Source organism: Aegilops tauschii, chromosome 3 (assembly GCF_002575655.3).
Source record: "Aegilops tauschii subsp. strangulata cultivar AL8/78 chromosome 3, Aet v6.0, whole genome shotgun sequence".
NCBI classification, from domain to species: Eukaryota; Viridiplantae; Streptophyta; class Magnoliopsida; order Poales; family Poaceae; genus Aegilops; species Aegilops tauschii.
In genome coordinates, this window is record NC_053037.3 from 319,046,553 (window position 1) to 319,118,641 (window position 72,089).

At 42.7% G+C, this 72,089-nt stretch overlaps 1 protein-coding gene across 1 annotated transcript; it reads right to left on the reverse strand.

Moving 5' to 3' along the window:
• Window positions 1-25,091: 25,091 nt before the first annotated feature.
• On the reverse strand, window positions 25,092-36,738 carry LOC109739075 (N-terminal acetyltransferase A complex auxiliary subunit NAA15). The gene is made up of 26 exons (XM_020298157.4): window positions 36,509-36,738; window positions 35,535-35,613; window positions 35,352-35,434; window positions 35,101-35,250; window positions 34,611-34,726; window positions 34,034-34,139; window positions 33,139-33,210; window positions 32,942-33,057; window positions 32,084-32,216; window positions 31,752-31,829; window positions 31,551-31,604; window positions 31,385-31,455; window positions 30,650-30,704; window positions 30,446-30,541; window positions 29,500-29,628; window positions 29,290-29,372; window positions 28,983-29,213; window positions 28,767-28,899; window positions 28,582-28,695; window positions 28,332-28,463; window positions 27,564-27,620; window positions 26,681-26,778; window positions 26,552-26,610; window positions 26,364-26,475; window positions 26,180-26,280; window positions 25,092-25,921 (listed from the first exon to the last, which is right to left on the reverse strand). Exons 1-26 carry the CDS (start codon window positions 36,557-36,559, stop codon window positions 25,707-25,709), a joined length of 2,724 nt encoding a protein of 907 aa, XP_020153746.1. The 5' UTR covers window positions 36,560-36,738; the 3' UTR covers window positions 25,092-25,706.
• Window positions 36,739-72,089: the final 35,351 nt, after the last annotated feature.

The following is a 72,089-nucleotide window of genomic DNA, read 5'->3' on the forward strand; positions in this document are numbered from 1 at the left end:
CTATGTCATCTTGTGGATGCTACCACGCGCTATTTGGATCCATTTCAAATAATTGCTCTACTATACGAATCCGGTTTTCTACTCAGAGTCATCCGGATTAGTGTCAAAGTTCGCATCGACGTAACCCTTTACGACGAACTCCTTTTCACCTCCATAATCGAGAAAATTCCTTAGTCCACTAGATACTAAGGATAAGTTCGACCGCTGTCATGTGATCCATTCCCGGATCACTATTGTACCCCTTGACCAACTCATGGCAAGGCACACTTCATGTGCGGTACACAGCATAGCATACTGTAGAGCCTATGTCTAAAGCATAGGGGACGACCTTCGTCCTTTCTCTCTCTTCTGCTGTGGTCAGGTCTTGAATCTTACTCAATACTCACACCTTGTAACACAGCCAAGAACTCCTTCTTTGCTGATCTATTTTGAACTCTTTCAAAAACATGTCAAGGTGTGCGTTCTTTGAAAGTATCATCAGGCGTCTTGATCTATCTCTATAGATCTTAATGCCCAATATGTAAGCAGCTTTATCCAGGTCTTCCTTTGAAAAACTCCTTTCAAACAACCCTTTATGCTTTCCAGAAATTTTACATCATTTCGGATCAACAATATGTCATTCACATATACTTATCAGAAATGTTGTAGCGTTCCCACTCACTTTATTGTAAATACAAGTTTCTAACAAACTTTGTATAAACCCAAAATCTTTGATCACTCCATCAAAGCGTATATTCTGACTCCGAGATTCTTGCTCTAGTCCATGGAAGGATCGCTGGAGCTAGCATACCTATTAGCATCCTTAGGATCGACAAAACCTTTCTGATTGTATCACATACAACCTTTCCTTACGAAAACTGGTAAGGAAACTTGTTTTGACATCCATCTGCCAGATTTCATAAATGCAGCTAATGCTAACATGATTCCGACGGACTTAAGCATCGCTACGGATGAGAAAATCTCATCGTAGTCAACTCCTTGAACTTGTGGAAATACTCTTTGCCACAAGTCGAGCTTCATGGACGGTAACATTACCGTACACGTCCGTCTTCTTCTCAAAGATCCATTTATCTCGGATTTCATGGCTTCTAACCATTTGTCAGAATATGGGCCCACCATCGCTTCTCCATAGCTCGTAGGTTCAGTATTGTCCAACAACATGATATCCCAAACAGGATCACGTACCACTCTGAAGTAGCACGCATCCTCGTCGTCCTACGAGGTTTGGTAGTGACTTGATCCGAAGTCTCATGATCACTATCATAAGCTTCCACTTCAATTGGTGTAGGTGCCACAGGAACAACTTCCTGTGCCCTGCTATACACTAGTCGAAGTGACGGTTCAATAACCTTATCAAGTCTCCACCATCCTCCCACTCAATTCTTTCGAGAGAAACTTTTCCTCAAGAAAGGACCTGTTTCTAGAAGCAATTACTTTTGCTTCCAGATCTGAAATAGGAGGTATACCCAACTGTTTTGGGTATTCTATGAAGACGCATTTATCCGCTTTGGGTTCGAGCTTATCAGCCTGAAACTTTTTCACATCAGCGTCGCAGCCCCAAATTTTTAAGAAACGACAACTTAGGTTTCTCTAAACGGTGTCGTCTCAACGGAATTGCGTGGTGCCCCTTTTAAAGTGAATGCGGTTGTCTCTAATGCCTAACCCATAAACGATAGTGGTAATTCGATAAGAGACATCATGGTATGCACCATATCCAATAGGGTGTAGTTATGATGTTCGGACACACCATCACACTATGGTGTTCCAGGCGGTATTAATTGTGAAACACTTTCCACAATGTCTTAACTGTGTGCCAAACTCGTAACTCAGATACTCATCTCTATGATCATATCACAGACATTTTATCCTCTTGTCACGACGATCTTCAACTTCACTCTGAAATTACTTGAACCTTTCAATAATTCAGACTTGTGTTTCATCAAGCAAATACACTCAGCATCTACTCAAACCATCTGTGAAGTAAGAACATAACGATATCCATTGCATGCCTCAGCACTCATTGGACTGCATACATCAAAATGTATTACTTCCAATAAGTTGCTCTCTTGTTCCATCTTACTGAAAACGTGGCCTTTCAGTCATCTTGTCCATGTGGTATGATTTGCATGTCTCAAGTGATTCAAAATCAAGTGAGTCCAAACGATCCATCTGCATGGAGTTTCTTCATGCATATATACCAATTGACATGGTTCGCATGTCTCAATCTTTTCAAAAACGAGTGAGTCCAAAGATCCATCTACATGGAGCTTCTTCATGCGTTTTATCCCAATATGACTCAAATAGCAGTGCCACAAGTATGTGGTACTATCATTACTTTTGGCATGAACATGTGTATCACTACGATCGAGATTCATTTTAGGTGCAAGACCATTGAAGGTATCAAATAAACAGAGTAACCATTATTCTCCTTAAATGAATAACCGTATTGCGATAAACATAATCCAATCATGTTTATGCTCAACGCAAACACCAATCTCGATGGTAGAGGGAGCATGCGATGCTTGATCACATCAACCTTGGAAACACTTCCAACACACATCGTCATCTCACTTTTAGCTAGTCTCCATTTATTCCGCAGCTTTTATTTCGAGTTACTAACACTTAGCAACCGAACTGGTATCCAATACCCTGGTGCTGCTAGGAGTACTAGTAAAGTACACATTCATATAACGTATATCCAATATACTTCTGTCGACCTTGCCTGCCTTCTCATCTACCAAATATCTAGGGCAGTACTGCTTCAGTGACCGTTCCCCTCATTACAGAAGCACTTAGTCTCGGGTTTGGGTTCAAACTTGGGATTCTTTACTAGAGCAGCAAATGATTTGTTGTTTCATGAAGTATCCCTTTTGCCCTTGCCCTTCTAGAAACTAGTGGTTTTACTAACCATCAACAATTGATGCTCCTTCTTGATTTCTACTTTCGCGGTGTCAAACATCGCGAGTTGCTCAAGGATCATCATGTCCATCCTTGATATGTTATAGTTCATCACGAAGCTCTAATAGCTTGGTGGCAGCGACTATGGAGAACCATCACTATCTCATCTGGAAGATTAACTCCCACTCGATTCAAGTGATTGTAGTACTTAGACCATCTGAGCACATGCTCAACGATTGAGCTTTTCTCCCTTAGTTTGCAGGCTTAAGAAACTTGTCAGAGGTCTCATACCTCTTGACGTGGGCACTAGTCTGAAATCCCAATTTCAGTCTTCGGAACATCTCATATGTTCTGCGACGTTTCAAAAACGTCTCTTGTGCCACAATTCTAAACCGTTAGCATTACGCACTGAACTATCACGTAGTCATCAAAACGTGTATGTCAGATGTTTCGTAACATCTACAGACGACGCTGAGGTTCAGCACACCGAGTGGTGCATTAAGGACATAAGCCTTCTGTGCAGCAATGAGGACAATCCTCAGTTTACGGACCCAGTCCGCATAATTGCTACTACCAACTTTCAACTAAATTTTCTCTAGGAACATATCTTAAACAGTAGAACTAAAGCGTATGACATAATTTGCAAAGACCTTTTGACTATGTTCATGATACTTGAGTTCATCTGATTAATGAACTCCCACTCAGATAGACATCCCTCTAGTCATCTAAGTGATACATGATCCGAGTCAAACTAGGCCGTGTCCGATCATCACGTGAGACGGACTAGTCATCATCGGTGAACATCTCCATGTTGATCGTATCTACTATACGACTCATGTTCGACCTTTCGATCTCTTGTGTTCTGAGGCCATGTCTGTACATGCTAGGCTCGTCAAGTCAACCTAAGTGTTTCGCATGTGTTCCGAGGCCATGTCTGTACATGCTAGGCTCGTCAACACCCGTTGTATTCGAACGTTAGAATCTATCACACCCGATCATCACGTGGTGCTTCGAAACAACGAACCTTCGCAACGGTGCACAGTTAGGGGGAACACGTCTCTTGAAATTTTAGTGAGGGATCATCTTATTTATGCTACCGTCGTTCTAAGCAAATAAGATGTAAACATGACAAACATCACATGCAAATCATAAAGTGACGTGATATGGCCAATATCATCTTGCGCCTTTTGATCTCCATCTTCGAGGCGCGGCATGATCACCTTCGTCACCGGCATGACACCATGATCTCCATCATCGTGTCTTCATGAAGTTGTCTCGCCAACTATTACTTCTACTACTATGGCTAACGGTTAGCAATAAAGTAAAGTAATTACATGGCGTTTTCATTGACACGCAGGTCATACAATAAATTAAGACAACTCCTATGGCTCCTGCCGGTTGTCATACTCATCGACATGCAAGTCATGATTCCTATTACAAGAACATGATCAATCTCATACATCACATATATCATTCATCACATCCTTTTGACCATATCACATCACATAGCATACCCTGCAAAAACAAGTTAGACGTCCTCTAATTGTTGTTGCATGTTTTACGTGGCTGCTATGGGATTCTAGCAAGAACGTTTCTTACCTACGCAAAAGCCACAACGTGATATGCCAATTTCTATTTACCCTTCATAAGGACCCTTTTCATCGAATCCGATCCGGCTAAAGTGGGAGAGACAGACACCCGCTAGCCACCTTATGCAACTAGTGCATGTCAGTCGGTGGAACCTGTCTCACGTAAGCGTACGTGTAAGGTCGGTCCGGGCCGCTTCATCCCACAATGCCGCCGAAACAAGATAAGACTAGTAGCGGCAAGAAGAATTGACAAAATCGATGCCCACAACTACTTTGTGTTCTACTCGTGCATAGAAACTACGCATAGACCTAGCTCATGATGCCACTGTTGGGGAACGTAGCAAAAATTCAAAATTTTCTACGCATCACCAAGATCAATCTATGGAGTAATCTAGCAACGAGGGGAAGGGGAGTGCATCTACATACCATTGTAGATCGCGATGCGGAAGCGTTGCAAGAACGCGGATGAAGGAGTCGTACTCGTAGCGATTCAGATCGCGGTTGATTCCGATCTAAGCACCGAAGAACGGTGCCTCCGCGTTCAACACACCTGCAGCCCGGTGACGTCTCCCACGCCTTGATCCAGCAAGGAGAGAGGGAGAGGTTGGGGAAGACTCCGTCCAGCAGCAGCACGACGGCGTGGTGGTGGTGGACGAGCGTGGCAATCCTGCAGGGCTTCGCCAAGCACTGCGGGAGAGGAGGAGGACTTGGGAGAGGGGAAGGGCTGCGCCAGAACTTGGGGTGGTGGCTGCCCTCCTACCCCTCCACTATTTATAGGTGGGGAGAGAGGGGGCCGGCCCCCTTAGATCTCATCTAGGGTTGGGGCGGCGGCCAAAGGGGGGAGGAGTGCCTCCCAAGTCAAGTGGAGGCCCTCCCCCTTAGGGTTTCCCCTCTCCCATGCGCATGGGCCTTGGGGGGGCTGGTGCCCCTGGCCCATTAAGGCTAGGGCGCCCCTTACAGCCCATGCTGCTGTATTGGACATGGTGGAACATTTTCCGGACCTCCGGATCCCTCCGGAATCCTCCGGAACCTTCTGGAAGCTTCCCGGTACAATACCGAAAAACCCGAACTTTTCCCGGAACCCGAACAACAACTTTCCATATATAAATCTTTACCTCCGGACCATTCCGGAACTCCTCGTGACGTCCGGGATCTCATCCGGGACTCCGAACAACATTCGGTAACCACGTACATACTTTCCCTATAACCCTAGCGTCATCGAACCTTAAGTGTGTAGACCCTACGGGTTCGGGAACCATGCAGACATGAACGAGACGTTCTCCGGCCAATAACCAACAGCGGGATCTGGATACCCATGTTGGCTCCCACATGTTCCACGATGATCTCATCGGATGAACCACGATGTCGGGGATTCAATCAATCCCGTATGCAATTCCCTTTGTCTATCGGTATGTTACTTGCCCGAGATTCGATCGTCGGTATCCCAATACCTTGTTCAATCTCGTTACCGGCAAGTCTCTTTACTCGTTCCGTAACTCACATCATCCCGTGATCAACTCCTTGGTCACATTGTGCACATTACGATGATGTCCTACCGAGTGGGCCCAGAGATACCTCTCCGTTTACACGGAGTGACAAATCCCAGTCTCGATTCGTGCCAACCCAACAGACACTTTCGGAGATACCTGTAGTGCACCTTTATAGTCACCCAGTTACGTTGTGACGTTTGGTACACCCAAAGCATTCCTACGGTATCCGGGAGTTGCACAATCTCATGGTCTAAGGAAATGATACTTGACATTAGAAAAGCTCTGAGCAAACGAACTACACGATCTTGTGCTAGGCTTAGGATTGGGTCTTGTCCATCACATCATGCTCCTAATGATGTGATCCCGTTATCAACGGCATCCAATGTCCATGGTCAGGAAACCGTAACCATCTATTGATCAACGAGCTAGTCAACTAGAGGCTTACTAGGGACATGGTGTTGTCTATGTATCCACACATGCATCTGAGTTTCCTATCAATACAATTCTAGCATGGATAATAAACGATTATCATGAACAAGGAAATATAATAATAACCTATTTGTTATTGCCTCTAGGGCATATTTCCAACAGTTCTTCGCTTGAGGCTCCAGTTGCTTGAATCTCTTCACATCGGCAGCATTGATGCTAGTAGTGACAGAGGGAACACAGTTCTCAACAATGAACCAGAGATCGTTGTTAATTGCCTCAAGATGCATGTGCCTCTTGTTCTTCCAGTAAGGATAGTCTGTGCCATCGAAGACGGGGCACGTAGCAGAAACCTTGATCATACCTGCGGTCGACATAACTAAAACTCCAGGTGGTTAAACCAAAATCACACAGAACAAGGGAGTACCTTGCTCTGATACCAATTGAAAGCGCAGGTTACTCCGAGAGGGGGTGAATGGGAGATTTTTATAAATTCATCAAACTATGAAGAATTTGACGAAGATCAAAGTGAAGAAATAGAAACACAGAGGAAACTAAGTCATCACAGAACCAGAGTACATGCAATCAAGATACATAAGAGTGAAGAACATGCAATCATACATCCATACACGCATGAAGAAAATGAACTGAGGAAATGAATGATAGTGAGATGAAATTCTTCATTTCAAATTCGTCAGAGCACAGATCACAAATTCTTAAGCACCGGAATAAAGTAAGAGAGGGTTGAGGAATTTGAAACCAGGTTGGCTCGGTGAAGACAATGGAATTTGGTAGACCAGTTCCAGTTGCTGCATCAACTGGACGTCTGGTTGAGGTGGCTGAGTCGCAACTCAGAGGACACACAGTCCACACTGAATTCCTCTTGAGCTAAGGTCACTTAGCCCTCTCCCAATCACTCGTGGTAAGTCTTCAAGGTAGACTTTCAAAACCTTCACAAACTTGTTCACTGGCACACCACAATGACTCTTGGTGTACTCAGAACTTGACACCTAACTGTTTGGAAGAATGACATACTTCAAAGGTAACAGGCGTCAGATCACACAGGTCAATCTCTTCAGTGATGCTCAATCACTTTGGCTCTGGGTTTTGACACCTAACTGTCTGGAAGAATGACAATCTTCAAAGGTAACAGGCGTCGGATCACACAGATCAATCTCTTCAGTGATGCTCACTCACTTTGGCTCTGGGTTTTTCCTCACTTAGGATTCTCTCAAAGTCATCGGAGGATGGGTTGCTCTCTTATGAAAAGTGTCAAGTTCTCTTGGAGCAGCAAACCAACAAGTGGTTGTGGGGGCGGCTATTTATAGCCAGGGGCAACCCGACATATATTGTCATAAATTCCCTTCTCTGATTCGACCGTTGTCAGGATAAGGATCCACTCGACACCTGGCACGCGGTGCAGCAACAGTTGGAATTTGAACTCTCAAATTCGTCGGGGCACTCAATTTCCTCACTTTTAGGTAGAAAGCACTCGCGAACTCCTAACTCCTCAGCATGACCAAATTCGTTAGCGACCAGATGAACTTCGTCACTGTCGCTAGCAATTGCGTCAGCTGCACTGGAGTTTTCCAAAGGCTTCACTCGAAGCGGCTTTTGTGTATAGGTTTGAATAGGTTTGAGCATCACTTTGGAAATGTGAAGTATGATTCACCTAGACCCCCTTTAGCAGTACGGTTTTTCCTATGACTCAAATAAGAAGAAAAGAAACTATGAAAACAAAGTCTTCACTTCAATTTCTTCTAAGGTCGTACCAATTTCATCACCAATTTCTTCACTTAAAGAAATACATTTTTAGGGGTCGTCTTCCATGTGTTAAACCAAATCTTTTGGGTCTCTGTCTCCTGTGTATACTCACAAACACATTAGTTCCTCAACCTATTTGTCATCAATTCTACAAAACCACTAAGGGGGCACTTGATGCACTTACAGCAAGACATTAATAGATAGAGTAGGATACGGGTTAAGAGTACGACCCGGAATCTCCTGTAAACCTAAGGACTCAACCTATTAAATAAAGGGGAGTTCCTAGGACTCAAAGACTAAGTTGAAATCTCTCGAAAGCTAGGTTAGTGAACCTGCATCCTTGTAATCAAGATGATCATCAATATCAATTAAGTAGGAGTAGGCTTTTACCTCCACCATGAGGGGGAAAACCTGGGTAAACTCGCGTCCTTCGTTTCCGATTAAACCCGTTCAAGCAACCACCTAGTTGTGATGGCCTCGAGACTCAGTCCTTTCATGAGGACATTTGCCGTGATAAAACCATGACAGAGCCTCTATGCAGACTAAGGGTATAGCCATTCAGTGTGTTGCCTATGAGGCCCTTCTATGGCTACGCGACATCATTCCAGAAATGAATGAAGTACAAGCCACCCGGTATCTGCCGAGTAGGAGCATGATGAATGCCATGCAGCAAGGGGAGACTTTCTCGGATACTGACTACCCGTTCCTTTGGAATCAACTTCACTTCACCACCGCCGAGGACACTCTGCTTCACCTCGTCATTGCGGAGCTCGTAAGCACCCGTCGGGAGGTCGCTCTACATCAACAACTTTCCCACCTCATGGAGAGACGGGTGGTCGAGCAGGGGCAATATATTGTTGCCCTTGGAGGTTCAGCAACATCGTGGCCACCATAAGCTCCAACTATTGAAGGAATTTCCCTTGGTACCACCTGCGAAGGACACAGTGAAGGGAACCCGCTCCACGCCCAGGCAGGAAAATCGCCACAACTACCCTACAACACCGACGCAAGGTCCCTCAATAACTTTCTCGACTTGGATGCTTGCACTGGATGCGGCAAGGTCGACCAGTTCGATTGGAGATGCTCCGACCGGGATTAGAGAACTCGGTACGCCCTTACCTTCATAAGGGGGGCAAATTAGGAGGATCTTTCTAAACAACAAGTCCGCACAAGAGCAGTCCGACCACGAAGGTCCTCTTGAGCAGGCAGTAGTAGTCGTGTACCCTTAGGACTTGGTATGAGTCGTGTACCCTTAGGACTTGTCCTGATGGACGTACGCACACTTGCTACTCTGGTTCTTTTGCTCGCTGCTTAAATTTGATATTATGCCCATGAAATCATTCTGCAGACATCAATTTATCATTGTGCATTCCATTATCTTCAAATTATCTGCTATGCAGTGTGATTGGATTCCAAGATATAGGGGAAGTTCTCCACAATCAAAACATGTCATGTGCATTTGCATTCAAAGCGAAGTCTTCATATGCACATCTTTAGGGGGAGTCATCTCTATATCATGGAATCATAATCTCCAAGTTCTTACTTTCATATATTTTTATCCCTGTTAAAAACTTCAACTAGATTGTCATCAATCACCAAAAAGAGGGAGGTTGTAAGTGCATCTAGTGCCACTCCTTTGTTGGTTTTGGAGTATTGATGATAAACCTGATTGGGGGACTAATATGTTTGTGAGATTCATAGGATAACACAAATAAAAGTCCCTAGAGATTCTGTTTAACTGTCGAAACCAATGGTTGCATTTGAAGATAATGAATGAAGACAATGGAACACGAACACTTAGCTTCTTTGTTAGTTTCATTTTCTTTTTATTGAGTCAAAGGAACCACAACACTGTTAAGTGTGGTCGAGGTGAAACGAAGACAGTTGTTGAAGTGATTGCTCAACCAAAAGCCTATATCTTCCTTGTAGAGATAACGAGAGAAAATATCTTCCAGAGTTTGATGAGTTAGCTTTGCTTGGAGCCCAAATAAAGTTACAACGTTTGTTTGAAATCCGACCAATGAACACGTGTCGGTTGGCCACTAACCCAGGGTTAGTCTGGTTATATCAATGTCGGGTTAGGGGCTACCGTCGTAGACTACGGCAGTAGCCCAGGTACCCTAGCGTTGTTGTGTATAGCAGTAGATCAAAGGATCAAATCATGCTAAATTTTTGGATAAGAATCATTTTGTGCTTAACTTTGCTCGTAGTCAAAATGGTGTGGGTGGAGTGCTCATCCCTCGGAACCTGGTCTGTAATATAGCTAGTTGTTTGCTATAACATGTTGCCATGTCATTTATAGCCTTAAAATAAGAGCATCTCCAACCGTTGGCCCCCAGGGGCGCCTAAAATCGCCGCCTGGGGGCGAGCCGGCGCAAAAAAAGGGCCTGGGGGCGAGTTGGTCCCCAGTCGCCGGCCCCAGGGCCGCCCCCAGATGCGTATAATTTTGTCACAAAAAAACGTTCGGCGAAGTTCGGTTAAACATGGCTAAATTTCGGCAAACACGGCTAAATTTCGGCGAAGATTGGCATATATTGACATGTTCGGCGGTACATAGCAAATGTAACTAAAAAAAGAAATCGCTGAACGCCGAGTAGTCGTCGTCAGCCTTCTCCTCCTTGACGCGGCCGTCCCTGGTGGACCCCTGACCGGCGTCGCCAACGCGGACTGGTGGCGGCGGCGCGTCGTCGTCGTTGTCGTTGTCCTCGATGACGACGACTCCTCCTTCGTCGCGGCCCCGGCGGCGCTGCTCGAACCGCCGCAGGGCGGCGCACTGGCGCTCCCTCGCCATCTTCAGGGAGTCCTTGCACGCCCATTCCAGGGCCGCGTCGTCGTCGTGCTCCGTCTTCACGGCGGGGAGACCCGGCTCCGTCTTCACCGGCGCGAGCCCCGGCTCCGTCTTTGGCTTGACGAAGCGCGGAGGAGCCGACGAGGAGGCGCGCCGGCCGCCCTCGTTGATGACGATGTCGGCGCTGCGAGTGCGCCGGCCAAGCGGCGTCTCCGTCGCGGGCTCGGCCTTGACGCCGAGCAGAGCCGGAGAGCCGGAGAAGTGGGAAGAAGAGTGCGAGGAGGAAGAAGAGGAGGCGCCGAACCTCCTGGGAATCCATTGCCCGTCGCGTCGGCGGTGGGCTGGGGCGGCCGCCCTCGCCGGGGGTATGCCAACAGCGGGTTGTTGCCGCCCTCAAGGTGCGTCAGCACACCCTCGAGTGTGCGGCCGGGGACGCCCCACCACAGGTGGCGCCCCTCGCTGTTCTTCAGGCCACCCACCACTGGCGCGCCGTTGGTGGACGTCAGCCTCTGCTGCTGACGGCTGAAAGTGCAAGTATCACTTAGATTATATTTTGGTGTGATGACAATGTGGTTAGTGGAACTAATGTTGGTTGCTAAAGTTTATCTCAGGATGTTGGTTCCAAGGTGTCCATTGATGGAGGTGTGCGACCCCCCCAGTCCAAAAAGATCAAAGGCGTGGTTACCGGCGACTCGAAGGTTTTTCGTTTTGGTTCGATTTGAGTCGTAGGTAAAACTGCACTATCAAGAGGGGTCTTCGTGGAATTAGTGTCGTGTGGGAATGCCTCCAAGACAGATACACCAGCCCTCCTACACCTCCTCAGATATTCCACTTGTTGTGTGCTTTGCCGTGGTGTCCTGTGATGTTTTCATCAGAAATCTTCTGGACACCCCGTGTGCACGGGGTCTCTGACCCCCGTGCGCACGGGGTAGTCAGAATATTTCTGGACACCCCGTGCGCACGGGGCTGACTTGGCCCGTGCGCACGGGGTACCTCGAAACTCACTGGACACCCCGTGCGCATGGGGCTGACTTGGCCCGTGCGCACGGGGTACCTCGCATCTCACTGGACACCCCGTGCGCACGGGGCTGACTTGGCCCGTGCGCTCGGGGTCCAACGGGCAGAAATCCCCTCCCGGCCAAGAACACTATAAAAGCCCCCTTCTTCCTCCTCCATCCCCTAACCCTAATGTCTTGTTGAGCTCCTCCATTGCTACACCCCATTTTGCTCACTACTCTCAATCCCTCCACCCAATCTTTTTGAAACTTTGGGGATTGGGAGAGCAAGACCCGATCTACACTTTGACCAAACCAAATCGCATTCCCCGCAACATTCATCCACCATTTCTTGTTACTCTTGGAGCTTGGGCTCCTAGGCGGTTAGAGGTTCCTCCGGAAGCTTCCTTGCTTGTGGTGTGCTCCGGAGAAGTTTGTAAAGGTGTGGTGGTCGCCTTCAAGACCAACCCCGAGTGATTCGAGGCTCATCCGTTGGGGGTGACTCGAAGGAGATTACGGTGAGCCTTCGGTGGCGTTCCGCAAGCTTTGGCTCCGGCACCGCTCCAAACGGAGAGTAGCTCTTCCCCAAGGAAGAGTGAACTTCGGGATAAAATCCGCGTCCTCGTCTCACTTGTGGTTAATCCTTTCCCGCACTTTACTTAGCCTTGTATGCTTGTTGGCTTGCTAATTAGTTTGTTGCCTAGCATACTTAGCTTATAGCTTGCTTGTCATATAGGTTGTGTTCACCTAGTTGCATATCTAGTGAACCCTTTTTATCCGCTAAGCCTTAAAATTGACAAGAAAGAGTAAAATTTGTAGTCTCCTATTCACCCCCCCACCTAGTCGACCGTATCGATCCTTTCAATTGGTATCAGAGCCTCGTGCTCTAATATAAGGTTTTACAACCTTAGAGGATATGGCCGATCTAGGGAATGAGGGAGGTGTCGCACCACTTGCGGAGGATGGTCAAAACCTACCCCCCGCCGCGGCCGACGCACTTGTTGCTCCGGCCGTTGCTCCCGTCGCCCCCATTAACCCGGGTGCCCCGTTGACCGCGGCCGATATTCTTTCAATGTTTGCGGACCTCAAAACTTCTATGTTGAAAGAAGTTCGCTCCTCGGTCAAGGAGGAAATTGATGCTCGCTTAAATCCCTCGACATCCGCCTCAAACTCATTTGATCCAAATGCGGTTCATGATGCGGATGATTCGAGAGAACCTCTTGCATCCCCGGCTCGCACTCAAGTTCCCAAGTACAATGTCGTGGAACCATTTTACTCACCACAACCCTTGCAGCACCCTCGCATTAATCCTGTGGGGCCTCCGCCCCCTTTGAAAGCTAACGCGTTTGCTAAGTGGAAGCTAGATATGGAGTCTCATATTCGTAGTGCATCTACACAACTATGGTGGATTGTGGTCAATGGTTTCAACCCCAAGGATCCCATGAATCTCACTCCAAGAGAAGCAGTTGATGATCAACTCAATGCTACTGCCCACCACATGTTGCGCACCGCGGTGACCGATGACTATAGTGACTCCATTGCTCTCCTCAAGACCGCCAAGGAAATTTGGGATTGCCTTGAGGAGGCCCTCGAAGGTGATGAAACAATTCGAAGATCTCGGTTGGCTTTGCTCAAGCAAGAAGTCAACCTATTTGTGAGAAATGAGGGTGAGTCCGCGGAAGAGGTATATCGAAGGTTGAAGTCTCTTGTGCTCAATTTGAGAACCTTTGGGTGCACTTGGGCGAATGATGATTTCATTAAGGACAAGTTCATTGATGCTATGGTTCTCACGGAACATACCATGGTGATGATGATACATCAACGCCCGGACTATCAAAAGTTGACCACGGCACAAGTTGTATCCACCTTCTCAACTCATGTTCTTTTGGAGACCAAGTCCAAGAAGACCTTTGCCATAGCTCAAGCCACCAAGAACTCAAATCTTGCATTGAAGGCCAAGAAAGTAGTTGCCCAACCCTCAAGGGATGAAGAAGTTGTTGAAGAGACTTGTGAGGAAGATATTGACACCTCATGCCCGGCAAATGACTTTGCGGAAGACTTGGCTCTCTTGGTCAAGAAATATTCCGGGACCATGGCAAACAAAGGGAAGAATCTGCAAGGAATATCGTTTGGACGAAGAAAATGCTACAATTGTGATAGCCCAAGACATTTTCTGCACGATTGTCCTTATGAGAGACGTGAAGACAAGTCCGAGAAGCTTGTGCTCAAGAAGAAGAAGTTCACCAAGTTTTCCAAGAGGAAAGATGACAAGGCTCTTGTTCATGAGGAGTACATGTCCGGAGATGAAGATGACGGTGATGATGATTATGTGGGCACGGCCGCCATTGCCATGCATGCCACTACCTCCTCCTCCACCACCGGCCTCTTCGACTCTCCCAACGAGGACAAGCCGTTCACTCATCATTGCCTCATGGCCAAAGAGGTAAAAACAAAGTCCAACTCTCAAAAACCCTTCATCCACACTCCCAATGTTTCATGTGAGATAGTGGAGGATGAGTGTGATGATGGTGTGGATAATGATGAGGAATCCTTGATGGCTTTCATGAACACTCTTCATGGTGAAGCCCGTGCTCGTTTTAGTGATCTCCTTAAATCACTCGCCGAACGCGATGATTTTATTGAGAACGTTGAAAACCTCCTCATAGAGGAAAAAGAGAGAGTCGAACTCCTCGAGCACGAGCTATATGAAGAGAGTATCATGAGAGCATCACTTGAGGAAGCCTTGTCTTCTCATAAAATTGACTTCGTTAAAACCGATGATGCATTGCAACTTGCTCTTGAGAACAACGATGCCCTTAAAGTAAGGGTTGAAAAGCTTCTAGTTGATCACACGAGACTTGTTGAGGAACATGAGCTCCTTGTGACTAGTTCCAAGGTTGTCAAAGGTGACCTCATTGCCCTCACCGAGTCGTATGCTCAACTTAAAGCTACAACCATTAAGGCTCTTACTTCCATCCCTCATATTGATTTAAATGATGAATCTTGTACGGCTAACTTTGCTCATGATTGCACCTCTCTCCAAGAGGAGAATAAGAAGTTAAAAACCCAAATTGAGAAAGGGCTTGTGTCGTGCATTCAAGGGGAGAAAAACCTCAATGACCTCTTGAGCAACCAAAAGGAGTGTGTTGCCAAGGAGGGAATTGGGTTTGACCCCTCTTCTAAGAAGAAGAAGACCAAGAAGAAGAGCAACAAGAAGAAGATCGATCCTACTTCTCCTCCCCAACAAAAGATAGCATTTGTTCATGAAGGACACAAGGAGAAGGAGAAGGAAAAAGGGAATGTCGGGGATGGCAAGGTCACTAGGGACAAGGCCATTCCCAAAGAGTTTGCCGGCAAGAACAACCCATCTTATGTCCTCATGAGAGGAAATGATGGTCATACCTTTGCTAAATTTGTTGGCACTAACTATGATGATTATGCTTGGACTATTTGGGTTCCTAAGACCCTTATTGCTAAATCTCTAGGACCCATTGCAAAATGGGGACCTAAAATCAAAGCTTGATTCTTGTAGGACTATACCTCCGGTGGAACACAATGGGTGATCGATAGTGGTTGCGCCAATCATATGACCGGAGAGAGGGAGATGCTTGTGGAGTTCATTGATTCGGTCAAGGCCACTTCAAACATCTCTTTTGGTGACAATAGCAAGGGCAAGGTATTGGGTTTGGGCAAGGTGGTAATCTCTAGTGATGCATCACTTAAGAATGTCATGCTTGTTCAATCTCTTCACTACAATTTACTTTCTACAATTCAATTGGCTCGTGCCGGTTATGATTCTCATTTAGGTGAATTTCATGTGACCGTCTTTAAGAGAAGCAATCTCAAAGTGGTCTTTGTTGGGCATGTTGAAGACAACCTTTACGTGGTTGATTTCTCAAATGAGAAAACTTATCTTGTAACATGTCTAATGGCCAAGGCCGACGTGGGGTGGCTTTGGCATCGCCGGCTAGCGCACGTTGGCATGAGAAATTTACAAGCTCTCTTAAAGGGGGAGCACATCCTTGGACTAACCAATGTGTCTTTTGCCAAAGATCGTCCTTGTAGTGCGTGCATTGCCGGAAAACTTCATGAAAAAGCTCATAAGGTGTCAACTATCATTACCACTTTGAGGCCTCTCGAGCTCATTCACTTGGATCTCTTTGGGCCTCCATCTTATGATAGTTTGGGAGGGAGGAGGTAATGCCTTGTCATTGTCGATGACTATACAAGATATACATGGGTGTTCTTCCTCAAGACTAAAGATGAAACTCAAGACACCTTCATCAACTTTGCCAAAGAATCTCAACGTCAACATAATTGTGAGATCAAGGCAATTCGAAGTGACAACGGCACCGAGTTCAAAAATTACACTATGAACGAGTTCTTGAGCGATGAGGGGATCAAGCATCAATATGCCGCGCCATACACTCCCGAACAAAATTGTGTTGCGGAAAGGAAGAACCGGACTCTCATTGAGATGGCAAGGACCATGCTTGACGAGTACAAGTCTCCATACAAGCTTTGGGCCGAAGCCATCAACCCCGCGTGCCATGCTACAAACCGGCTTTATCTTCGGAAGCTCAAGAACAAGACTCCCTACGAACTCCTAATCGGGAGAAAGCCTAACGTCAAATACTTTCGAGTATTCGGTTGTAAGTGTTTCATTCTAAATAAGAAATCCCGTTTAGCTAAGTTTGCGCCTAAAACTTATGAGGGCATATTTGTTGGATATGCATCAAACTCGCATGCTTACCGTGTTCTCAACAAATCCACCGGATGTATTGAGGAAATGGTAAATGTGGAGTTTGATGAAGATAATGGTTCCCGTGCGGAGCAAATTGTTCCTAGTGTTGTAGGTGATGAGGCTCCTTCACAAGCTATAAGGACTACGGGGATAGGCCACATTCGTCCACAAGAAACACCCCAAGTCCAAGTAGAAGAAGAAGGAGTAAGAGCCCCTCTTGTGGATTCTACACAAGGGAAGTCATCACCGCCACCACAAGGTCAAGATGCTATGGAAAATCATGAACCTATCCAAGAACAAGATCAAGTCCCTCATGTTCCCGAGCAAGATCAAGGGCAAGCCCAACCAAATGGCGAAGAACCAATCCGTGAGGCCCAAGGTCAAGCTCTTGATCAAGATCAAGATCAAGATCAAGATCAATCCCAACCTCAAGTGTCTTCCACATCATCACATCCAAGTGATCAAGAACTAGAGGTTGTGAAGAGAAGGGTGTCTCCAAGGCTAAAGCATTCTCAAGGCCAAGCTTCTTCCACAAGTTCAAAACCAAGTGAAGAAGAGCTTACCCTCAAAGTGCAAAAAGCGGCCGCCAAGTTAAAGCATCTTCAACATCTCATCGACAACATTTATGGAAGCATCAACAAAGGGGTAACTACTCGTAGACGTTTGGCAAAATTTTGTGAACATCACTCGTTTGTCTCTTGTGTTGAGCCCCTTAAGGTTGAAGATGCACTTGACGACCCGGATTGGGTAAATGCCATGCATGAAGAACTCAACAACTTCACCCGCAACAAAGTATGGACTCTCGTGAAGAGACCCAAAGAACATCATAATGTCATTGGAACAAAGTGGATCTTTAAGAACAAACAAGATGAGCATGGACAAGTCACTAGAAACAAGGCAAGGTTAGTGGCACAAGGGTTCACCCAAGTTGAAGGTTTGGTCTTCGGTGAAACCTTTGCCCCCGTTGCCCGTCTTGAGTCCATTCGTATCTTGCTTGCATATGCTTCACATCATGATTTCAAATTGTATCAAATGGATGTGAAGAGTGCATTTCTTAATGGTCCTCTTAAGGAGTTGGTGTATGTCAAACAACCTCCAGGTTTCGAAGACCCCGATCACCCATCTCACGTTTATGAACTCCATAAGGCGCTCTATGGACTTAAACAAGCACCTCGTGCTTGGTATGATCACCTTACGGCGTTCTTAAGCGAGAAGGGGTTCCAGATCGGGTTAATAGATTCCACTCTCTTCACGAAGAGGGTAAAAGGAGAATTGTTTGTGTGCCAAATATATGTTGATGATATTATTTTTGGTTCCACTAACCATGCTATTAACGTTGAGTTTGAGAATCTTATGACCAAGTAATTTGCTATGAGCATGATGGGAGAGTTGAAGTTTTTCCTCGGATTTCAAGTGAAGCAATTGAGAGGAGGAACCTTCATCAACCAAGCACTTTATATTCAAGACATGCTCAAGAGGTTCAAAATGCAAGATGTCAAGCCCATGAAGACGCCCATGCCCACAAATGGCCAACTTAATCTTGATCCCAATGGTAAAGATGTGGATCAAAAGGTATATCGCTCTATGATCGGTTCTTTGCTTTACCTTTGTGCATCTAGGCCGGATATTATGTTGAGTGTGTGTATGTGTGCAAGATTTCAATCCGCTCCCAAGGAGAGCCATTTTTCGGCAGTGAAAAGAATCCTTCGATATTTGGTTCATACCCCAAACTTGGGCCTTTGGTACCCCAAAGGAGCAACTTTCAAGCTATTAGGATATTCGGATTCGGATTGGGCCGGAGACAAGGTAGACCGCAAGTCCACTTCCGGGTCTTGTCAATTCCTAGGGAGGTCATTGGTAAGTTGGTCTTCAAAGAAGCAGAATTGTGTGTCCCTTTCAACCGCCGAGGCCGAGTACATTGCTGCAGGAAGTTGTTGTGCACAATTATTATGGATGAGGCAAACTTTGATGGATTATGGTGTCAAATGTGACAAAGTGCCTCTATTTTGTGACAATGAAAGTGCAATCAAGATCGCCGACAATCCAGTGCAACATAGCCGAACCAAACATATCGAGATTCGTCATCACTTCATTCGAGATCATGTGGCCAAGGGAGACATTGATTTATTCCATGTCAACACCGAGAAGCAACTTGCCGACATTTTTACCAAGCCACTTGATGAAGCAAGATTCCGCGAGTTAAGGCATGAGCTGAATATCGTGGATATAAGTAACTTGGATTGAGGTTCTTGCATACACACACATACTCTACTAGTATCTTGTTTTAGATGTAGGCACCTAAGTAGGGGGAGCTAGCTCAACTAATGAGCTATCTTATCCTACTAGTGCATAAATTGATCAAAATCTTTCACATTAGCCATTTGAAGATGGCATTTGTGCTTCAAAGATGAGTATTGGTCTTGGACCCAAGGTTCATATCTTCGCGGTGCCATACCAAACAAACTCAAACATGGTGGCTTCGGCCACCGCCCTCCGTTGGAGGTTGGATCGTTTTTATCTTTTGTTTGTGTGGTTCTTCTTGTCCTTGTGTTCGTGTTTCCGTGAGTGTGTGTTTTCTCGAGTCTCTTCCAGTGCAAGTGCTACACATACTCCTTTCTAGTAGTGTTGGATTTCTTCTGCGACGTGTTCAGAAGTGAGGCGGGAATGCTCTTTGGGATCTTGGTAAGAATTTGCATTCAGCCATAACCCAACAAGCTTCTTCCTGTCAAAATCCTCTGGATACCCCGTGCCCACGGCCCTTGTACCGTGCGCACGGGGCCTTTAGCCCGTGCACACGGGGTCTGCGGTTTCTGGCCCTGAAGAGGTGGGACGTGGGGGGTTTGGGTTCTTTCCCACCCAGTCGCCCCCTCCACGCCCCAGATCGCCTCCAGGCCGCCGCCGTCGCCTCCTTGTCGCCGGTGCTCCTCCGTGCACCGTGGGACTTCGCTGCTCCGTGGAGATCTTCCGGGATGGGGTCCTCCTCTGGTATCTCCCTCCCCTTGTTCTTCTTTTTCCTCCTTTGGATCCGTTTTAGTCTAGGGTTTCCTCCTCTACTAGTCTAGGCCAGTCTTTCCCTTGTGGTAGACTAGGGGCGGATGGGCATTACTGTGGCAGTTCTCCCTGCCGCACTCACTCCCGGATCTCGATCTGGAAGTGGTTGCCGCTGGGCGAACCCCGTGTCCACGGGCCTTGTACCGTGCGCACGGGACCCCGTGTCCACGGTGGTCAGACCCCCGTGTGCACGGGGTACACAGTGGTGCCAGTCCTCCTTCTTCTCTGTCTTCCATTCCTCGCCAGCTTCTCGAGCACTTGTACTTATTTGTGTCTCTCGTGTTTGTTGTGTTTTGTTGCTGTTGTGTTTCAGACTCTGCTGACAAGAGGTCCGAGCTTCGTCGCAAGCGCACCAAGGCAGGTTCCAGGGAATTCTCTTTGGCTCCTCGTCAGCCGTCCGAAGGAAGTGGTCAGGGCTCTGAGATGGGCCGTGTTCGCCGTACCGCCTCCAAGCAGCCAGTGATTGAAGCCTCCGAGGATTCAGAAGAGGAGTATGATTCGCAGGAAGATGCTCACTATGAGAACCCCGCAGATGCAGAAATAGAAGATGAGGATGATTCTGCTGATGATGTTGATGAGGAGGAAGGAGAGGAACATGTGCTCCCAGGAGGTCGGCATGTCAAGAATCTACCTCTCTCTAAGTGGACCAAGCCAGAGCTTTGGGCTTGCAGGCAGGATTTCCCCTATGTGCCAAACACTGATGCAGGGGTTGACCCAAGATTCAAGAATGATTTTCAACACCGGGTGTTCTCTGAGCTGATCATGACCAAGAAAAACAAGTTTGCCCCCCACAAGCAAATCAATGTGGAGGCTCTTCGGGACAATGATCATACCTATCCCGGTGTGTATAGTGCTCTTGGGAGGCTTGGCTTGATCCCGTTCGTCGCCTTCCACCATCCGTTCAGTGAAGATCTTGTGATGCAGTTCTTTGCCACCATATACTTCCACAGTGATGAGGCTTGCACTATGACTTGGATGTCTGGCACATATGAGTGTGAGGCCTCCATGGCCAAGTTCTCTGACATCATTCTGTATCGGTTCTTTGCTGAGGAGCATCCTGAGTATGGCCGTGTTCGTGAGACAGGTAGAGACAAGGATGAGATTGCTTTTGCTTACAAGCCAGACAAGGCCTTCACCACCGGTTCTATCAAACATTTGAAGCCAACCTATGATACTATGCGTCACATTCTTAGGTACACGCTTAATCCTAAGACCGGGGACTCTCACAATCTGAGGAGCTCCATGTTGGATATCTTTGTCTACCTTCATAACAAGAAGAAAGTGGATGTTCTGGACTTCATGTTCTTTGAGATCAGGCAGTGTGTTCAGGAGAACAAGTCATGCATCTATGCTCCGTTCATCCAAGCTTTGATTGAGTCCGTCTGTCCCGCCAGGTACATTGCCAAGTACCGCACCTCCTTTCCGAAGCGTGATTCCAACTGGCTTCCAGCTGCTCCTCCACCATATGTGCCTCCCAAGAAGGGGCGCAACCCCAGGCCTGAGGATCGTGCTACCTACACTGAGGGATGTTCATCCTATGTGCGGATTCCGTGTAGCAAAGGGAAGCAGGTTGCTACTGATGCCAGTTTCACCAGAGAGGAGAAGAAGTCTCTTCTGAAGACCGTGAGCAACATGTTCAAAATGTGTCAGTCCATTCAGCGCCGTCAGGTCAAGGAGATCAACAAGGGAAAGCTGGTGAGGCGTCAGGAGAAGGCTGAGCGTGCTGCAGCTGGTGAGGAGGTTGGTCCAGGGTCCGAGGACATCGACAGTGTGGCCACAGCTCGTTCTTTTCCCTTGGGGGAATGGCACTTTGATGATGATGATGATGATGCTTCGAGCGCACCTCCTCTTGTCTAGAGTCTCGTTAGCATCGCCTTTTCCCTTTTTGTTGTCTTGATGACAAAGGGGGAGAAGTGTTCTATTAGGGGCGTTTGCAGTTGGTTTCAGTTGGGTGAGATCTCAAGGCCTCGTTTCTCGTTTGTTTTGGTTGTGTTTATTTGGCTTGAGATACTCTTATTTACTTGCTTTCGCGGTGTGGTTGTGAGCTACCTAGTCTATGTGAGAGACTATCTACTTTATGGAATTTATCTATGCTTATGTTAATGTATCTTGTGGAGTATGATCTAGTTTCTATATGTTAGTCTCACGTTTTCTGCTCACCACACTTGCATGTGATCTAGGCACCGTGTTGGGTTTTATTATGTTGATCACATGCCTTGACAATGGGGATCTAGGGGGAGCCTCATATGTGTGTGCTTGATGCATAATCAAGCATTTTTTTCTTGCACATATATAGGGGGAGCTCCTTTGATCAACTATTGTCGCATGGCTGCTCACTTAAGTTGTATCCTATATGCCATGTCCTAACCATGTTGTCATCAATGCACCAAAAAGGGGGAGATTGAAAGTGCAAGTATCACTTAGATTATATTTTGGTGTGATGACAATGTGGTTAGTGGAACTAATGTTGGTTGCTAAAGTTTATCTCAGGACGTTGGTTCCAAGGTGTCCATTGATGGACGTGTGCGACCCCCCCAGTCCAAAAAGATCAAAGGCGTGGTTACCGGCGACTCGAAGGTTTTTCGTTTTGGTTCGATTTGAGTCGTAGGTAAAACCGCACTATCAAGAGGGGTCTTCGTGGAATTAGTGTCGTGTGGGAATGCCTCCAAGACAGATACACCAGCCCTCCTACACCTCCTCAGATATTCCACTTGTTGTGTGCTTTGCCGTGGTGTCCTGTGATGTTTTCATCAGAAATCTTCTGGACACCCCGTGGGCACGGGGTCTCTGACACCCCGTGCGCACGGGGTACCTCGCATCTCACTGGACACCCCGTGCGCACGGGGTCCAACGGGCAGAAATCCCCTCCCGGCCAAGAACACTATAAAAGCCCCCTTCTTCCTCCTCCATCCCCTAACCCTAATGTCTTGTTGAGCTCCTCCATTGCTACACCCCATTTTGCTCACTACTCTCAATCCCTCCACCCAATCTTGTTGAAACTTTGGGGATTGGGAGAGCAAGACCCGATCTACACTTTGACCAAACCAAATCGCATTCCCCGCAACATTCATCCACCATGACTTGTTACTCTTGGAGCTTGGGCTCCTAGGCGGTTAGAGGTTCCTCCGGAAGCTTCCTTGCTTGTGGTGTGCTCCGGAGAAGTTTGTAAAGGTGTGGTGGTCGCCTTCAAGACCAACCCCGAGTGATTCGAGGCTCATCCGTTGGGGGTGACTCGAAGGAGATTACGGTGAGCCTTCGGTGGCGTTCCGCAAGCTTTGGCTCCGGCACCGCTCCAAACGGAGAGTAGCTCTTCCCCAAGGAAGAGTGAACTTCGGGATAAAATCCGCGTCCTCGTCTCACTTGTGGTTAATCCTTTCCCGCACTTTACTTAGCCTTGTATGCTTGTTGGCTTACTAATTAGTTTGTTGCCTAGCATACTTAGCTTAGAGCTTGCTTGTCATATAGGTTGTGTTCACCTAGTTGCATATCTAGTGAACCCTTTTTATCCGCTAAGCCTTAAAATTGACAAGAAAGAGTAAAATTTGTAGTCTCCTATTCACCCCCCCCCCTCCTAGTCGACCGTATCGATCCTTTCAACGGCGCTCAAAGTACGCCGCCCAAGCCGCGTGGTTGTCGGCGGCGTACCGGGGGAGGGCGAGCTGCTCGTCGGTGAGGGAGGCGCGCACGATCTCGACCTCGGCGGCGAAGTAGGAGGGGCGCGCCATGGCGTCGGGCAACGGGGGAATGGGCACTCCCCCGTTGCTGAGCCTCCACCCCGTCGGCCCGGCGCACATGTCCCGCGGCGCCAGGATGTTCGCCTCGAATAGGAGCCACGACTCCTGTTCGCGGAGCGAGCCGCGGCCGAAGCCGTTGGCCGCCGCCTCGTCTCCGGGGAAACGTTCGGCCATCGGGAGAGGGAGAGGGAGGGCTCGGCGGCGGCGCACGGAAGAGGGAGAGGGAGGGCTCGGCGGCGGTGCACGGGAAGGGAGAGCTCGACGGCTAGGGCTGGTGTGGCCAGAGGCGAGGGAGGCCACCGGCTTATATAGCCGTGCCACGCCCGTGTGTACGCGTGCGCGTGAGGGGAGGCGTCGGCGCGCTGCCCCGTGACGCGCCGCCCGTGAGGAATCAATGGCAAGGCTGACCGGGGGCAACCTTGCCATTGATTCCCCGCGGGAAACCGAGGCGTTGGGGGAAGACGAGGCGCGGTGTCGCTGACGCGGCTGGCCCGCGGCTCTTTCGCGCCAAAACCGCTCGCCCGGGCGCCCCCCCAGCGCGCCGGGTTCGGCCTGGGTCCGCGGCGCTGATTTCGGCCCAGGTCGACGAAAATCGGGCTCCTGAAGGCGCGACTGGGCTGTTTTTTCGGCGCCGGCGCGAAAAAATCGCCTGAGGGGGCCTTTCTGGGGCGCAGCTGGAGATGCTCTAAGTGTCATTGATTTAGTACAAAGCTTAGTATAGGAGTAGTTGGCTACAAGGAAATAGTATTTCATTAACATATGGTCCATCTTTCACTATCAGAAAACCTCTTGATGCCCGCTACAACCAGCTTCTCTTCTCTCCCGTCTAACGCAGAAAAACACAATATTTAAGTTCTTATAGCCCACTTACATCCGAAAAGTGTCTGCAGAGCCAAGCTCCATTGATCTTCATGTTATTTTTTCAGCAAAAATACTTTTTCCACACCTACAGAAAGTCTAAGAAAAGTATACATGTAGACATATATTTGTGGTATGCATGTACAAAATTTCATGAACATATATATTCATATGTGATGTACAATAAAAAGACAAATACACAAATTAAAATGGACTCCTTTTTTTGTATTTGGGCAAGATATTTGTCTTTTTATGTAATTTTATACATAATTGAAGAATACGATATTTATTTGGATGTCTTTTTTGGCATATTTTGAAACCTCTAAATATAACCTGATTTTTATATATTTTGAAAAACAAGCTCGATGGAGCTTGGTCTTTTGCAACGCCAGTTTACATCACCTTATTATACCTCCTCTCACGACTCTTCCATCTATGTCAACCGCAGCCATCTCCCGGATAGCACTCCGTCGCATTTTCCAAGCAACCTTATGACGAGAAAAGGTGGCCTGGCCCAGATCACCTGGACGTCCATGTATGCCTCTCTTGAAAAGAGATGCACTTGAGCCCCAGAGCCAAAACGCTCAGTACTTTTTTGAGAGACCAAGCGAGTAAACTATTGCAAGTAAAACTTTCACACGATTAATGTTCCAGAAGGACAACGACACAGCATCAACCTAGCAAAGACAACATGAAATAATAAACTACAGATCGATTAAAATTTCACCAAATGTGTGAAAGCATATTACGCATGTGGAAGAAAAAAACTCAGTTAACATTGACGATTATTTGTCTGGACAGACCGAAATACAATATCAATGTCCAGGATTAACTTGGCTAATTTACAACCATGGGGACCAAATGTTGCAAAAGTAGGGCAACCCCCAGTACATCCAACTACTGCAAACAACACATCATGGTTCACAAAAGTTTGAGATTAACAACTGTTTTATGCCAAAAATTGTTGTAGTCCAACAAGCGTGCAGGTAGCTATCTTCGACAAAAAGAACCACCAGGCAACAAATTCAAGATCGGCTTCGACAAAAGAATCGTAACATCCTGTTGCTGCCAAGCAACAAACCCTGGCGAAGCCTCATTGTAACTGGGATGAAAGGTTTTGGCCTTCCACCATATGCAAGATGACAACGAAAAGGTACAAGCTGGAACAGAGATAATCACCGGAGATTGAAGAGATCTCAGCTCCCAATCAATAATATACTCTTCAAATGAATGCATCAAGTTAATCACTGCGCACAAAACACCTTCCCACTTGGATATCTTGCCGTGCACTTTGGTTAGTTGGGCACTGGCTCCAGTTCCAAATATATTTCTGTTCCAGCTGTAACCAGGCAGCAACTAGTTGGCGCATTTACCTCATGCTAAGGTTGCTCAGATCATCCACAACATGCACGGTCCCATTCAAACTGTGTGCGTCTCCCTCAAGTTTTGCTTGTGGGCTTGGTACATCTCCATTTTCTGGTGAACTCTCGGAAGTACTGCCGGGAATATGTGCAGTAATAGCACTTTTCACACCTTCGAAGTAGGTTGAGCATGGAAAATATTCAGCACAGCGTACCTTCCACCCTGCAGAGATACTGAGGTTAATCCTGACAATATACAACTAAAAATAAGAATCTATTGGCCCGGTATACAGGCAAACCATACCAGGCCAGCATCCAGCGCAGTTCAGTATTGTAAGTAATCGGTTTTTCTCAAATATATGTATTCATTTTAGCAACCAACATATTATAGCAGCAGAAAGAGAAGACTTGTCCATTGCCCTCAAAAACATAAATGTAAGGTGAAAATAAACAATTTGGGCATTGCCATATTGAAACTTACTGTTTGCAACATCCTGATCAGCAAAAACAGTATCCAGCAATTTATGAACATCAATACAATCTTGAATGCCCCATTCCTTAATGGGACCAAGCACACCATTTCTGCAGAAAGTTCAGATGATATAAATACTATGTACACAGCAAGTGAATAAAATCAGAGGCATATTCTTCTTCCATGTCTTTACCCTGACGCTGTGTTATTTGTTGAGTCTTCAATTAATTTAATCGCCTGCAGCTTCTTATCCGGCTCCAAGAGGTACATCATTTCAGCTGCAGCTGCTCTGTGTGTCAAAGAAGCTAGCAAAGAACGATTTGAGTTAGTAAAATTCGTGGTCAAGAAAAGGTCCATAAACCGAAAAATGAAGATAATTACCGTTGTGCTTTTCAAGGAAGTTTATATTTACTTCAACAAGAGATTTCCCGTGTAATTGCCTGCAAGAACTCGCTGGTCAGATAAACTGGAGTAAATGCATACTGATAAAATTAATCGCCATTTCAGAACCTTAGATCTGGTCGTTCAGCTTCCAGAACATTCCATATTAATTTCTCAGAATCAGTTGCTGGGGCCGGAAGATTGTTTATCCTATGGAAGAATCTTATCTGCAAATAAAATAAAGAACCAAGTTGAATATCTTTATAGCTAACAGTCAGCTCATGATAAAAAAATAAATGAAATATGAACAATATGTACACATTCCATATTAACACATGCTAAATACACTCCAAGCATAGTAATAGTAATGCTAACAAAGCAATACTAAATTCTCGACAACAAACAATAACCTAAACAGATTAGAAGCTAAAAGGTAAGCACTAGGTCATATATAGTGGCAATAAACTCCTAGTCATCCAGTTCCTAAAAGAGGATTCCATTTGTGGTTTATGCAATTGGTCAACAAACATACTTGGTAGATTTCATTGAATTGAACAAGTTATATCCTCCAGAAGAATTTAAGTAATTATTCCTGTAATATAATGGTCATTCCTTACAGGGCAATTACTCAGCACATCATCTGCAGAGTATACACCGGTAAAACGTTGTACAGGGTTCGGCTCACCAACTTCTTCCATCCAAACCAAGAGAAAAACTCAGTTCAAAAGGCACTGCTAAATACAAAGTGCACCCAGCGTTTATGGTCTGACTCCTTATAGCAACACAAATAAAAGAATAAACCCAACAAAGGTAAACAAACTGTGTTGCTTCCAAACAAATATGCAGATTTATAGTGCCAATCTCAGGCTAACGGAATATAGATAAATATGCACAGCCAAACCAGACCTCTAGAGAAAATGATCTTGACGCACTCATAAATAAAAATGAAAAATAATTTTATGGCATTCCGAATTTTGATAGAAAAATCAAAGGTGCAATTTTGGATGCTTACCAAACTTCGGTGACTGTCTGGATTATTTTCGTCCAATTTAATGAGCTGCTTGACCGCCTGTGACAAGAGATAGATAAAGAAAACTAAGAAGCCTATATAACAGATTAAGATAGTGTATCTAGTTCAACTTTTAAACACTACTGCATCTGTTCCTAAGTACTCCCTCCGTAACTTGATATAAGACCTTTTTTGACACTATCAATAGTGCCAATAGTGTCAAAAAACATCTTATATTAAGTTACGGAGGGAGTAGATAATTATGTTTGCAGGTAAACTTTCCCGTAAAAAAAATGTTTGCAGGTAAGCTTTGTATACCACAATTGCTCTGATAGAAGTAATATTAGTACATCTGTCATAAAAGTTCTGAAATATTAAGAAACAAACTAATATATTGCTGTAAAACCTAATGCTTAAAGGCGGTATATTTAGGAACATCTTCAACGAACGAAACAATTTCCACTTCAAACAAAGCACTACGCAGTACTATTTTTAATGTGCAGATCACTCGGTTTTCATCTTCCACAACCCCACATACACCAACTAAGCAATAACGGCAGGTAATTCAATGGCATCATAAAGAAACATGATGTAGGAAAGATGAGCATCAGTCTATCAACAATGTAAGGAAAGCAACAGATGTTCTCTCAATTATAATCAAGCGATACCATATCTTAAATTCTTAATGGGGTAAAATTTATTTCCAGCAAAAGAAAAGGAAAAAAACAGAAGACTGGGATATCCCCAAAAATGAGGTGCATAATACCATACCTGAAAAGCGAGTAAAACCTTTTGCTTTCGCATGTTCAGTTCAAATGAAAGTATATGAGTTTCTAATGAATCTGACGAGTTATTCTGCAGAAGCTTCAAATATTTTGTGGCTTCTGCAAGTGGATCTTCAACCTGGAAACAGAAATGCATAAAATAAAGACGAAATCATTCAATGACCTAAAAAGATAAAAACTAATGTTTCTAAAAGTACAATACTACGAGTACAACTGATCACATAGAAAAAGAATACCTGGACCAATTTTTCACCGTGTGGGTCCAAATCAACTGGCCTTGCTTGTTGTTTCTTCCCAGATTTCGAACTGTTGGTTGAAGTTGTTTCATCCTCTTGTTTCTCTTCAGCCTCCTGGGGAGATTTAAGGGAAAATTAAGACAGACTTAGCAGTGATACATCTAAAACAAAGTTCTGTAGGTTACCCTTTTAGCTCGAGCTTCTGCCTTCTTCTGTTTTTGCCTCAACTTCTTCCTCTGGGCAGCTGGCAGTTTTGACAACTCATCATTCTCCTCAGCAGATGATTTTAATGGAGAATCATGTAATTTCATGTAACACCTACAATTTTTAACAATAGCTTTAGAAAAATCTCGGACGGGAAGTACAAAATAATTGATAGACAGACCAATAGGAACCATTACCTGATAGCCCCTGCAGCAGCCTTGTGGAAGTATTCATGAGCATGCAAACGGTCTTGAAACTTCAGCATAGAAACGTACGCCCGAAGTGTCATCTTCCGTAAGCAATATGAATGGAAGTCAAACTGATCTTCAGTCATATCAGTGTAATGCTTTTCAACAGCCAAGAAATTTTTCAGAGCCCGGCCAAGATCACCTTGACGAAAATAACTCTCGCCAGAAGCAAGTTCGTACCTTAAAGAGATCATCGACTTAGAGAGTGAAGAAAAAAATAGACACTTAATGGTGGAGGAGGGAGGGAAGCATGTACCACATGCACTGCATGTCATGGAGATTATTGTGCTGGTCTCCATCTTTTGTAAACAAGACAGCAGTCTTCTCAGCTAGCCCGACCTTCACAAGTCACAAAATAAGCAGTTAAATGTGTAGTGTTTGCTGACAAAAGGTTCGCTGGTGTCTGTTTTACTATTACATCAGCGGAACCGTGCAAAAATGTAGTTGTGTTTCTAACTGAATATACCTGATCGGCTTGAAGCATCTGCATTACACACTCGCTGTTTAAATAACGATCAGCAAGGTCCATGGACCTAGCTTCATCCGCTAATGCTGCTGCTGCAGAAAAATTGCCAGCATGTTGCAAAATATTCCCCTGAAATAAAGCATGTGCACTAGCAGAGTTATTTACAGAGAATTATGCCATCTAAACACAATGTACGGTGAAACAAAGTAAGAGTAGTTACTACTCCCTCCGTTCCATAATATAGAAGGTGCACATGCTTTTCAAGATATAAGTTTGACCATAGATTTAACCAATGAAATGTGGGTTTTATGTCATAGAAAATATACCATTGAATTTGTATCCGAAAGAAGTTTTCAATGGAATAATTCTTCAGTAACATGATTTACGTATTATTGGTCTAATTGATGGTCAAAGTTTTATCTCGAAAAGCATGTGCACCTTATATTCTGGAATGGAGGGAATATTATTTAGAGGGGGCGAGAAGAGCAAAAAAGTACGAGTGTAAGACCAGTAGATTGGAGAAAGAAATTTTGCAGATTGGAAAGGTAAGACAAGAAATGGTTAGCAAGGGTAAACAACTCCTTTTTTAGGAGAATGCAGCAGAAATATGTTGGGTATTTCATTATTAAAGAGGAGGAGGGGGGTCCAAAGAAAGACCAAACCAGCAGTGCAAGATTACAGAAATGTCAAAAATTAGGATAAGACGTTTTTGCAGTTTAATTTAAACTACGTTTTTGCAGTTTAACTTAAACTGCAAAAATGTCTTACATTAAGTTACAGAGGTTGTATTAAACTAGCAATTGGCACCAAACGAAACCATTTAAGTAAGAATGAAATTTCAGTTCAAAAGAACTGAAATTTACAGGAAATCCTATATTGGAGAAATGGTGATGCTGCTTAATTGCATACCAAGGAAAACACAATTGCGCATGGGGAGAGAATTTACCTTTATGGAGTACAAATCAATGACAGTTGGCGTGTGTAAAATGGCCTCGTCAATTTTATCCAGAGCAATATCATACTGGCTCCTTCTGTCATAGTGCTGCATCATGACATGTGACAAACATAATGATGCAACTTCAAAAGATATATTTGAAAATAACTCGGTGGTTTATCAGGTAATATGCAGGTGTTCACACCAAATGCTAACCTGAGAAACCAACAGCAGAGTCCACATGAGTGTGGATGGAGGTTCTATCTGCGAACTGCAGGGAGAAACCGTTAAAGAAATACGTGACAATTTACAGATTAAGTCAAAACTACAGGTTCAGGGACAGCTCAAACTAGCAATGGCTAGTGCTAACACATGACTACTTCCAAGGAGTATGATAGGTAGCGGGTTTTTTAAGAAGCCACATGCTTGAAAAGAATGATAGAACACTTTCAAGTTACAATTTGCTGCATTACAGCCGAGAACGGTATAGGAGTTCTGGCAGCATCAAAATTCTGCACAATTTGGCATACATCAACCATACCAAGTTTCACGTGCATCATTGTTCCTTGTGTAAGAATGGTTGATAAGATGCCTTGCAGAGAAATTCCTCTAGATACCCCTTCCAGGCGGATTCTAGCACATTATTTTTTGGCTTTTTGCATCTTTAAAGACGCCAACTAAGTGATGAGCAGCTAAGTTAATTAACCTAATATTGCAGTAGAAGCATATAACCATATTGTTGTGCTACTACATACATGTTCGCTAAGTTGACTAAAAATCGAAAACGGTCTCAGTTTGGTAACAAAAAATTCAAAACCTGATATCAAGTTTTGCCCGATAAAGGTGCCAAGCAATAATTTTACAGTTTAAGATGAGCTGTGATCAATAACACTAATGAGGATATGGGAAGAATGATAAAACTGAGAATAATGACCAGGCAAAAAAGATTACCTTCCAGGAAAGCATCCAGAAGTCCTAATTGAATCTTCTAGCTTAAGAAATAATTGCTCCAATATGTTTGCCTGTTAATGAGATTAACAATTTCCCGTAAATGGTTTGTAGCACAAACAAGAAATAAGAAAAAGAAAATGCTGTTGACTAGTATAGCTTGTGTTACCTTGCCAGGATGCTCATAAAGCGGGCTTAAATCAGAGAAAAGTGACGGCACTCCCTAAAAGATATGGGACACATTACAATCAGCAATAACAATGAGTAACAGCATGCTCCCAGTAAACCCAATAAAAATCATCACACAGCCAGAGACCACGAGACACCTTCGAGGTACTAACAAACCATCACTTTAAAATTATGTGATTACCTTGGTTAATAGTGGTCTGACATAATTATCTGCTGCCTCCAGGAATTTCTCACCTTCTAGGAAATCAAGAGGTATGCGCTGTTGCACAGAGGGTATGAGAAAAACTTGGATTAATAAGTTGGTGGTTATATGGCCTACTTACAGTCAATACGGATGAGAAAATAACATTTAACTTCGCATGTAAAACAAAATATTATCATGGAAATGCAAAACAAATGATGTATGCCTGCATCAAGGGTAATTTTGCAGTGTCCACAAAGGTCTCAACCATGGATATAAGGAAGAACCAACAAAACTGGTATCAATGCAAATGAGATTAGTAGATGGTTTACCTTAACAGCCGATGACCAACTATATTCTTTCTTGAGTGAATTGTATAATGCACTTAATCGTTCAACATCATCAGCGGAATATTGACCATTTTCAGAGTATAGGCCAAGGCACTTCTGCACAGCTATGAGGTACCTGAATAGAACAGGGCAACAACCAATTCTAGAGTATCAGAAGTAGGTTACCATACCAGCCAGGACTGTATACACAATGCAGTGAGGTATAGTATTTTATTCTAAGTTGCTAACATAGAAAATAGTTACAGAACCCAGCTGGCATTAGACTTATAGGTCAAATTTTGTGATAGTTTCCCTTTTATCACGAACGTGTGGCTCTTATTGCATTATGTTACGAGGGAGATTAATATCACCTGCCGAATCAAAAATACCAACATTTAAGCCTAGAAGGGTTAGGGTTTAGGTGTGAGCCAATTGCTGAAGAGAGGTTAATCAACTGTATGCAAAGTTTTGCAACACAGACATTGTGTATGTGGAGGAAGACGATCAATTGTAACCAACATCAGAATACAAGTACTGTAGTTGGTCGAATTGCTCAATCGGCTAAGATTAAATTTGCATCTGGTTACAATAAAATGCTATCTAGGTCACATACATGAAAATGATATGGTAAGATGGCAATTCACCAAAGCTTCTAAACGCATGTCTAGTGATAAAATTTAAGCTGGTTAAAAAAAATAGCTCCTAAATAAAGGTATCCTATGAATGACAACAGCACCTAAAATACAGGTACCTATGTAAGTTGACGAAAATAAACATAACATGTAAACAAAATGGCAGCATAAGTACATAGACATAAACTACCAACAAAGACACGTGAGAGAATGAGTACAAGCAACTTACTTGTAGTTATCAGGATTCATAAAAAGGAGGGACCTATATATTTTCTCTGCCTCCTCAAAACGGCCAAGTTTCAACAAAATGCAGGCCATTTGTTCTCTGAATGAGAGCTTATCAACCTAGCAGACAAAATTCAAGAAGCGAACATGTTACAGACAGTTCTACTTTTTTCCCTTCAAACATAGAAAGATACAACTTACAATTTTACTCTCCATCTTGTGCATCTCCTGAAGGGCTCTGTCCAGCATCCCACATTCCTCAAGCAACGATATCTGTGCAACAATAATAGCAATGAATAGTGAAATAATGTAAGCTATTTCTCGAGTTAGAGCATGAAGAAAGCTTTGAAATTAAGGGTGGAGCAGGGAAAGGTTGAAGACAGATAATTGTATAGCACACTGAAACCATGTCCTTCCTCCAGTCACAAGTGACATTTGAGAAATTGGCATGGAGCCCACAGCACAACTTTGACCAGTTATTCTATTTTCACTATTTCTGTAAAGGTTACTGATGTTATAGTCATGAAGGATTGTTTTTAGACTATACATATCACCTCCATATGTTCAACTTTAATGTTCATAAAGATATTGATGACTGAAGTTAGCATTGTATATTCTTTGTTTGATGAAGTAAGAAAAGGTACTAGATATGAATTGACTGATTTAGACAACAAACTTTATCTAGCACGAGGAAGTGGGGGTAAAGTAATAGAACTAATATAATGCACGCAGAAAGAACGTTACACCAAAAATACTAATAAGTATGGTAACTCGACATGTAAAGAAAATCCAGATGGGACAAAATTAACAAAGCAAAAAAAAACAGCCGGGTTCAAAGAGATGGGCAGCAAGTAGTACTGTAGCATCAGTATTACAGAATGCTTATAAACCATTCCCAAAGATTTCTTTTGAGAGCATATGTCAGCAATTACATGCAGGTTTAACAATAACCAAACCATGATATGACAAACACATAGGATGCTATTGATAACTGATCTGTCGGGAATTATGATAAGAGTTCACTGTACGCTTAAAGTAAACCAATACATTATTACTGGTACTGCAATGCCGGCTCAGGAAAGGGAGAGACGTGTACCTTATACAAAAGCATTTCACCATGTTCATACCGCTCGTTTTCTGGGGGATAATCATCTTCCAGTGTCCCCTCATATGCCTCCAGTACTTCTATTGCCTTTGAAGAGCTGCAGGTGGGTACCGAAACAACGATATTAGTGGTGAATTTTCGTATCACAGAGGTTACAGCCTGCCATACATGCAATAGTACGCAGCTTGTGAATAATGATGCGAGAAAATCCTCACAACTGATATAGCAAGAAGGTAAGACAAAAATATACTACTATTGATCTGCCAAAAAAGTACACATGTGGCATTATGTGCATTCATTATGCTATGCTGTTTTGGCAGCAATTCAATAGACGATGCATTATAGGCATCCAAAGTTGGTCCATACTTAATGCTGACATGTGGCAGATCACACAAGATCTTACTTGAATTCAAAAGAGGTTCAAATAGTAACGTCTGGTACTGGAATTTTATCATTCTATGTTTAACATATGAATTGAGCTGGAGTCCCAGGCCCTATTTGCTCAATTGGTCATATGGTTTAATTGATTGATCTAGATCAACTCAACATAACCAAGAAAGTGGCATACTTGGAACTCAAATGATGAGATACGGCAAAGCCAATCCAGTTCATGCGGTGGTTCGGCTTTAATGTCAGAAGCTGTTGTCTAGTCTCAACAAAGCCAGACAAGTCCCTCATTTGCGCCTGTGAAAAAGAAAAAATAACATTCATTCACTGGAAGGCAGAAAACCTTTATTTCTAACACGTCATATCACTGAAAAAACAAGTTTCATGTAATGCTAGGAGTGCCATGTAATGTTACCAATACTGGTAACAAAAAAAAAATGTCCAACACAAAAGTTGGTTTCACTTATCCAGTACTAAGAGTTCAACAAAATCAAATGTTTGGAATCCAAATATGTGCACATGCTTATTGGCCAATTCATCAATGATGAACAATAGATGAAGCATTACATGACCGCGGGGGCGGGGGGAGTTAAGTTGAATGCAGCTATATGTTAGGTGTGAATTGGTTTACCCAGAAAATAGGGGGGAAAGCAATGGATTGTTGTACCAACCTGGAGAAGTGACAAATCACGCAAAATTTCAATATTGTCTGGATCGATCCTCAAAGCATTTCTGTAACATTTTATAGCTTCTCTGTATTCTCTATCTGATCTGTAAAGTAAACCATACACATGCCAGCACACATGACTCTTCAGATCATTCTGCAAATGTTTAATTCGATCGATACATATCAGTTACATTTTTATAATCAACTTAATCGTCACAAAACAAAATTTGGACTAAATCTGCTGTGATTAAGAACCTTCAAGCCACGGCGAACAAGCTCGTATGCTTCAGATTTCCGATCCATACAATTTAGTGTCAAACCTTTCATCGATAAAGTTTCTACAAGAAACGAGACAAAGTAGTATGCGATCAGAGGAGGCTGCATGGAGCAAGAGAGTAACACAGAAGGTTGAACAAAATCAAATGCTATCTTTCTGACCTCCATGTTCGGGAAACTTCTTTAATATGGAATCTGCGGCCTTCAGCCCTTTCTTATACTGCTTAGTTTCATATGATTTCTGTGCATGCAAACATAAAACATCAGAAACTTGGGAGTACGGAATGTTAAGAGGGGAACATGCCATTATGCCATAGTAGATATACATGCAATCCCGGTATGAAGCAGAATCATGCAAGACTCAAAAGTTGCACTGTCTGCGTGTCTACAGTGCAAATTATTGTAACTTTTAACTGTTCTATAAAAGTGTTATCAGAAATACACTCAAATGATCAAAACACTAAACAAGAAACCCCAGGTACTATAAAATGTTCAATGTTGTATCCCTCCTGCATAGCTAGTACAGTTACCATAAAAGGTTCAACAGGCCAATATAGTAACACTCCAACCGGCGACCAGTATTGGCCTTTCAGCTATCACCGAATGCTACTGGACAATGTTAAGATGAAGTTCACATGACAAGATAAAATTTATTAACATGAAACTACGAGAAGGAGTTGATGTCAGATTAGATATAACATGACACTGAATTCATTGCTGTGATTGAACTACAGATACCAATAAGGTCCAGAATACATGATATATTTGGCTTTTAGCACCAGCAACTTCACAAAGTCAGCCTTGCGGGATAAAGTACATGTCGACCCCAACTGCGAAGCAAACTAGCCACTCTACTGGCGAAACGACCGTCTCCCAAGCAAAAGCTTCTCTGAGACACCTACTGATCTAACCCTCGCAAATCAAAGCTTCACCTCGGCCAGACACCAACCCAACGACCCGAGCAATCACCTAGGCAAAGAAACCCCTGCGCACGGCCACTCCCCTAGAGCATCTCCAATCGTTTGGCTGCATCCAGACTGTCGAATCGAGCGGAGCGCGGCTACGGAGCAGCGGATTCAGAGGCCGAACAGATCGATTCGAGTAGCGAGGGGAGAAGCGAGGGGCGGGGTGCTTACGACGATGACTTTGAAGAGGTTGGCCTCCTTGGCCGGGAGCGAGGAGCCCATGGCTGCGGCGGCGCGGCGCGGCGCGGCGAGGCGAACCCTAGGGGGGCGGGGGTGAGGCGAGGGTTTTGGAGCCGCGAGGCGGCGGGTGGACTGTCTAAGTTGTGGTGTGGTGCGTGCGTGGCCGCTTCGGCCGCAAGGAACCCTACCCGTCTCTTGTGTCGCTGGAAGCAACGATGACCCGACGCGAGACTTGTACAGGGAGCTAACTCTTGTTTTTGTTTTGTTTTATTTACTTTTCTTTCGATTCAAATCAACGAGCTTTATTGATGCTTAGCCAGGATTACAATCACATGCTGCAGAACATCAGCGAGAAAAAGATGGAATGCAGTTCGTCCAAAAAAAAAACCTTTTTCCCATATCAAGGGTTTGTTCGGCCCTCCTCCCCTCCACACTCTCGCTCCGGGAGCTAGCGGAGCGCAAGTTAAAAATTCCGAAGAGAAGGAATAGGTGCGCTGCAGATCCTCAAATTTGCCGAAGCTAGTGGATCACCGAACAGCTCCTAACTTCCCTATTTAGCATATATGTAAGGCACTTCAGTCGCATCCCGACTAATATATCTCATTTAGAAGGTCCGGAAATTTGAACTAAACTCTACCGTTTTATTAAAATTTGTCGATTCCCAAAACTTAATAACTTGTTGAGCTTCATTTTTAATGTGCACCTTGCGGATCCGTTGATCGATCATGTGCTCGTCTTCATCTCGTAAGGTAAGGGCTTTCATTTCCATCTCTCTCGTTGCAAATTCATACTATTGGGTTTGAGCACAGAGTAATGAGTCTAATATGTCACGCTGATCAGGCCAATGAAACCCAACTGAGTAGCTTTAACGTAGGAGGCATCAACATTAATCTTAGTGACACCCTTATTTTATGGCTTCCATCTGGTTTTTTACTTTTACCTGAGTTGGCTTCTTGTCTTTGCACGCATGGCTAGCTCCATAACCGCACCATGATGTTTATTTCTGTCCAAAGCACCCAGGCTCCACATAGACTAATACATGTGTCATTGTTGTTGTTTTTTTTTACAATTTCGTCATCCACTAGGTCCAGCGCCCAAATCTCTATGTGTAGATCAGGAACCTTGATGCCTGCAATTCTCCTACATTCCTTAAAAAAATCTCCTACATTCCTCCCGAAATATGCGTCTCCATAAACACCTGAAAATTGTATGCTCATGTTGGGAACACAGTAGAAAATAAAACAAAACGTCCTACGATCAAACCAGAAACATTATAAAATGCATTAACGGGTTAGATGATCGTTGCCGGCTTCGAGTTGCAATGGAAGAAGAGTCGGTGTATATTGTACTTGAAATTCCTTGCTACTTGTGTTAGGCGTTGGGATTTTCCCGAAGAGGAAGGCTGATGCAGTATAGTAGCAGAAAGTATTTCCCCCAATTGAGAACCAAGGTTTATCAAACTACTAGGAGATTCACGCAAATAAAGGTATACGCTACCTGCACATACACGAAACAAATACTTGCACCTAATACAGGCAAGAGAGTTGACAATCCCCTTGTACTCGTTAATTGCAAGGATTAATTATGGTAATGGTAGATAGATCAATTGCACAATAAAATAAAAGATAATAAATTGCAACAAGGGATTTAGGATTTTAGTAATATGATGTGAATGGACCCGGGGGCCATAGCTTTCACTAGAGGCATCTCTCTCATGAACATAGCAATGGTGGATACACGAATTACTGTTGGGTAATTGATAGAAAAGCACACAGTTATGATGTTATTCATGGCATGATCAGTACATAGGCATTAGGTCTGTGACAAGTAGACCGAAACGATTCTGCATCTACTACTATTACTTCACCCCTCGACCGCTATCCAGTATGCATCTTAAGGTATTAGGTTCGCAACAAGCAGAGTAATGCCTGGAGCATGATGATATAATATAGACAAAGTAAGACCAATCAATATGATCGAACCTCGTTGTTTTACCCTTAGTAGCAACAATAAAAATATGTGCCTCGCTACTTCTTCTGCCACGTGGTGAGAACACCGCAAGATTGAACCTACAACTATGCACCACTTTCATTGAAGATCTATTCTTCAACTTGGACAAAGAAAACCCATAGATCAGAAAGCATTACATAGCTATAACAATCATATATAATAAAGTTCAGAAGAGACTCAATTACTTTCAATGAGTAATATAATCATAAACCGACAATTCATCGGATCCCAATAAACGCACTACAAAGGGATTACATCGAATCGATCTCCGAAGAGAACACTGTATTGAAAATCAGAAAGAGAGAGAGAGAGAGAGAGAGAGAGAGAAAGAGAGATCTAGCTACTATTATGGACCCCGTAGGTCCTATGGGAACTACTCACGCTATCATGCATCATCGGAGAGGCGACAAGGTTGATGTAGAAGCCCTCCGTGATTGATTCCCCCTCCGACAGAGTACCGACGGAGGCCTTCAGATGAGATCGTGGAAGAACAGAGACTTGCGGCGGCGGAATAATTTTTTCGGGTCCCGCTCTGGTGATTTTTGGATTTTAGGGAATTTACAGGCTTGGAATTAGGTCGAACGGACCTACGAGGGGGGCACGAGCTCAGGTGGTGCGCCCCATGGGGCGCGTCGTGTGAGCTTGTGGCCTCTCCATGAAGCTTCTAGGGTATCTCCTGGTCCAGAAAAAATCACCGTGAAGTTTCATCGTGTTTGGACTTTGTTTGGTATAGTTTTCCTGTGAAACAATAAAATAGGCAAAAACAGGAACTTGCACTGGGTACTGAGTTAAATGGTTAGTTCCCAAAAATGATACTCCCTCCCTTCCACGATGTAGTGCGTATAGATTTTTTGAGAAATCGGAGACTTTGACCAAGTTTTTAAAGAAAAACATATAAATCTAGACTACCAAATGCATATCCTTAAATACATCAAAAGACATATTTTCATATTGTATATGTTTTTGTATTGTAGATATAATATAAAGAGTTCTCTCCATAAACTTGGTCAAAGTTCGTAAAGTTTGACTTTGCTAAAAATCATATGCACTATATTATGGAACGGATAGAGTGTAAAATTGCATATAAAACATACAAGATTGATAATATAATAGCATGAAACAATAAAAAATTATAGATACGTTGGAGACGTATCAGCATCCTCAAGCTTAATTCATACTCGTCCTCGAGTAGATAAATGATAAAAACGGAATTTTAGATGTTGAATACGATGTCTTAGTCATGTAATCTCTTTAGGTATGATTGTTGAGAAACGATGATGTAATAGATCAACATAATAATATCCATGAATACTAAAAAAGATATTACTCTTTGAAAGTGCTAGTTATCGACTAGAGGGAGTGAATAGGTGGTTTTTATGAAGTCTTCCAGACAGGCAATGTCTTCGAAGACAGACAAACAAATAACACCTACATGGTATGCAGCGGAAGATAAAGTACACTAGCCATGCCATAGTCAAAGAGACAGAGCAGAGTAAGCACGAAGACAAATAGTAGCTAGACAGAACAGATTGAAATAGGAAGACAATGTGAAGCCAAATATGCAATCAGAGTGAATATCTTCACACAAGAAGTCAAACAGAGCAGGCAAGCGATGACTTCATGAAGCTAAACTGTAAGTAAAGGGATGAAGTGATAGAACCAGTTGCTTGATAAAGATAAGGATTTGGTAGACCAGTTCCAGTTGTTGTGACAACTGTACGTCTGGTTAGGGAGGCTGGGATTGAACTCAAAAGATAACGTCTTCACCTTATTCCCCTTAAGCTAAGGTCACTTAGTCCTCACCCAATCACTCGGGTAAGTCTTCAAGGTAGACTTCCAAACCTTCACAGACTTTGTTCACCAGCGATCCGCAATTACTCTTGGATCCTCAGAACGCGATGCCTAACCGACTGGAAGATCACAATCGTCAAGTGTAATAAGTCTTCAGATCACGCGGACAGAAAGACTTCAGTGATGCCAACCACTCTTTGAGCTCTGGGTGTTTTGGGTTTTGTCCTCGCAAGAATTTTCTCTCAAAGGCTTCGGAGGTGGGTTGCTCACAAATGACAAAAGGCGTGCACTAACTCTGAGCAGCCATCCAATTTATGGTGGAGGGGTGGCTATTTATAGCCAGGGGCAACCCGACATGATTTGTCCGAAATGACCCTGGGTCATTGGGGAACCGACACGTGTCCAATGGTCGGATTCCAAACACACGCGACAGCTTGACTCGGGCTACAAGTAAAGCTGACTTATCCAACACAGGATAAGATTTTCTCTTATTGTCTTCACTCAAAGACATAGGATTTGGGTTGAGCATCACGTCAGTTTTCTAACTTTGTTCACTTGGACCCCACTTGACAGTTCGGTGGTTCCTATGACTCAAAAAAGAAGTAAATGAAACTACGAAAGAAACTATGTCTTCGTGTCTTCAAGCGAATGTCTTCACACGTCAATATCTTCGACGCAAATGTCTTCACGAACCACCAATGTCTTCATACATTTTTAGGGGTCATCTTTGATGGGTAAACCGAATCAATAGGGACTTCTACCTGTGTTCTCCTGTGAATCTCATAAACACATTAGTCCCTCAACCACATTTGTCGTCAATACTCCAAAACCAACTAGGAGTGGCACTAGATGCACTTACAATCTCCCCCTTTTTGGTGATTGATGACAAACTGGTTGAAGTTTTCAACTGGGATAAAAGTATGTGAAAGTTTAAGAACGTGGTCATTGGCTTCATGAAGTTGAAGGGCTCCCCCTGAAGATGTGCATATAAGTAATTTGCTTTTGAATGCAAATGCACATTGCAGGTTTTGCTTTGTGAAGATCTCCCTCTGTTCATGAAGTCAAATCATAGTGCATACAGAAATGTATTGAAGATAATCATGCACAATGATAAATAGGCGTCTGCAGAATGATTTCATGCGCATAAGATAGGAACACAACCACGCATAGCAAAACAATAGAAAATGTAGCAGATGTCCCATCTAGACTTAAGTGTTACAACTCAAAAACCAAATGTTCACAAACGAGAGTTGCAGACTTAACAAAAAATGTAGCACCTGACCCAATAAACCCACTCAAAGACTAGGGCACGATGCAGCATCTTGTGCAGTGAAGCCATTGCTGGTGAAGTGGCGTCATCCTCCTCATCAATCACACGCGCAACAACAGTTGGGGCGGATGATGAGTAGTCGGAGTCTTCAATGGATGGTGTGGGACGCCACTTAGCCGATTTCGAAGGCTTGGAGTCAAACTTGAATCGTTCTGTGAAGCCATCTGCAATGAGATCATCTTCAAAACAAAGCATTGCGAGGCTCTTCCAGGCACGCTGGCAGGCTTCATGAGCAACAAAGGAGTTCTTGGTGGAGAGGTTGCGAATCCGATTGACGTCCACGAGAAGACTTTGCATCTGGCGTTTCATCCAATCATGATGCCTATCATGCTTCTGATGAAGAGAAACAAGAAGTTCTCTATCATTGAGTACTCGAGCATGCTTTGACGCCCTCTAGAGCACTGTGTTGGTGGTTGCATCAGTGTTGGCACGATGCGACAGACGAAACTGGCCGACAAGGGGACCAGCAACAATAGTATTCGGAACATGAGTGGCTTCAAGAGGAGTAGAGAAGCTTTGAAAGGCATCATTATGTTCATGTAGTGGTTCTTTGGCAGCCTGAGGATAGATGGCTTCATGAGACGTGTCAACTTCTGGCGAGAAGACAACATGATTGCGAGCTAAAGCTTGATAATTGATGGTGGAGCGGAGCTTAATCAGACGCATTATCCATGGAGCATAAAATTTCTGGCCAAAGAGATCAATGCCTGAAGCTGCCAGCTGCCTGATGAAGAAATCATGCATGTTGAAGCGGATGCCATTGAGGATGTAGAAGACCAATGTCTTCATGGTGCCTTCAAGCTTCGCAGAAGATGAGTGCCCTTTGATTCGCCGCAGAGTATGCCTCACAATATGGTAGATAGTGCGGGGCAAGTACTCGAGGTCATTGACAAAGAAGTGAGTGTGGTACTCCGCCTCTGCAGGCAATGGCTTCATCATTGACAGCATCTGGCTCATATTGGGTTCTGGCTTCTGGAAGATGCTTTCTAACTCTTTCTGATAGGCTTCACAACCTGGCTCGTACAAATTACCAGGAGTGGGCAAGGACGTGAGCTCAAGGATATCCTGAGCTTTAGCTTCATGATGAATGTCATCTGTCATCCACTCAAGGACCCATTGAAGGAAATATGCCCTAGAAGCAATAATAAAGTTGTTATTTTATATTTCCTTATATCATGATAAATGTTTATTATTCATGCTAGAATTGTATTAACCGGAAACTTGATACATGTGTGGATACATAGACAAAACACCGTGTCCCTAGTAAGCCTCTACTAGACTAGCTCGTTAATCAAAGATGGTTAAGTTTCCTAACCATATACTTGTGTTGTTATTTGATGAACGGGATCACACCATTAGGAGAATGATGTGATGGACAAGACCCATCCGTTGGCTTAGCATATTGATCGTTCAGTTTTATTGCTATTGCTTTCTTCATGTAAAATACATATTCCTTCGACTATGAGATTATGCAACTCCCGGATACCGGAGGAATACATTGTGTGCTATCAAACGTCACAACGTAACTGGGTGATTATAAAGATGCTCTATAGGTATCTCCGAAGGTGTTTGTTAGGTTGGCATAGATCGAGATTAGGATTTGTCACTCCGAGTATCGGAGAGGTATCTCTGGGCCCTGTCGGTAATGCACATCATAAGAAGCCTTGCAAGCAAAGTAACTAATGAGATAGTTATAAGATGATGTATTACGGAACGAGTAAAGAGACTTGCCGGTAACGAGATTGAACTAGGTATGTGGATACCGACGACCGAATCTCGGGCAAGTAACATACCAATGGACAAAGGGAATAACGTATGTTGTCATAACGGTTCGACCGATAAAGATCTTCGTAGAATATGTAGGAGCCAATATGATCATCCATGTTCCGCTATTGGTTATTGACCGGAGAGGTGTCTCGATCATGTCTACATAGTTCTCGAACCCATAGGGTCCACGCACTTAACGTTCGATGACGATTTAATATTATATGAGTTGTGTGATTTGGTGACCGAATGTTGTTTGGAGTCCCAGATGAGATCACGGACATGACGAGGAGTCTCGAAATGGTCGAGAGGTAAATATTGATATATAGTATGATAGTATTCGGACACCGGAAGTGTTCAGATAGTATCGGGTATTTATCGGAGTACCGGGGGGGTTACCGGAACCCCCGGGGGAAAGATATGGGCCATATGGGCCATAGGAGTGGAGCACACCAGCCCACAAGGGGTGGCACCCCCCCCCCCCAATGAAGGAGGCCGAATTGGAGAAGGGAAAGAGGGGGTTCGGGCCCCCTTTCCTTCTCTCCTTCCTCTTCCCTTCCCCCCCCCCCCGAAAATAAGGAAAGGGGGGAGACCGAACTGGGGAGGACCCCAAGTAGGATTCCTCTTGCTTGGGGCGCCCCATGGCTACATCTCCTCCCCTCCCACCTATATATATGTGGGGAGGGGGCGCCTAGAACACACAACATCAATTGTTAGCCGTGTGCGGCGCCCCCTCCACAATTTACACCCTTGGTCATATTCTCGCGGTGCTTAGGCGAAGCCCTGCGCGGATCACTTCACCATCACCATCACCACGTCGTCGTGCTGACGGAACTCATCTACTTCCTCGACACTTTACTGGATCAAGAAGGCGAGGGACGTCATCGCACTGAACGTGTGCAGAACTCGGAGGTGCCGTACGTTCGGTGCTTGATCGGTCGGAGCTAGAAGAAGTTCAACTACATCAACCGCGTTGTCAAACGCTTCCACTTTTGGTCTACGAGGGTACGTAGACACACTCTCCCCCTCTCCTTGCTATGCATCTCCTAGATAGATCTTGCGTGAGCGTAGGAATTTTTTTGAAGTTGCATGCTACGTTTCCCAACACCCATGTCTTCGGATCCCTGTTGTAGCCTGATATGTGCAGTGTGGCATAGAATTGGAGCAGCAGTTCTTCATTCTAGTGCTCCTTATCAACAACAAACGGGAGCAAGCCAACATCCCGGGAGCAATCAAGGGCTTCTTCCAAGCAGGCAGACCAGCCATAGCATTACAACAAAGGCGCTTGTGAGGGAAAATCATGTCCTGGTTGTAAAGGATGCATGAGTAGTAGCTTCGTTGCAAGTGGCTCCAGAATCTATCCGAAGACATCTTTGGCTTATTGTAAGGATTCTTGGCCCTGTCAAAGAATGTGTTGTCCTCTCTAAAGTTCAGCACACTGAAGGAGCTCGCAGTTGTGGTGGCACTGGGAAGCCTTGGCAGGGCATGGGCTTCTGCGTTTGAGGCCTGTGCTTGGCATGATAGTCATACAGAGGCCCATGTACTTCAGGCGGTGTAAGAATAGGCCATTTGACACTCACCAGTTCTCCTTCACGGTTGAACGCCCTCGCCATTGTGTGCGGAACAGGTGCGGCAGCAGCAACATTCGAGGTGGATGGCTGACTATCTTTAGTGACGGCATTGGCTTCAAGGAGCAGATTGGCTTTAGGCTGCGGATTGGCTTCAGCCATGATCACATCATTGGCTTCAGTATGGGTGGTAGCAGCAGCAGCACTGGCTTCAATGACAGGAGGGTCAGCCAAATTGACTTCGGGAATCACAACAGTTTCAGCAAGAGGTATCACAACATGTTCTTCTTCTTCTTGGTTTTCATCGGCTGATGCGGCCTGATGCGGCTTGAACTACGTCGGTATTTCCCCAAAGAGGAAGGGATGATGCAGCACATCTACGATAGGTATTTCCCTCAGTTATGAAACCAAGGTATCAATCTAGTAAGAGAACCAAGCAACACTATGTAAACGGTACCTGCACACAAAGAACAAACACTTGCAACCCGACGCGTATAAGGGGTTGTTAATCCCTTCTTTGGGTAACGTCGCCAGAAATTGTCAAGTTGACAGGATAAAATTGTGATAGATTGGATAAATAGATCTCGCAATAAAACAAAACAAAATAAATAAAGAAAAAGTGCAGCAAGGTATTTTTGGGTTTTTGGAATAATAGATCCAAAAATAAAAGCGAATAAAAATAGATCTCAAAGGCAAATATGATAAAGAATAGACCCGGGGGCCGTAGATTTCACTGGTGGCTTCTCTCGAGAAAAATAGCATATGGTGGGTAAACAAATTACTATTGGGCAATTGATGGAACTTCAAATAATTATGAAGATATCCAGGCAATGATCATTATATAGGCATCACGTCCAAGATTAGTAGACCGACTCCTGCCTGCATCTACTACTATTACTCCACACATCGACCGTTGTCCAGCATGCATCTAGTGTATTAAGTTCATGGAGAAATGGAGTAATGCAATAAGAACGATGATATGATGTAGACAGGATCTATTAATGTAGGAATAGACCCCATCTTGTTATCCTTAATAGCAACGATACATACGTGTCATGTGCCCTTCTGTCACAGGGATTGAGCACCGTAAGATCGAACCCATTACAAAGCACCTCTTCCCATGGTAAGAAAAATCGATCTAGTCGGCCTAAATAAACCAAAGATTCAAAGAAGAAATATGAGGCTATAAGTAATCATGCATATAAGAAATCAAAAGAAGAATCAAATAACTTTCATGATAAAATAGATCGGATCATAAACTCAAAGTTCATCGGATCCCAACAAACACACCGCAAAAAGAGTTACATCAAATAGATCTCCAAGAGACCATTGTATTGAGAATCAAGAGAGAGAGGAAGCCATCTAGCTACTAACTATGAACCCGAAGGTCTACAATGAACTACTCACGCATCATCGGAGAGGCACCAATGAGGATGATGAACCCCTCCGTGATGGTGTCTAGATTGGATCTCGTGGTTCTGGAACTTGCGTCGGCTAGAATTGTGTTTCGTCAACTCCCTAGGGTTTTTGGATTTTCGGGGTATTTATAGAGCAAAGAGGCGGTGCGAGAGGCGGCCGAGGTGGGCACAACCCACCATGGCGCGCCCAGGTGGGTTGTGGTCCCCTCAGAGCCCCCCTCTGGTACTTCTTTGGCCCAACAGGTGTCTTCTGGTCTAGAAAAAAATCTCCAAAAGGTTTAGCCGCGTTTGGACTCCGTTTGGTATTGATTTTCTGCGAAGTAAAAAACAAGCAAAAAACAACAACTAGCTTATATGTCCATTTTGCATCATGCTTTTATATCGATATTTATTGCATTATGGGCTATTACTTCACATTATGTCACAATACTTATGCCTTTTCTCTCTTATTTTACAAGGTTTACATGAAGAGGGAGAATGCCGGCAGCTGGAATTCTGGGCTGGAAAAGGAGCAAATATTAGAGACCTATTCTGCACAACTCCAAAAGTCCTAAAACTCCACAAAAGTCAGTTTTGGAATATATTAAAAATATTGGGCGAAGAAAGCACCAGAGGGGGGCCACCCACTGTCCACGAGGGTGGACGGCGCGCCCTACCCCCCTGGGCGCGCGCCCCTGCCTCGTCGGCCACCTGGAAGCCCCCCGATGCCCATCTTCTGGTATAAGGTGTCTTTTGCCCTGAAAAATCATAAGGAAGCTTTCAGGACGAAGCGTCGCCGTCTCGAGGCGGAACCTTGGAGGAACCAATCTAGGGCTCCGGACATCCCTCCTGGAGGGGGAAATCGTCACCATCGTCATCACCATCGATCCTCTCATCGGGAGGGGGTAAATCTCCATCGACATCTTCACCAGCACCATCTCCTCTCAAACCCTAGTTCATCTCTTGTATCCGATCTTTGTCTCAAAACCTCAGATTGGTACCTGTGGGTTGTTAGTAGTGTTGATTACTCCTTGTAGTTGATGCTAGTTGGTTTATTCGGTGGAAGATTATATGTTCAGATCCTTTATGCACATTAATACCCCTCTGATTATGAACATGAATATGATTTGTGAGTAGTTAGTTTTGTTCCTGAGGACATGGGAGAAGTCTTGTTATAAGTAGTCATGTGATTTTGGTATTCGTTCGATATTTTGATGAGATGTATGTTGTCTTTCCTCTAGTGGTGTTATGTGAACGTCAACTACATGACACTTCACCATTGTTTGGGCCTAGGGGGAAGGCATTGGGAAGTAATAAGTAGATGGTGGGTTGCTAGAGTGACAGGAGCTTAAACCCTAGTTTATGCGTTGCTTCGTAAGGGGCTGATTTGGATCCATATGTTTCATGCTATGGTTAGGTTTACCTTAATTCTTCTTTCATAGTCGCGGATGCTTGCGAGGGGGGTTAATCATAAGTGGGATGCTTGTCCAAGGAAGGGCAGTACCCAAGCACTGGTCCACCCACATATCAAATTATCAAAGTAACGAACGCGAATCATATGAGCATGATGAAAACTAGCTTGACGAAAATTCCCATGTGTCCTCGGGAGTGCTTTCCTTTATATAAGAGTTTGTCTAGGCTTGTCCTTTGCTACAAAAAGGATTGGGCCACCTTGCTGCACCTTGTTTACTTTTGTTACTTGTTACCCGTTACGAATTACCTTATCATAAAACTATCTGTTACCGATAATTTCAGTGCTTGCAGAGAATACCTTACTGAAAATTGCTTGTCATTTCCTTCTGCTCCTCGTTGGGTTCGACACTCTTACTTATCAAAAGGACTACGATAGATCCCCTATACTTGTGGGTCATCAAGACTCTTTTCTGGCGCCGTTGCCGGGGAGTGAAGCGCCTTTGGTAAGGAAAAAATTTATATAGTGTGGTGAAATTTACTGTCACTTGTTACTATGGAAAATAATCCTTTGAGGGGCTTGTTCGGGGTATCTTCACCCCGACCAGTAGAGCAAAGAGTTGCTCCTCAACCTACTGAACCTACTGAAAATGTTTACTTTGAAATTCCTTCGGGTATGATAGAGAAACTGCTAGCTAATCCTTTTACAGGAGATGGAACATTACATCCCGATATGCACTTAATCTATGTGGATGAAGTTTGTGGTTTATTTAAGCTTGTAGGTATGCCCGAGGATGTTATCAAGAAAAAGGTCTTCCCTTTATCTTTGAAGGGAAAGGCATTGACATGGTTTAGGCTATGTGATGATATTGGATCATGGAACTACAACCGATTGAAATTGGAATTTCATCAGAAGTTTTATCCTATGCATCTGGTTCATCGTGATCGTAATTATATATATATAATTTTTGGTCTCGCGAAGGAGAAAGTATCGCTCAAGCTTGGGGGGGGGGAGGGGCTTAAGTCAATGTTATATTCATGCCCATCATGAGATCTCAAGAGAAATTATTATTCGAAATTTTTATGCTCGGCTTTCTCTCAATAATCGCTCCATGCTCGATACTTCTTGTGCTGGTTCTTTTATGATGAAGACTATTGAATTCGGATGGGATTTATTGGAAAGAATTAAACGCAACTCTGAAGATTGGGAACTCGACGAAGGTAAGGAGTCAGGTATAACACCTAAGTTTGATTGTGTTAAATCTTTTATGGATACCAATGCTTTTCATGAATTTAGCACTAAATATGGACTTGACTTTGAGATAGTAGCTTCTTTCTGTGAATCATTTGCTACTCATGTTGATCTCCCTAAGGAGAAGTGGTTTAAATATCATCCTCCCATTGAAGTAAAAGTAGTTGAACCTATTAAAGTTAAAGAAAAGACTATCACTTATAATGTTGATCCTATTGTTCCTACCGCTTATATTGAGAAACCACCTTTCCCTGTTAGAATAAAGGATCATGCTAAAGCTTCAACTGTGGTTCGTAAGAGTAATGCTAGAACACCTACACCCTCTGAGCAAATTAAAGTTGAACCTAGTATTGCTATGGTTAAGGATCTCTTGGTCGATAATATTGACGGGCATGTTATTTACTTCTGTGATGAAGCTGCTAGAATTGCTAGACCCGATACTAAAAATAAACATAGACCTATTGTTGGCATGCCTGTTGTTTTTGTTAAAATAGGAGATCGCTGTTATCATGGCTTATGTGATATGGGTGCTAGTGTCAGTGCAATACCTTATACTTTATTTAAAGAAATTATGCATGATATTGCACTTGCTGAGATAGAAGATATTGATGTTACTATTAAGCTTGCCAATAGAGATACTATTTCACCAGTTGGGATTGTTAGAGATGTGGAAGTCTTGTGTGGGAAAATTAAATATTCTACTGATTTTCTTGTTCTTGCTTCCCCACAAGATGACCTTTGTCCCATTATATTTGGTAGACCCTTCTTGAATACTGTTAATGCTAAGATAGACTGCGAAAAGGATATCGTTACTGTTGGTTTAGGGGATATGTCTCATGATTTTAATTTTGCTAAATTTCGTAGACAACCCCATGATAAAGAATTGCCTAGTAAAGATGAAATTATTGGTCTTGCTTCTATTGCCGTGCCTCCTAATGATCCTTTAGAACAATATTTGATAGACCATGGAAATGATATGTGAAAGCACAAGTGCTCCCTGGGTGATTTTGGTAATTAATGTCAGCATATCTCTTGTTGGACTAATGCTTCTACCTAGTATGTTTCAGATAAGTTCAACAATGAAGTGGCATGGACTAGAGGATGTGGAACCCCTTCAAAATGTTGAGGACAAAGGATTGGCTCAAGCTCAAAGCTCAGGACTCTACATTTTCTATTTTAGTGATCCAAGATCACATTGAGTCCATAGGAAAGCCAATACTATTAAGAGGGGATGAGGTGTTGCTTAATGGCTTGCTTGCTCAAAGTGCTTAGTGATATGCTCCAAAGCCCTCAACCACTTTCTCACATCCACATATGTCCCAAACCAAAAGTCAAACTCAGCCCCACCGAATCTTTCTATCCGGCCCCACCGAGTTCTCTTGACATAGCCACTGCCAGAAACCCTAATCAATTCGGTCTCACCGATGGGATCTCGGTCTCACCGAGATGGGCTTGCAAACTCTCTGTTGCCTATTGCAATAATTTCGGTCCCACCGAGGTATGCAATCGGTTCCACCGAGTTTGCCTGGCCAACTCTTTGTTTTGCTTATTACCCAAATCGGTCCCACCGAGTTTGTGTAATCGGTCAAACCGAGATGAGGTTTTACCCTAACCCTAGCACATCGGTCCCACCGAAATGCCTAACAGTCACATTATGAACTAAATCGGTCTCACCGAGTTTGGTGATTTGTGTGTAACGGTTAGATTTTGTGTGGAGGCTATATATACCCCTCCACCCATTCTTCATTTGTGGAGAGAGCCATCAGAACATGCCTACACTTCCAACATACATTTTCTGAGAGAGAACCACCTACACTTGTGTTGAGGTCAAGATATGCCATTCCAACCACATAAATCTTGATCTCTAGCCTTCCCCAAGTTGCTTTCCACTCAAATCTTCTTTCCACCAAATTCAAATCCTGTGAGAGAGAGTTGAGTGTTGGGGATACTATCATTTGAAGCACAAGAGTAAGGAGTTCATCATCAACACACCATTTGTTACCTCTTGGAGAGTGGTGTCTCCTAGATTGGCTAGGTGTCACTTGGGAGCCTCAGTCAAGATTGTGGAGTTGAACCAAGGAGTTTGTAAGGGCAAGGAGATCGCCTACTTCGTGAAGATCTACCCGAGTGAGGCAAGTCCTTCGTGGGCGACGGCCATGGTGGGATAGACAAGGTTGCTTCTTCGTGGACCCTTCGTGGGTGGAGCCCTCCGTGGACTCGCGCAACCGTCACCCTTCGTGGGTTGAAGTCTCCATCAATGTGGATGTACGATAGCACCACCTATCGGAACCACGGATAAAAAATCTCCGTGTCTCCAAATTGCGTTTGCACACTCCAATCCCTCCACTTTACATTCTTGCAACTTGCATGATTTACTTTCCGCTGCTCATATACTCTTTTCATGCTTGCTTGATATGTATTATGAATGTTTAAACTTGTGCCAAAACTCCACATCAACTTAAGGAAATTAAAAACTGCAGCTTTTCTTGATTAGAGTCTATTCACCCCCTCTAGACACCTCTTCTCGATCCTTTCAATATGTTTATGAATGAAAGAAGGGAAATAGATGAAGTATTCTTTAAACATGGACCTATTTTGAAACACAACTTGCCTGTTGAAATTCTAGGGGATCCTCCTCCACCCAAGGGTGATCCCGTGTTTGAGCTTAAACCATTACCTGATATTCTTAAATATGCTTATCTTGATGAAAAGAAGATATATCTTGTTATTATTAGTGCTAACCTTTCAGAGCAGGAAGAAGAGAAATTATTGAAAACTCTGAAGAAGCACCGTGCTGCTATTGGATATACTCTTGATGATCTTAAGGGCATTAGTCCCACTCTATGCCAGCACAAAATAAAATTGGAGAAAGACGCTAAACCGGTTGTTGATCACCAACGAAGGTTAAATCCTAAGATGAAAGAAGTGGTAAGAAATGAAATACTAAAGCTTCTGGAGGCAGGTATAATTTATCCTGTTGCTGATAGTCAGTGGGTAAGTCCTATCCATTGTGTCCCTAAGAAGGGAGGTATTACTGTTGTTCCTAATGATAAAGATGAATTGATCCCACAAAGAATTGTTACAGGTTATAGAATGGTAATTGACTTCCGCAAATTAAATAAAGCTACTAGAAAGGATCATTACCCTTTACCTTTTATTGATCAAATGCTAGAAAGATTATCCAAACATACACATTTTTGCTTTCTAGACGGTATTTCTGGTTTCTCTCAAATACCTGTGTCAAAAGAGGATCAGGAAAAGACCACTTTTACTTGCCCTTTCGGTACCTTTGCTTATAGACGTATGCCTTTTGGTTTATGTAATGCACCCGCTACCTTTCAAAGATGTATGACTGTTATATTCTCTGACTTTTGTGAAAAGATTGTTGAGGTTTTCATGGATGATTTCTCCGTGTATGGAACTTCTTTTGATGATTGCTTAAGCAACCTTGATCGAGTTTTGCAGAGATGTGAAGAAACTAATCTTGTCTTGAATTGGGAGAAGTGCCACTTTATGGTTAATGAAGGTATTGTCTTGGGGCATAAAATTTCTAAAAGAGGTATTGAAGTTGATAAAGCTAAAGTTGATGCTATTGAAAAGATGTCGTGTCCTAAGGACATTAAAGGTATAAGAAGTTTCCTTGGTCATGCCTGTTTTTATAGGAGGTTCATTAAAGACTTCTCACTAATCTCTTACAAAAAGATGTTCCTTTTGTCTTTGATGATGATTGTGTAGAAGCATTTGAAATACTTAAGAAAGCCTTGATTTCTGCACCTATTGTTCAGCCACCTGATTGGAATTTACCCTTTGAAATTATGTGTGATGCTAGTGATTATGCTGTAGGTGTTGTTCTAGGACAAAGAGTTGATAAGAAATTAAATGTTATCCAATATGCTAGTAAAACTCTAGACAGTGCCCAGAGAAATTATGCTACTACTGAAAAAGAATTTTCAGCAGTTGTATTTGCTTGTGATAAGTTCAGACCTTATATTGTTGATTCTAAAGTAACTGTTCACACTGATCATGCTGTTATTAAATATCTTATGGAAAAGAAAGATGCTAAACATAGACTTATTAGATGGGTTCTCTTGCTACAAGAATTTGATTTGCATATTACTGATAGAAAGGGAGCTGAGAACCCCGTTGCAGACAACTTATTTAGGTTAGAGAATGTTCTTGATGACCCGCTACCTATTGATGATAGCTTTCCTGATGAACAATTAGCTGTCATAAATGCTTCTCGTATTGCTCCATGGTACGCTGATTATGCTAATTACATTGTTGCTAAATTTATACCACCTAGTTTCACATACCAGCAAAAGAAAAAGTTTTTCTATGATTTAAGACATTACTTCTGGGATGAGCCACACCTTTATAAAGAAGGAGTAGATGGTGTTATTAGACGTTGTGTACCTGAGCATGAACATGAACAGATCCTACGCAAGTGTCACTCCGAGGCTTATGGAGGACACCACGCTGGAGATAGAACTGCACATAAGGTATTGCAATCCGGTTTTTTTTGGCCTACTCTTTTCAAAGATGCTCGTAAGTTTGTCTTGTCTTGTGATGAATGTCAAAGAATTGGTGATATTAGTAGACATCAAGAAATGCCTACGAACTACTCACTTGTTATTGAACCATTTGATGTTTGGGGCTTTGATTATATGGGACCGTTTCTTTCCTCTAATGGGTATACACATATTTTAGTTGTTGTTGATTACGTTACTAAGTGGGTAGAAGCTATTCCAACTAGTAGTGTTGATCATAACACCTCTATTAAGATGCTTAAAGAAGTTATTTTTCCGAGGTTTGGAGTCCCTAGATACTTAATGACTGATGGTGGTTCACATTTTATTCATGGTGCTTTTCGTAAAATGCTTGCTAAGTATGATGTTAATCATAGAATTGCATCTCCATACCACCCACAGTCTAGTGGTCAAGTAGAACTGAGTAATAGAGAGATTAAATTAATTTTGCAAAAGACTATTAATAGATCTAGAAAGAATTGGTCCAAGAAACTTGATGATGCGTTATGGGCCTATAGAACTGCATATAAAAATCCTATGGGTATGTCTCCGTATAAAATGGTTTATGGAAAAGCATGTCACTTACCTCTCGAACTAGAACATAAGGCTTATTGGGCTATTAAAGAGCTCGATTATGATTTCAAACTTGCCGGTGAGAAGAGACTATTTGACATTAGCTCACTTGATGAGTGGAGAACCCAGGCCTATGAGAATGCCAAACTGTTTAAAGAAAAAGTTAAGAGATGGCATGACAAAAGGATGCAAAAGCGTGAGTTTAATGTAGGTGATTATGTTTTGTTATACAACTCTCGTTTAAGATTTTTTGCAGGAAAACTCCTCTCTAAATGGGAAGGTCCTTACGTTATCGAGGAGGTCTATCATCCCGGTGCCATAAAAATCAACAACTTCGAAGGCACAAATCCGAAGGTGGTGAATGGTCAAAGAATCAAACATTATATCTCAGGTAATCCCATAAATGTTGAAACCAATGTTATTGACACCGTAACCCCAGAGGAGTACATAAGGGACACTTTCCAGAACGTTTCAGACTCCGAAAAGGAATAGGTATGTGGTACGGTAAGTAAACCGACTGCAAAACAGTTATAACAGCAAATTTTCTACATTTTGGAATACTTAAGAAAATAGGAAAATAAGAAGTAGTCTGGAAAGGACACGAGGCATCCACGAGGGTGGAGGGCGTGCCCTACCCCCTGGGCGCGCCCCCTGCCTCGTGGACACCTCGTGTGCCCTCCGGACTCCGTCTTCTTGCACGATACTTCTTTTGGTCGGCAAAAATTCATTATATAATCTCTCGAAGGTTTTGACCACTGTACCACGATAAAATCCTTTGTTTTTGTTTTGAGTTGTTTCTGCCGCAGATTAGAGCAATATGTCGTCCCAGGATTCGGAGGGAGAAAGCTATGTGGCTGATTACCTTGCAGACCCTAAGGTCTACGAGAACTTGGAGCACTGTGGTTGGACCACGGAGGAAGAAGAAGACTATGATCCTAGGGGAAAGGAGGAGACGAGCTCGGATGAAGATCAAGTCCCATTACCTCAACCTGGGGACATGCATGTGGAGTTCAAAAATTCAAGCCTCCCTGATGGAGCAAAGAAACCTAAGATCGAGTTTATCCCTTTTCGCCTAAGGTAGGAGAACAAACAGGAACTATGCAAATAGATATTAAGCCTTGAGCAGGAGATCGATGACCTAAGGGAGCAAAATTCTATCCTCAAGCGCAAATTAAGGAAGAAGCCTATGTCATCAACAACTCCATCATCACCACCTCCGAAGAAAGAGACATAAACACATGGGTATGGGCACTCCCCTTGGCAACTACCAAGCTTGGGGGAGGTGCCCCGGTATCATATCACCATCACACTTCTATCTTTACCGTTTTTCTTAGTTTGATCCTTTTGGTTATATCTTGATCTAGTAGAATAAAGTTTAGTATGATCTAGCTTTGAGTTTTTGTGTTGATCCTTATCTATGTAATCGAGTCCGTGAGCTATATATAATAAAGATTAGTCTTGAGTCGAGGGCTTAGTTATCTTGCTATGATCTTGAGGGAATAAAAGAAAAAAGAAAGAATAAAAAGAAATAAAGAGATCATATTGATCTTGTGGAGAGTAATGACTTCACATATAAAGAGTATGATGAATAAAAATTGTTGAGAGTTGACAAACATAGTTTTGGTCATCGTTGCAATTAATAGGAAGTAATAAAGAAAGAGAGGTTTTCACATATAAATATACTATCTTGGACATCTTTTATGATTGTGAGCACTCATTAAAATATTACATGCTAAAAAGTTGATGTTGGACAAGGAAGACAACGTAATGGGTTATGTTTTCTTATATCCGAAATAAATTATGTTGTCATGGATCATCCAACATGTTAAGCTTGACTTTCCCCCTCATGCTAGCCAAATTCTTTGCACCAAGTAGAGTTACTACTTGTGCTTCCAAATATCCTTAAACCTAGTTTTGCCATGAGAGTCCACCATACCTACCTATGGATTGAGTAAGATCCTTCAAGTAAGTTTTCATTGTTGCAAGCAATAAAAATTGCTCTCTAAATATGTATGATCTATTAGTGTGGAGAAAATAAGCTTTATACTAGCTTGTGATATGGAAGAAATAAAAGTGACGGACTACATAATAAAGGTCCCTATCACAAGTGGCAATATAAAGTGACGTTCTTTTGCATTAAAATTTTGCGCATCCAACCATAAAAGCACATGACAACCTCCGCTTCCCTCTGCGAAGGGCCTATCTTTTATTTTTGTCTTATACCTTATACAAGAGTCATGGTGATCTTCACCTTTCCTTTTTACACTTTATCCTTTGGCAAGCACTATGTGTTGCAAAGATCCTGATATATATATCCAATTGGATGTGGGTTTTCATAAAGCATTATTGTTGACGTTACCCTTGAGGTAAAAGGTTGGGAGGCAAAACTATAAGCCCCTATCTTTCTCTATGTCCGATTAAAACTTCATACCCATAAGTATTGCATGAGTGTTAGCAATTGTGAAAGACTAAATGATAGTTGAGTATGTGGACTTGCTAAAAAGCTCTTATATTGACTCTTTCCGATGTTACGATAAATTGCAATTGCTTCAATGACTAAGATTATAGTTTACTAGTTTTTCAATGAAGTTTTTGATTCATACTTGACATTGTGAATAGATTGTTACTTTAGCATAAGAAATCATATGGCAATATATATGTTGCTATTCTAAGAATGATCATGACGCCCTCATGTCCGTATTTCATTTTATCAACACCTCTATCTCTAAACATGTGGACATATTTTTCGATATGGGCTTCCGCTTGAGGACAAGCGAGGTCTAAGCTTGGGGGAGTTGATACGTCCATTTTGCATCATGCTTTTATATCGATATTTATTGCATTATGGGCTATTACTTCACATTATGTCACAATACTTATGCCTTTTCTCTCTTATTTTACAAGGTTTACATGAAGAGGGAGAATGCCGGCAGCTGGAATTTTGGGCTGGAAAAGGAGCAAATATTAGAGACCTATTCTGCACAACTCCAAAAGTCCGGAAACTCCACGAAAGTCAGTTTTGGAATATATTAAAAATATTGGCCGAAGAAAGCACCAGAGGGGGCCACCCACTGTCCACGAGGGTGGAGGGCGCGCCCCCTTGCCTCGTGGGCCACCTGGAAGCCCCCCGATGCCCATCTTCTGGTATAAGGTGTCTTTTGCCCTGAAAAAAAGCATAAGGAAGCTTTTGGGATGAAGTGCCGCCGTCTCGAGGCGGAACCTTGGCGGAACCAATCTAGGGCTCCGGCAGAGCTGTTCTGCCGGGGAAACATCCCTCCGGGAGGGGGAAATCGTCACCATCGATCCTCTCATCGGGAGGGGGTCAATCTCCATCAACATATTCACCAGCACCATCTCCTCTCAAACCCTAGTTCATCTCTTGTATCCGATCTTTGTCTCAAAACCTCAGATTGGTACCTGTGGGTTGCTAGTAGTGTTGATTACTCCTTGTAGTTGATGCTAGTTGGTTTATTCGGTGGAAGATTATATGTTTAGATCCTTTATGCACATTAATACCCCTCTGATTATGAACATGAATATGATTTGTGAGTAGTTACGTTTGTTCCTAAGGACATGGGAGAAGTCTTGTTATAACTAGTCATGTGAATTTGGTATTCGTTCGATATTTTGATGAGATGTATGTTGTCTTTCCTCTAGTGGTGTTATGTGAACGTCAAATACATGACACTTCACCATTGTTTGGGCCTAGGGGAAGGCATTGGGAAGTAATAAGTAGATGATGGGTTGCTAGAGTGATAGAAGCTTAAACCCTAGTTTATGCGTTGCTTCGTAAGGGGCTGATTTGGATCCATATGTTTCATGCTATGGTTAGGTTTACCTTAATTCTTCTTTCGTAGTTGCGGATGCTTGCACGGGGGGTTAATCATAAGTGGGATGCTTGTCCAAGGAAGGGCAGTACCCAAGCACCGGTCCACCCACATATCAAATTATCAAAGTAACAAACGCGAATCATATGAGCATGATGAAAGCTAGCTTGACGATAATTCCCATGTGTCCTCGGGAGCGCTTTCCTTTATATAAGAGTTTGTCCAGGCTTGTCCTTTGCTACAAAAAGGATTGGGCCACCTTGCTGCACCTTGTTTACTTTTGTTACTTGTTACCCGTTACGAATTACCTTATCATAAAACTATCTGTTACCGATAATTTCAGTGCTTGCAGAGAATACCTTACTGAAAACTGCTTGTTATTTCCTTCTGCTCCTCGTTGGGTTCGACACTCTTACTTATCAAAAGGACTACGATAGATCCCCTATACTTGTGGGTCATCACTGGCACTGGGCACTATGCCAATAGGTTAGTCCCAAAAAATGATATGAAGTTGCTATAAAATGATTGTAAAACATCCAAGAATGATAATATAACAACACGGAACAATAAAAAATTATAGATACACTGGAGACATATCACAGCTGGAATATCTTCAGCCTCTTTGGCTTCAGGCTCTTGGGCAGTATGGGATGGCTTCAAGAAACACTTCACGTGCTATTAAGCTTGTGGTTTGCACATCCTCTTCAGGGATACTTGACATGGAGACAGAGGGCCTTGGGCCTTTGCGAAGCCTGCAGAATGCTGGCGACACGTGAGGGGATGGTTGTGTCTTCTCCACGTCGTCTGGTGTTGCTTGGGGGTCTTAATCACTTGTGTAGCGACTTGGCTGGTGGTGTACGCGGGATCACTTCATGCAGAGGTGAGTGGTGATAACCCACAAGTATAGGGGATCGCAATAGTTTTCAAGGGTAGAGCATTCAACCCAAATTTATTGATTCGACACAAGGGGAGCCAAAGAATATTCTCGAGTATTAGCAGCTGAGTTGTCTATTCAACCACACCTGAAAGACTTAATATCTGCAACAAAGTATTTAGTAGAAAAGTAGTATGGAAGTAATGGTAACGATAACAGAAGTAACAGTAGCAATTTTATAGTGATTGTAACAGTGGCAACGTCAAAGTAACTTGGCAAAGATCAATATATGAAAAGCTCGTAGGCACTGGATCAATGATGGATAATTATGTCGGATGGCATTCATCATGCAACAGTCATAACCTAGGGTGACACAGAACTAGCTCCAATTCATATGTAGGCATGTATTCCATATATAGTCATACGTGCTTATGGAAAAGAACTTGCATGGCATCTTTTATCCTCCGTCCCGTGGCAGCGGGGTCCTAAAGGAAACTAAGGGATATTAAGGCCTCCTTTTAATAGAGAACCGGAACAAAGCATTAGCACTTAGTGAATACATGAACTCCTCAAACTATGGTAATCACCGGAAAGAATCCCAATTATTGTCACCTTGGGGTATGCGGATCATAACTCGTAATAGGTGTCTACAACTTGCAAGATCGGATCAAGAACACAAATTTATTCATGAAAACATAATAGGTTCACGTCTGAAATCATGGCACTCGGACCCTACTGACAAGCATTAAGCATAGCAAAGTCATAGCAACATCAATCTCAGAATATAGTGGATACTAGGGATCAAACCCTAACAAAACTATCTCGATTACATGATAAATCTCATCCAGCCCATCACCATCTAGCAAGCTTGCGATGGAATTACTCACTCCCGGCGGTGAGCATCATGAAATTGGTGATGGAGGAAGGTTGGTGATGATGATGGCGACGAATCCCCCTCTCCTGAGCCCCAAATGGACTCCAGATTAGCCCTCCTGATGAAGAACAGGAGGAGGCAGCAGCTCAGTATCGTAAAACGCGATGAATCCTTCTCTTTGATTTTTTCTCCCTGAATAGGGTTATATAGAGTTGGAGTTAAGGTCGGAGGAGATCCAGGGGGCCCACAAGCCCTCTAGGCATGCCCCAGTGGGGGCGCCCCCCCAGGCTTGTGGCCTCTGGGTGGACCCCCTCTGGATAATTCTTACGCCAATATTTTTTATATATTCCAAAAATATCCTCCGTAAATTTTCAGGTCAATCCGAGAACTTTTATTTTTGCACAAAAATAACACCATGGCAATTCTGCTGAAAACAGCGTCAGTCCGGGTTAGTTCCATTCAAATCATGCAAATTAGAGTCCAAAACAAGGGCAAAAGAGTTTGGAAAAGTAGATACGATGGAGACGTATCAACTCCCCCAAGCTTAACCCATTGCTTGTCCTCAAGCAATTCAATTGACAAACTGAAAGTGACAAAGAAAAACTTTTACAAACTCTGTTTGATCTTGTTGTTGCAAATATGTATAGCCAGCATTCAGGGTTTCATCAAAGATTATGAACTAACCATATTCACAGTAACATTTAGGTCTCACATTTACTCGTATCAATGGCATAATCAACTAGCGAGCAATAATAATATATCTTGGATGACAACACTTTTTCAAAACAATCATGATACAATATGATATAATGGTATCTCGCTAGCCCTTTCTAAGATCGCAAAACATAAATGTAGAGCACCCCTGAAGATCAAGGACTGACTAGACATTATAATTCATGTCAAAAGAGATCCAGTCACACTCATACTCAATATCAATTAATAACAAAGCATACAAATGACAATGGTGTTCTCTAAGTGGTGCTTTTTATGAGAGGATGATGACTCAACAATAAAAGTAAATAGATAGGCCCTTCATAGAGGGAAGCAGGGATTTGCAGAGGTGCCAGAGCTTGGAGCTTTTAAAACATAGATGAATATAATTTTGAGCGGTATGCTTTCATTGTCAACATGACAACCAAGAGATCTCACTATCTTCCATGCTAGATACATTATAGGCGGTTCCCAAACAGAATGGTAATTTGTTTACTCCCCCTCCACCAACAATCACACTCCACGGCTAGCCGAATCACGGGTACCGTCCATACCAACAACAATCCTGGGGGAGTTTTGTTTGATATTTATATTTTGATTTGATTTAGAGCATGGAACTAGGCATCCCGAATACCAGCCACTTTCTCATGAATGACAAGTGAATAAACACTCATCGTGAGAATAACCCACCTATCATGGAAGATACTGACAGCCCCTAGTCGCTACACGAGCGATTCGGGCATACAAAACGGATTATTATTTGAAGGTTTAGAGTTTGGCACATGCAAATTTACTTGGAACGGCAGGTAAATACCGCATATAGGTAGGTATGGTGGACTCATATGGAACAACTTTGGGTTTAAGGAAGTGGATGCACAAGCAGTATTCCCGCTTAGTACAAGTGAAGGCTAGCAAAAGATTGAGGAGCGACCAACTAGAGAGCGTCAACGGTCATAAACATGCATTGATATTAACCAACATTGAGTGCAAGCATGAGTAGGATATAAATCACCATGAACATAAATATCGTGGAGGCTATGTTGATTTTGTTTCAACTACATGCGTGAACATGTGCCAAGTCAGGCCACTTGAATCATTCAAAGGAGGATACCATCCTATCATACTACATCATAACCATTTTAAAATGCATGTTGACACTCAAGACAAACCATTATACACTCCTAGCTAATTAAGCATGGCATGGGTCACTATTATCTCTAATTGTCATTGCAAACATGTTTCATTCATAATGGGCTGAATCAAGAAGGATGAGCTAATCATATTTACAAAAACAAAATAGATTGAGTTCGTACCAGCTTTTCTCCATATCAATCATTTCATCAAATATCGTCATTATTGCCTTTCACGTGCACGACCAAACTGTGTGAATAATAATAAGAGTGCACATGCTTTGGACTAAGCTGGAATCTGCAAACTTTTATTCAAAGGAGAAGACAAGGTAATATGGGCTCTCTGTTAGATCAACAATAATGCATATGAGAGCCACTCAACATTTTCATCGTGGTCTTCTCCTTACGACCCAAAGAAAAGGAAAAGAATTTCAGAGAAACACATTGAAATATTTTTGGAGTTTTTATTTTTCTGAAGAAAGTAAAACAAGGGTGAGAAAAACTATTTACACGGGAAAACTCCCAACAAGCAAAAAGAAGAACGAGAAATCTTTTTGGGTTTTCTTTTAATAATACTACTAAATAAACTGAAAAGAAAAACTTAAAAAGAAGTGAAAACTATTTTTTTGGATTTTCTCAAAGTTTTTCAAACTTACAAGAAGAAAGCAAGAAAAATAAACTAACATGGATGATACAATGGAAAAGGATGAACACCGACAACTGGAATGAGTGTGTGAACACGAATGTAATGTCGATGAGAAATACGTACTCCCCCAAGCTTAGGCTTTTGGGCTAAGTTGGTCTAGGGCCACGGCTGGCCTAGCGGATATCCAACATTGTAGTTGGGGTTGTACTGAGCTGCGACAGCTACTGCTTGAAGGGCTGTCTCATGGAGACGAGCGACCTTCCCCTCTCTCTCGTACTCGTCCGCCTCCTCTCTGGTTATGAAGTATCTTCGTTTTACCTAAAAGTCAAAGAAGGTAGGAGTAGGAAGTGTAATACGGAAGACACACTCCCTGTCAAAGATTAGCCGGTACTGGAGGGACTGTTCGTTTCTCTCAAGGAACTGGTAATGCACCCTAGGATTATAATCAAGGTAAGCTGGTGGCAAAGGAAAATAACTTTCTTTTATTGGGACTGCAAAATACCGAGCTAAACGAGTGGCATATATTCCACCAAAGAAGTCTCCATCTTTAGCATTATTATGCAGTCGACGTGCAATGATAGCCCCCAAGTTAAACCTTTTATCATTCATTACTGCGCTCTTAAGAACAATGAGATCAGAGGCGCAAAGGTGGCTATGATCATGTTTACCATTAATGCATCTACCTATGAAGAGAGCAAAGTAATTTAAAGCAGGAAAGTGAATGCTCCCTATGGTAGCTTGTGTTATGGTTCTGGTTTCTCCTACAGTAATGCTAGCAAGGAACTCAGAACAATTAGATTTACGAGGTTCAGTACAACTGCCCCATTGTGGAATTTTATATGCATCACTAAAATCTTCCAGGTCCATGGTAAATGATTTATCATAAAGATCAAACAAAACAGAATGTGTATTGCGCTGAACAGAATACTTAAATCTCCTCACAAAGGAATGAGTAAGGTTGTAGTACTGAGGACACTTATCTGACACGAAGTTCGTCAGCTCAGCGTTATGAACATACGCATATAATTCATCCTTGCAACCGGCATGGGTCATGAAATTATCCGATGGCCTTTCGCAAGGTTGCACTAGAGCCTCCCTTGGTGGTTCGCTGGCTCACGTATCGCGAGCCTTGGAGATTTCTTCTATGAGGTACCACCTTGGAACACTTTCCTCAACATTTACTTCCCCTGAAACATTTCTGAAATTTCTACTGACTCAAAATAAAAGTGAATCAAACTCAACAAAACTAATAGCAACTACTCCCACAAGTGTCTAGAGGCTATATCATGCAACAAAACTACTTTGAACCATATAAATTTGACATGCAAGATCAAGAACATGGTCACCACAGCAGCAAAAATTTGCAATATATAAAGCAGTAGAGTAAAAACTAATTGGGCCATTGGAGGAGTCACATATCGAAGAACAATCCCCTAAAACAGTTTTGCAAATGGAGCTTTGAGCAAGGAGATCGAAAATGGTAGCAAAATGAGCTAGAACACGGGTTTGAGCAATGGTGGGATTTTTTCTGGAGGAAGACGAAGTGGATGGGTGCTGGCATAAGTGAGGGGGGCCCACGTGGGACCCACAAGCCCTATATGCGCGCCCAAGGGGGTGGGCGTGCCCTGTGGGCTTGTGGCCCACTGGTGCACCTCCCTGAGGTGTTTTCAGTGCCAAAAATTCTTAAATATTGCACAAAAATTCATGCTAAATTTTCAGGGCATTCGGAGAACTTTTATTTTCTGGTCATTTCTTATTGCACAGATAATTCAGAAAACAGAGAAATAATAGTATTTTGCTTTATTTATTCTAAATAACAGAGAGTAAAAAAGGGGGTACAAAGAGTTGTGCTTCCTAACTTCATCCATCTCATGCCCATCAAAAGGAATCCATTAATAAGGTTGATCAAGTCTTATTAACAAACTTCTTCCGAACGAGATGAAACCGGAGAATTTTCAAATAACACTAGGTTACCTCAACGGGGATATGCATGTCCCCAACAATAAGAATATCATATTTCTTTTTGACAGTAGGAAGTGGGAATTTAAAATCTCCAATAGCAATTGTTGGAATTTCTCCAATAGAGTTGATACTACACTTGAGGTTCTTTCTTCAGAAAGTGCACCGTATGCTCATTACCATTAACATGAAAAGCGACATTTCCCTTGTTGCAATCAATAACAGCCCCTGGAGTATTCAAGAAGGGTCTACCAAGGATGATCGACATACTGTCGTCCTCAGGTATATCAAGAATAACAAAGTCCGTTAAAATAGTAACATTTGCAACTACGATAGGCACATCCTCACAAATACTGATGGGTATGTGATGACCCACAAGTATAGGGGATCAATTGTAGCTCTTTTTGATAAGTAAGAGTGTCAAACCCAACAAGGAGCAGAAGGAAATGACAAGTGGTTTTCAGCAAGGTAATGTCTGCAAGTGCTGAAATTGTAAGTAGCAGAGTAGTTTGATAGCAAGATAATTTGTAACAACCAAGTAACGATAGTAGTAACAAAAGTGAAGCAAGGTAGCACAATCCTTTTGAGGCAAAGGACAGGCCAAAACGGTCTCTTATAATAAGCAAAGTGTTCTTGAGGGTACACGGGAATTTCATCTAGTCACTTTCACCATGTTGGTTCGATTTGTGTTCGCTACTTTGATAATTTGATATGTGGGTGGACAGGTGCTTAGGTGTTGTTCTTACTTGAACAAACCTCCTACTTATGATTAACCCTCCCGCAAGCATCAGCAACTATGAGAAAATTATTAAGAATAAATTCTAACCATAGCATTAAACTTTTGGATCCAATCGGTCCCTTACGGAATAGCGCATAAACTGGGGTTTAAGCTTCTGTCACTCTCGCAACCCATCATCTAATTGCTACTCCACAATGCATTCCCTTAGGCCCAAATATGGTGAAGTGTCATGTAGTTGACGTTCACATGACACCACTAAGGGAATCACAGCATACATACTATCAAAATATCGAACACATATCAAGTTCACATGATTACTTGCAACATGATTTCTCCCGTAACCTCAAGAACCAAAGTAACTACTCACAAATGATAATCATGCTCAAGATCAGAGGGGTATTAAATAGCACATTGGATCTGAACAATCTTCCTCCAAATAAACCATATAGTAATCAACTACAAGATGTAATCAACACTACTAGTCACCCACACGCACCAACCTATAGTTCCGGTAACAAGATTGAACACAAGAGATGAACTAGGGTTTGAGATGAGATGGTGCTGTTGAAGATGTTGATGGAGATTGCCCTCCCCAAGATGGGAGAGTTGTTGGTGATGATGATGACGATGATTTCCCCCTCTGGGAGGGAAGTTCCCCCGGCGGAATCGCTCCGCCGGAGGGCAAAAGAACTCCAGCCCAAGTTCCGCCTCGAGACGGCGGTGCTCAGTCACGAAAGTCCTCTCCTTATTTTTTCTAGGTCAAAATGACCTATATACCAGAAGATGGGCACCGGAGGTGGGCCTAGGTGAGCACAACCCACCAAGGCGCGCGCGCCCTGGTGGGTTGTGCCCACATGGTGGGCCCCCTCTGGTAGTTATTTGCTCCAATATTCATCATATATTTGATAAAAATTCTCCGTGAAGTTTCAGCTTGTTTGGAGTTGTGCAGAATAGGTAGGCCGACGTAGCCTTTTCAGGTCCAGATTTCCGGCTGCCGGAATTCTCCCTCTTTGTGTGTACCTTGCATATTATGAGATAAAAGACATTAGAATTACTCCAAAAAGCATTATTATGGATAAAAACATCATAAATAACAGTAGGAACACATGATGCAAAATGGACGTGTCAACTCCCCCAAGCTTATACCTCACTTGTCCTCAAGCGAAAATCGAAATCGAAAAACATGTCCACATGCTTAGAGAGAGAGAGGTGTCGAAAAAACAAAATACGGACATAGAAGCATCATGTTCATTATTATAACAACAACAAACTTAAACATAAGACTCTTATCATAGAACTTTTATCTTAGACTTCTCATGAATAAGTAACAGTTCATCACACAATCAAAGTATAAAGCAAAAACTCTATTAAAAACCAACAAACTATGTTCTCAGTCAACTTTGCAACTACAATTCATCATCTTTTCAGGAAGGGTCACATATCGGAGCCTCTTAGCAAGTCCACATACTCAACCATCATATAGTTTTCTATGATTGCTAACACTCACCGCATACACATGAGCAAAACGTTTCAACCGGATAGATATGCCCTTCGCAGAGGGAAGCAGAGGTTGCCATGCGCTTATTTGTTTGTATGCTCAACCCCTCAGTGCAAAAGAACGTCACGTTGCATTGCCCCTTGTGATAGCGACCTTTATTATGCAGTCTGTCGCTTTTATTCTTCACCATCACAACTTCGTCAACGCTCAATTTTCTCTTACACTAAATGATCTCACACATTTAGAAGCAATTTTATTGCCTTTTTGCACCAATAACAACTTACTTGAGGGATCTTGCTCAATCCCTAGGTAGGTGTGGTGGCCACTTGAAAATAAGATTTGGGTTTAAGGGTTTTTGGATGCACAAGTAGTATCTCTACTTAGTGCAGAATTTTTGGCTAGCAAAGATAGGGGGCAAGCACCACATGTTAAAGGATCTATGACAATATGACTTCTATGTGAATATGAACAAACATAAATCATTAAGTTGTCTTCCTTGTCCAACGTCAACAATTTTGGCATATAATATTTTGATGGGGGCTCACAATCACAAAAGATTTCTAGGATATGTATTTATATGTGAATCTTCTCTTCCCTTATTAATTATTTCATGAGTTGCATCATTGACTAATGCTATGTTTGTCAATCTCTAATAACATTTTCTACTTATACTTTTCCTTATGTGGTGCCATCACCTACCATAAGATTAGTATATGATCTTCTTGATTTATTTCCTTTCTTTTTATTTATATCTTTTCCTTTTATTGCAACAAGAAAGTAAAGAAAGCAAAAACTCAAACTAAACTTTATTATATATCTTGCACACGATTACAAGGATAGATCACTAAGCAAACTCTCGAAAAGAAAGGATCGAACTAAACTTTTATTCATCTAAGCAAAAGATCGAACTAAGATAAGTAAAGGCAAACGATAGTGGGATGATACGATACCGAGGCACCTCCCCCAAACTTGGCTCAAGCCAAGGGGAGTGCCCATACCCGATACTCAATTTTCCTTTGGTGATGAAGAAGAAGGTGGTGGTGGTGAAGCGATCCTGTCCTTAAGGATCTAGAGATTCTCCAATCGACAGATGACGCTCCGGAGGTGGATGATGTGCTCTTGATGCAGAATATTTTCACGGGTGAGATACTTATTTTGCACACGAACCATTTCAATGATGCGAAAGGCTTCAATCTCAGTAGGGGTAAGAAGAGCATAGTAAGGTTTAAAGATATCTTCTTCTTCCTCCTCAGCTGGCAGTGCTTGCTCGAACACTAGGGGTTGATCTACGGTAGCCTCCTTGCTCTCGTCTCCCTTGATAGCTTCTACGGGCTCTTCTCTCTTCAGCTCAATCTTCATCAACCAAGAATCCTCTTCTATGTTGTTGGAGGAGGAAGAAGACATGATGCCTGGCTTAACAGATCTGACAAAAACAACAAGAAAAGAGAACAAAAGGTTTCTCCGCGATACGGTGGTCAATAGGTTCGGGGGGTATATAAAGATTTTTTATCTTCGGAGACAAGCAAACGGAAGAAAAACGGAGTCCGCAAGGTGTCCCAGGTGGGCACAACCCACCTGGACGCGCCTGACATGTCTTGTGCCCACCAGGGTACGCTTCCTGGAAGTTTCTTATTTTCCTAATTTTCTAAATATTCCAAAACTGACAAAAAATATTTTTCCGGATTTTTGGAGTCTGTTTACTTACCGTATCACGTATCTCCTTATTTTCATGATTCTAGAGTGTTCCTGAAGGACTCTTTTATGTGTGTCTTCCGGTGTCAAAGTTTGGATAATATTACTTTCAACATTTATGGGCGTACCTGAGATATAGTGTTTTATTCGTTGCCCATTCACAACCTTCGGGTTAGTGCCTTCAGCATTATTTATTTTGATAGCTCCAGATCGATAAACCTCCTCGATAATATAGGGGCCTTCCCATTTTGAGAGGAGTTTTCCTGCAAAGAATCTGAAACAAGAGTTGTACAAAAGAACATATTCTCCAACTTTGAACTCATGCTTTTGGATTCTTTTATCATGCCATATTTTAACTTTTACTTTGAATAATTTGGCATTTTCATAAGCTTGGGTTCTCCATTCACCTAATGAGCTAATATCAAATAACCTCTTCACCGGAAAGTTTGAAATCGTAGTTGAGTTCTTTGATTGCCCAATATGCTTTATGTTCTAACTCAAGAGGCAAATGACAAGCTTTTCCATAAACCATTTTACAAGGAGACATACCCATAGGATTTTTATATGCTTTTCTATAAGCCCAAAGTGCATCATCGAATTTTTTAGACCAATTCTTCCGGGACCTATTGACAGTCTTTTGCAAGATTAATGTCATTTCTCTATTGCTAAGTTCAACTTGACCACTAGACTGAGGATGATAGGGTGGTGCAATTCTATGGTTAACATCATACTTGGCAAGCATTTTACGGAAAGCACCATGAATAAAGTGTGAACCACCATCAGTCATTAAATATCTAGGGACTCCAAACCTTGGGAAAATAACTTCCTTAAGCATTTTAATAGAGGTGTTGTGATCAACACTACTGGTTGGAATTGCTTCTACCCATTTAGTAACATAATCAACAGCAACCAAAATATGTGTATACCCATTAGAGGAAGGAAAAGGTCCCATGTAATCAAATCCCCAAACATCAAATGGTTCAACAACAAGTGAATAATTCATAGGCATTTCTTGAGGCCAATAAAATACCATCTACTCCTTGGCATTCATCACAAGATAAGACGAACTTACGGGCATCCTTGAAAAGAGTAGGCCAATAAAATCCAGATTGCAATACCTTGTGAGCAGTTCTATCTCCAGCATGATGCTCTCCATAAGCTTCAAAGTGACATTTCCGTAGGATTTGTCCCTGTTCATGCTCAGGTACACAACATCTAATAATACCATCTACTCCTTGTTTATAAAGATGTGGGTCATCCCAAAAGTAGTGTCTTAAATCATAGAAGATTTTTTTCTTTTATTGATATGTAGAGCTAGGTGGTAAATATTTAGCAACAATGTAATTAACATAGTCAGCATACCAAGGAGTATTATGAGCAACATTTATTGTAGCTAACTGCTCATCAGGAAAACTATCATCAATAGGTAGTGGGTCATCAAGCACATTTTCAAGCCTAGACAAGTTATCAGCTACGGGGTTCTCAACTCCTTTTCTATCAGTGATATGTAAATCAAATTCTTGTAGCAAGAGAACCCATCGAATAAGTCTAGGTTTAGCATCTTTCTTTTCCATAAGATATTTAATAGCAGCATGATCGGTGTGAACAATTACTTTTGAATCAACAACATAAGATCTAAATTTATCACAACAAACACCACTGCTAAGAATTCTTTTTCAGTAGTTGCATAATTTATTTGAGCACTTTCTAGAGTTTTACTAGCATAATGAATAACATTCAGTTTCTTATCAACTCTTTGTCCTAGAACATCACCAACAACATAATCACTAGCATCACACATAATTTCAAAAGGCAAGTTCCAACCAGGTGGTTGAAGAATAGGTGCAGAAATTAAGGCTTCCTTGAGTGTTTTGAAGGCTTCTAAACAATCATCATAAAAACAAAAGGACATCCTTTTGCAAAAGATTCGTAAGAGGCCTAGAAATTTTAGAAAAGTCTTTGATAAATCTCCTATAGAAACCAGAATGACCTAGGAAACTATGAATACCTTTGATATCTTTAGGACATGGCATTTTCTCAATTGCATCAACCTTAGCTTTGTCCACTTCAATACCTCTTTCAGAAAATTTATGACCCAAGACAATGCCTTCATTAACCATAAAGTGGCACTTCTCCCAATTCAAGACAAGATTTGTTTGCTCGCATCTCTGCAAAACTCGATCAAGATTGCTTAAACAATCATCAAAAGACTTCCCATAAACAGAGAAGTCATGCATGAAAACCTCAACAATCTTTTCACAAAAGTCAGAGAATATAGCAGTCATACATCTTTGAAAGGTAGCAGGTGCATTGCATAAACCAAAAGGCATACATCTATAAGCATAAGTCCCAAAGGGACAAGTGAAGTGGTCTTTTCTTAATCAGGTTGAGAAACAGGTATTTGTGAAAAACCAGAATATCCATCAAGGAAGCAAAAATGTGTGTGCTTAGATAATCTTTCTAGCATTTGATCAATAGAAGGCAGAGGGTAATGATCTTTTCTAGTTGCTTTGTTTAATTTTCTAAAATCAGTTACCATTCTATAGCCTGTAACAGTTCTTTGTGGAATGAGTTCATTTTTATCATTAGGAACAACAGTAATACCTCCTTTATTAGGGACACAATGAACATGACTTACCCATCTACTATTAGCTATAGAATAGATTATAGCTGCTTCCAGAAGTTTTAAGATTTCCGTTCTTACCACTTCCTTCATTTTTGGATTTAACCGACGTTGGTGGTCAACAACGGGTTTAGCATCAGGTTCCGTATTAATCTTATGCTGACATAGAGTGGGACTAATGCCCTTTAAATCATCAAGAGTATATCCAACAGCAGCTCGATGCTTCCTTAGAACTTTCAATAATCTTTCTTCTTCATGTTCTGAAAGGTTAGCACTAATAATAACATGATATATCTTCTTTTCATCAAGATAAGCATATTTCAAAGTGTCTGGCAATTGTTTTAATTCAAACACAGGATCACCTTTAGGTGGAGGAGGACCTCCTAGAGTTTCAATAGGCAAATTGTGTTTAAGCAGAGGACGTTGTTCAAAGAAAATCTTATCTATTTCATTTCTTTCATGCATATGTAAATCAAATCATTTTCATGGTCTAGCAAATATTGTTCTAAAGGATCAGTAGGTGGTACAACAATAGAAGCAAGACCAATTATTTCATCCTTACTAGGCAATTATTTTTCATGAAGCTTTCTACTAAACTTGGAAAAATTAAACTCATGAGACTCATCACCAAAGCTAACACCGAGTTTGTTTCTCATAATCTATTTTAGCATTAACGGTGTTCAAGAAAGGTCTACCAAAGATAACGGGACAAAAGTCATCTTGTGGGGAACCAAGAACAAGAAAATTTGTAGGGTATTTCATTTTCCCACACAAGACTTCAACATCTCTAACAATCCCAATTGGTGAAATAGTGTCTCTATAGCAAGTTTAATAGTAACATCTATGTCGTCTATCTCTGCGGGTGCTTTGTCATTCCTCATTTCTTGATATAAGGTGTAAGGAATAGCACTTACGTGATAACCCACAAGTATAGGGGATCGCAACAGTTTTCGAAGGTAGAGTATTCAACCCAAATTTATTGATTCGGCACAAGGGGAGCCAAAGAATATTCTCAAGTATTAGCAGTTGAGTTGTCAATTCAACCACACCTGGATAACTTAGTATCTGCAGCAAAGTATTTAGTAGCAAAGTAGTATGATAGTAAGGGTAACGGTAGCAAAAGTAATATTTTTGGGTTTTGCAGTGATTGTAACAGTAGCAACGGTAAAGTAAATAAGCGAAGAACAATATGTGAAAAGCTCGTAGGCATTGGATCGGTGATGGAGAATTATGCCGGATGCGGTTCATCATGTAACAATCATAACATAGGTTGACACAGAACTAGCTCCAATTCATCAATGTAATGTAGGCATGTATTCCGAATATAGTCATACGTGCTTATGGAAAAGAACTTGCATGACATCTTTTGTCCTACCCT

What these genes read in the sequence shown, in the direction of transcription:
- LOC109739075 (XM_020298157.4), bottom strand. Translation starts at nt 36,559, where the DNA reads ATGGGCTCCTCGCTCCCGGCCAAGGAGGCCAACCTCTTCAAAGTCATC. An exon ending in TCTGGATGCTTTCCTGGAAG is followed by an intron (nt 30,705 to 31,384) that starts GTAATCTTTTTT and finishes TTCTCCCTGCAG; the next exon opens with TTCGCAGATAGAACCTCCAT. An exon ending in AGGTTTTACTCGCTTTTCAG is followed by an intron (nt 27,621 to 28,331) that starts GTATGGTATTAT and finishes CTCTTGTCACAG; the next exon opens with GCGGTCAAGCAGCTCATTAA.